General features: G+C 40.7%; 6 protein-coding genes and 1 long non-coding RNA gene across 8 annotated transcripts; 6 read left to right on the top strand and 1 right to left on the bottom strand.

The window, feature by feature from the left end:
* Positions 1-4,705: 4,705 nt before the first annotated feature.
* Positions 4,706-13,785, top strand: LOC143118821 (meprin A subunit beta-like). The gene is made up of 8 exons (XM_076279938.1): positions 4,706-4,998; positions 5,092-5,152; positions 5,268-5,286; positions 7,635-7,668; positions 7,760-7,793; positions 8,067-8,145; positions 13,436-13,528; positions 13,610-13,785. The coding sequence occupies exons 2-8, from the start codon at positions 5,096-5,098 to the stop codon at positions 13,636-13,638; spliced, it is 345 nt and encodes a 114-aa protein (XP_076136053.1). The 5' UTR covers positions 4,706-4,998; positions 5,092-5,095; the 3' UTR covers positions 13,639-13,785.
* Positions 10,148-11,582, bottom strand: LOC143118832 (uncharacterized). The gene is made up of 3 exons (XR_012986220.1): positions 11,429-11,582; positions 10,532-10,592; positions 10,148-10,426 (listed from the first exon to the last, which is right to left on the bottom strand). It is a non-coding gene; the product is annotated as an uncharacterized LOC143118832 (long non-coding RNA).
* A 22,699-nt stretch (positions 13,786-36,484) lies between the features above and the next one.
* Positions 36,485-40,868, top strand: LOC143118818 (meprin A subunit beta-like). Of its 2 annotated transcripts, XM_076279935.1 has the most exons (7): positions 36,485-36,623; positions 36,929-37,373; positions 37,659-37,835; positions 37,920-37,971; positions 38,781-38,816; positions 39,140-39,187; positions 39,303-40,868. In XM_076279935.1, the coding sequence occupies exons 2-7, from the start codon at positions 37,184-37,186 to the stop codon at positions 39,391-39,393; spliced, it is 594 nt and encodes a 197-aa protein (XP_076136050.1). In that variant the 5' UTR covers positions 36,485-36,623; positions 36,929-37,183; the 3' UTR covers positions 39,394-40,868. The 2 variants fall into 2 exon arrangements, with proteins under 2 accessions (XP_076136050.1, XP_076136051.1); XM_076279936.1 differs by lacking the exon at positions 38,781-38,816.
* Positions 40,869-45,908: 5,040 nt separating this feature from the next.
* Positions 45,909-48,716, top strand: apoeb (apolipoprotein Eb). Its single transcript, XM_076279932.1, has 5 exons — positions 45,909-45,952; positions 46,416-46,479; positions 46,635-46,785; positions 47,180-47,467; positions 47,655-48,716. The coding sequence occupies exons 2-5, from the start codon at positions 46,437-46,439 to the stop codon at positions 47,998-48,000; spliced, it is 828 nt and encodes a 275-aa protein (XP_076136047.1). The 5' UTR covers positions 45,909-45,952; positions 46,416-46,436; the 3' UTR covers positions 48,001-48,716.
* A 7,412-nt stretch (positions 48,717-56,128) lies between these two features.
* apoc1 (apolipoprotein C-I) lies at positions 56,129-57,941 on the top strand. Its single transcript, XM_076279941.1, has 4 exons — positions 56,129-56,236; positions 56,907-56,973; positions 57,177-57,318; positions 57,602-57,941. Exons 2-4 carry the CDS (start codon positions 56,919-56,921, stop codon positions 57,669-57,671), a joined length of 267 nt encoding a protein of 88 aa, XP_076136056.1. The 5' UTR covers positions 56,129-56,236; positions 56,907-56,918; the 3' UTR covers positions 57,672-57,941.
* Positions 57,942-59,425: 1,484 nt separating this feature from the next.
* Positions 59,426-60,403, top strand: apoc4 (apolipoprotein C-IV). The gene is made up of 3 exons (XM_076279940.1): positions 59,426-59,585; positions 59,771-59,846; positions 60,085-60,403. The coding sequence occupies exons 1-3, from the start codon at positions 59,540-59,542 to the stop codon at positions 60,251-60,253; spliced, it is 291 nt and encodes a 96-aa protein (XP_076136055.1). The 5' UTR covers positions 59,426-59,539; the 3' UTR covers positions 60,254-60,403.
* Positions 60,404-67,349: 6,946 nt separating this feature from the next.
* Positions 67,350-69,550, top strand: apoa2 (apolipoprotein A-II). The gene is made up of 3 exons (XM_076279937.1): positions 67,350-67,548; positions 68,235-68,454; positions 69,075-69,550. Exons 1-3 carry the CDS (start codon positions 67,428-67,430, stop codon positions 69,232-69,234), a joined length of 501 nt encoding a protein of 166 aa, XP_076136052.1. The 5' UTR covers positions 67,350-67,427; the 3' UTR covers positions 69,235-69,550.
* Positions 69,551-70,502: the final 952 nt, after the last annotated feature.

Genomic DNA, 70,502 nt, shown 5'->3' on the forward strand with positions numbered 1-70,502 from the left:
GAGGTCATCGGTTAGTTCAGATTTGCCATTTTCCATTTTTGTGCCATTTTCTCTCACCAGCTCTAAGTTTGGTGCTGTGGTAAATTTTCATGAAGTCATGTCATGTGTGGCCAGGCAGCAGCCGAGAGATATGTACAGTAGTAAAGTTCATGAAGAGTTCATGTGCGGCTGAGTGGAGTTACGTTTTTAAACACCACTTTAAGGCAGGAACCAACTCGGAGCCCAGCCATTGTCCTAAATATTTTGGTAAATGGTATTATTTATCATTTGCTGCTATCCTGGTGTAACCAGTATATTTTTTAATGATGCATTGTGTTGTTTGTCTTGTGTGCCTTATGCAACTTATGTCAAGTTATAGCATCATTTATTTCTGCATTTGCCTTAGCAATCAGTAGGTTAGGAAACACTGCCTACTGTATACTATGCAATGCTTTATATTCTTATTATACTTTATATGTTGAAATGTGATTCCCTTCAGCAAGACTTTTACAAGCCTCGAAGGGGGAATATGTGGTACATTTTCATGAAGATGTCATATGTACAGTAGTAAAATTCATGAAGAGTTCATGTGCGGCCAGGCAGAGGTTGGGGCAGGATGTCATGAACGTGTGCACCTTCTCCCCAAGGCCTGAGTCTCCGCTGCAGAGAACATCCATCATTCGCAACTCCTGCCTCGCGACACTTAGTCTCTGTGCATTTAGAGCTGTGCCCGAGAGGACTTCTGAATAAAAGGCCACAAGTGGCTACTTCTCATCTCAGACCGTTCTCTGCTGGTTTTTGTTCAGAGTGCTAAATTAGAGTTAAGAGTCTGTGATTTTTTCCCACGACAGTGCGCAGCGCTCGGAGGGTAGCCATGGATGAGATTGTTTGGATTGCGCTGGCCTTGTAGTTAGAGGGCACAGTTCATCCAGACATGAGTTCAGTGTGGAGTAGAGCGAGTCTGGGGCATCATTAACCTCCTGAGAGGAGAATGTGCTGAGTGGTGGGAGACTGGGGCGACAACAGAGGCGAAGTGAGTCGCGGAAGTTGCAGCGGAACTTTAACATTGGCAGAGGAGCCGGTGGTTGCTCTGTCAGGCTGACATTAAACCAGATGAAGAAGTGATCTGAAAGATGGAGAGGCGTCACCATGAGGGTGTCTGTGGAGCAGTTCCGAGTGAGGATCAAATCAAGCTCTTTGCCAGCTTTGTGGGTAGGAAGGCTGCTGACCAGTTCAAGGTCAAAGGAGTGGGACATCTAAGCCTGGGGCATCCAAGTGGATGTTCATATCGCCGAGGACGAGCAGTGGACAGAAATGCTCAGGGACAGAGGACAGCAGAATGTCCAGCTCATCCACAAAGCCTCCTAGTTGACCTGGTGTGCGGAAAATTAACACACAGAGTTTAACCGGGAGAGTCACTGTGATAGCTTGGTATTCAAACAAGTCATATTTGAATACCAAGCAACAAGTCATTGTCACGGCTGCACGGGCAAAGTATGGCAAGGCAAGGGAATCTTTGAAATACAAGAATCTTTATTCTAGAACACAACCCACATAGACTAATAACCGACGAGGACGGAGAGGAGACAGAGGGTTTACATACACAATGGGTAACAGGGCACAGCTGGACAATGATCAAGGTAAAACAAGAGACAGGTGGAAACCATAATTAAACTAACAGACTAAAGACAGAGGACTGGACGAGACCAACAAGACTATAACGGGGAACAGGTGTGGAAACAGAAAAGGAGGGAAAACTAACAAGACAGGAAGCACAGACCAAATAAGGAGATGGGGCGGATACAAAAACAGGTGACAGGCAGGTAAACACAAAGCACATGGGGAACAAACAAAGGAGCACGGACAGGACCCTTACATTACCCCCCCTCCAAGGGCCGGATTCCAGACGGCCCAAACAAAAAAAAAAAGGTCCAAACAGGGTGGGCGGAGGGGCCAAAAGGCTGGAGGGTCAGGTGGACGGCCGGGTGGACGGCCAGTCAGAGACGGAGGGTCAGGTGGACGGCCGGGTGGACGGCCGGTCAGAGACGGAGGGTCAGACGGATGGCCGGTCGGAGACGGGTCAGGCGGACGGCCCGATGGACGACCGGTCAGAGCCGAAGCCGGACCTGGAGCCGGAGTCAAGCTCACGACTGGAGCCCGAGTCGGAGCCGGAGTCGAACTCGCGACTGGAGCCGGAGTCGAACTCGCGACTGAAGCCAGAGTCGGTACTGGAGCTTGAGCCAGCGCAGGAGTCTGACTCGGCTGGAGAGGGAACCGGAGCCAGAATCGGGGCTGGAGCGGGAGCCAGAATCGGGACTGGAGCCGGAATCGGGACTGGAGCCAGAATCGGGACTGGAGCTACTGGAAGAACTGCAGGCCCAGAGCGCTAGGAAGCTGGGACTGGAGAGGGACCTGGTCCATCCTCCTCAGAGGACCAGTCATCCTCAGTGGTTTCTCCCTCTTCATCCTCCCAGAACAGCTCCCAGGGCATTAGGTGCAGTGGCAAGTTTGACTCAAAATCAAAAAACTTGCCTTCATCCATGTTTGTCAGTCGGTTATTCAGTCACGGCTGCACGGGCAAAGTATGGCAAGGCAAGGGAATCTTTGAAATACAAGAATCTTTATTCTAGAACACAACCCACATAGACTAATAACCGACGAGGACGGAGAGGAGACAGAGGGTTTACATACACAATGGGTAACAGGGCACAGGTGGACAATGATCAAGGTAAAACAAGAGACAGGTGGAAACCATAATTAAACTAACAGACTAAAGACAGAGGACTGGACGAGACCAACAAGACTATAACGGGGAACAGAAACGGAGGGAAAACTAACAAGACAGGAAGCACAGACCAAATAAGGAGATGGGGCGGAGACAAAGACAGGTGACAGGCAGGTAAACACAAAGCACATGGGGAACAAACAAAGGAGCACGGACAGGACCCTTACAGTCATAGTCAGCGGAGTGAATTTCCATTTGTTGGAAATTAGCAGGTCCGTCCCATTTTTGCCTTTGTCCGGTGCCTGTGCTTGCTGAACTTGCACAGGTAAACTTGATCGTCTTGAGCGTGTACATCATTCATAGATGAATACACTTACTTGGTTACATCGTATACCTATGCATTTTCATTCTTGTCCCTGAGGTAAAACAATGATTTTGACGAATAATAATCTTTATTGTCCACAGATGTGGCTTCACAGGTTAGTTAAAATACACAAATGGACACAATAAATACTCAGTAAATACAATAATAAATAACACACATACACAATACAGGCGGCAGGAATATATGGTTCCCATATGAGTGGCTTATGAGTTAGGCAATGTTACTTGGTATGAATGACTTTTTCTATATATTCTTGGTTGCTGTATAGCAGCTCTATAGCATCTCCCTGAAGGCAGTTTTATAAATGCATTAAAAAATGGGATGTACCGAGTCAGACACAAATGGTCTTTCTGTATTATCTGCTTTTTGTAGGTCTCCTAGGTGTGCATATTAAAAGTTAAAACACTCTCAACCAGACTTCTATAGACAGGTCTCATATACAGGCAGGGAAGGGCAGTATTTATGATACATGTACAGTATCTAAAATATGTGGAAACTGGCACGTTCCCTTTGATATTGGCCAACTTCATCAATAGGCAAATTAACATGATCATCAAATCGGAACACATGGAACTGATTATGTTTGCCCTGCAACACTGCTCAAAAAGTTGCCACTTGTATCACCTTGAAGCAATATCAAGCATTCTGGGCATGCACTGACAATGTCAAAGACTTCACTCTCCGTATTATATGTCAATGTACCATGAGCTTAGTCGTTCATGAAGTCGTTATTTTAAGGTAATAGAACTGCATTGGGTTAAGGTTCGGTGGTTAGTTTTTAATTTTTGAGTACATTTGAGTGTTTAGGCTATGAGATAGGCTAACAGACAGGTCAGCATAGTGGATCTGCTGACTGTTTGCAGATTTATGGTCTCATAGGCAGAGAAAAGCTGTTGCTCTCAAAAACATGTATTTCCTGGTTTTGGAACTGATAGCGTTAACACCAAAGCAAACTGCACCGGAGTTCTATCAATCCGTACCCCAGACCACTGTTTTCTGGTGGACTCTGGTCCGGTCTGGAGTCGGGTCCGCACACAAGTTCGGTAGACTGTGTTCACATGATCAAAAATAACCGAAAGAATGGTCCAAAGTCAGCGTACTGATGAAGGAATGGATTAAATAGACAGATATGGAAGATTTGCAAAGTGATTTCATGCTCCCTTTAAAGAGTTTTTAGTATTTTGACAATACAAAAATACAGTATTTTATTTTGATACATGGCAAGGCTACTGTATTTTGTAGTTTATTATTACTAAAATGTAGGGTATTCAATATTTTATTTTAAAATAAAATAAAATGTGTGTGCATGCGTGTGTGTGTGTGTGTTTCCAACATGATCTGATAATGTTTTTGTACATCTGGAAGTAGTAGTGCACTGTTTCAGCAGATAGTGCCACCCAAGTACATCACGTCATCACTAATAAGAGGCCTCAGATTATGCATCAAAAGAATGTTAAAGAGCAACATTCTTGATCATGCTCTTTTAACTTCAACTCAATCTTGGCTACTCAGGTTGTTATTGTCCAACTGGCTACACTTTAAAGATGTATTACAAGGATTTTGGGTTTCTCCTGTTCATAACCTCTGAGGTCAACCTCCCTTGCAGTCTGGAATAATAAACGCTTTTCTTTATAATGACAGCTTTTATTTCCATTTTATGTAATCCATCAAGAATTTCCTGTTTGTCCTGTTTCAGTCCTATAAATAATGGTAAGACTTTGTCTATGACAGACCTGTTGCTCTCATGCTCGCTAGGATGCTTGTGTGTTTGTAACCTGTCTCCGGCATCGTGAATAATAATAGCTTTATGTACTCTGGCACACGGTCATCTTGCCTGTGCATTACTTTTTGCCTCTGTGATTAACACTTAAATTTTAACTGAGTCAAAATTGAAAACTCTACTAAAAAAGTAAGTAGAAAAAAAAAGATCAGTTCAACATCAATTAATTCCATGCAGAGTGTAATAAAATGTAATTGATTTATTTTGTAATCTGTTCTCTAGGAATATGTATGTTTATATTTGGCTTGTGATGACTATAGCTGGTATAGCAGCTTTGTCACTGGTAAGTATAAAATCCTAAGACAATTTTCATCTAGCATGGTAAATCGTTGACAATTGTTATTTTTATCTAGCATGGTAAAATTAATTAACCACATTTTTTTTTTACTTTCATGCAGCCACAACCAGAAGAAATAGGTAGGTTTAAGATCTAAAGAAAAAAATGAAGATTTTTTTTTCGATTTAAGATGGTCATTGTCTTTATCATCAGATGATCCTTTTTCACAAGAAAAGCATATGCAATACCTGCAGCTCTTACCATTTCCTCTGGAAGCATCAGGCCATCCTTAAAAATATTTTTGTTTGCAGTAACAGCCAAAAAAAAATAAAAATGGGTCGGTAGGTAGGTCAATATTTTTTTTTCCAAGATTCAAAGTAAAAAAAAAAAGTACAATTTTGGTCATGGTGATTATGTAAGAATGAATTTACACAAATGTGCATATCGTGACGTAACTGACTGGGTCTTCAACCCGTGCCTTCAGGCGCACCATTGCAAACTAGAGGGTGACAATTTTTCGGGACTCCCGCGGGTCACGGTATTCCCGCGGGTTTCCCGCAGTACGGGAGTAAATTTCACTGTTGGTAACGTGATTGGGACGGGACAGGAAATAATAAACGGGAGCTGGCGGGAAGCCAGAGATTATTAACTTAAAAAATGACGCTGCAATGCAGTGAGTGCGCCCAAAGACGTGAGGCATTTCGTTTTAGAAAAGAGAACCAATTACAACCCACAATACGTTTGTTGTTGATTGGTAGCCTATCAGAGCAAGACAAGCAGCTGCCCTGTTCACAATCAATCAGCTTCAGCGATAGGCCCTAAGGCAAAATGGATGCAAAGAAACAGTTACAGGCGAAAGTATCAGCAAAGGACAACTCTATTCAATTGCACGAGCTGTCCGGGAAAGCGATTCTCGTTGAGTTTAATGTGTCATGCAATGTTGGGGCATGACACCTTGACGATCGCATTCCTCAATATATTTATCGCATAACCCTGGCGGAACACAAAAAATTGTTTTGTTTACTCATAGCAACGTTGCTATGCTTCGCTGGTTTAACGTGATGAGAACGGTGCAAACTTAACTGATGGGATGAGATCTAACTATGAAATGATTTAAGCATAGCCTACAGCAAAGTACTGTAAAATATGTAATTTTAATATAGCCCAAAATGATCGGCTATTAAAGAAAAGTTAGACAAGGCTTTCTGCCCTACCAAAATGTATGGTCACCGCACGCTACTGTAGCCTAACAGTCGGATAACTTTAGACATCAACATAGGGAGCGGGACGGGATTCGGGAGTCTTTCTCTCGGGATTTTGCGGGACAGAATTTTTTTGGGGGGGCTGTCACGTGATCGGGATATGACGGGAGTATTTGTGCGGGCTCGGGATGGGACGGGAGTGAAAATTGCTTCCCGTGTCACCCTCTATTGCAAACCTCATTCTGATGCAGGTTATATAGACCAGCCTTTCTCAAACTTCTTTGACCTGAGGCCCGGTCATGGCAGACTTTGGGGTCATAGGGCTCATCTACATGTACCCAGAAAGAAGGCTACAATAGCTCTTGGCCACGTTATATTGAAATTTGACTATACAATACTCAATGCTATACAGTGTATTATACAGTCTCTGCTCTGTTTCTAAGGAAGTTCCAAAAAACAACGTCGTTCTATTAAGTTTCGTTAAATAAATAGCCTTCCAACAGGTTGAAGCGGAGCTTTGATACCAACGTTATCGATTAGTTTCAGTTTCTCTCGCGCAGACGCGCATTGAATGAATGCTCATACCACCACTTAATTGTAGGGCTCCATGTTTAATGACATCGATAGCAAAAACGTTTGTTTTCTTTTTTCGTCGATCCGCGGTTTCTTGATCAACTGCGCAGCAAATTATCAGATGAAGCACCGGGCCTACTTTCACTCCACGACTCCGCGGACCAGCAGTCTCCATGTTGCGGACCCATATTTTGAGAAATGCTGAATAGACCACAACCAATTTCAATACTCCGACACGGTCACCGTTAGACTAGGGGGAGAAGGGATGAGAAAAGATCTGGCCACAGTTCTTCCAGAACTTCGTGCCAAGTAAAAGCGTTATCAGTTTGTGTGAATGAAACGAAGCGTAGGCCATAGTGTGACATGCGTAAAACCAATGGTGTAGAGATGACGCCACAGGGTTTTATTTAAGTGAGCTACGTTTGCATGTAGGCAATTTATATTCACAATACTTGGGCCTACTAAAATAAATATTATTTTATTGCATTTGTATTGGTTGTTTAGAGTAAAAAAAAACAATCGGTCGGTATTAACGCAAGTTTACAACCGGCAAGTCGGTCGGACTAAAAGGGGAAAAAAATAAATATTTGGGTCGGTTCTAAATTGACAGGGTCGGTCGGGTTACTGCAAACAAAAATATTTTTAAGGATGGCCTCATCCATATGAAGATCATACTTCTAACTAATGTTTTTCTTTAACTCCTCTCTTTGAAGGCATTGAGAAGCTGGACATCACACAGATTAACAAAGGAAGGGCTTATTCACTTTATACTTTACTTATTTTTAATCTAATTTGCCAATTATGAAAAATGTAAATATTTTTTAAATGATCTATTTACAGATTTGAATATGCGTGAAGGTGACATCAAGGAGGTAAATAATGTTCTATTGAATGTTCTAATGAAATGATCCAGTATGCAATGTGCATATACCTGAGATGACGTGTTACCTACTAAAACACAGTTAGTTTTTTAAGGACTTAAGGTCCAGATATCCTGAATATCCCAAATATAAAGACATTGCAGAAGTGTGTGGAAACATGAATTATGTGGAATTATGTGTACATTGTGAACATTCACCTCAATGTTCAGCTATAATAAGAGTCTTTATTGGACATCAGAATCACCTGTCTCATGCTGTCTCCAGGTCAGAGGGAGGAGCTCTCTCTTGGGACAGCAATATCGTTGGGATTTGCCAGTGCCCTATGTGTTAGATGCTGGTCTTGGTGAGACATTTTTGTAGGATGGTACATGGATACATGTTCCACTTTACAAAACATTGTTCACATTCAATATTATTAATGTTGATCATTACATTTAGCGGTTAAGCTCAAATGTTCATAACAATTGATAATTTTATGATAAAAGCATCAATATTGGTAAAGAAGCTCACAAAGGGTATCTGATCATATTTAGAATAGTAGTTGCCTTGGATTTGGCAAATATATATTTCACAAATATGGATTTTATTAGGCGGAAAAGGGCAGGAAAAGGATAATGTAAATGTGAGTGGAGTGTGGGGACACTGAATAAAATAGCTACACACAAGTGTAGTATAATGAATAATTGGTAAATAGGCAAAAACGGTTTACGTTTTTTAACGGTTTACTAATCACAATCAACCAAATTGAGAACAGCTGTGTTCAAATGAAGCGCACAGTATTTCATTGACGGCTACTGCTGAAGCATCAGCCCTGGGGTGAAGCCCTCCTTGTCTGAAGACGTACACAACTAAAGACGAGTAAGTGAAGAGTTCAGATGCAAAAGCCTAAACGCTACCTCCATCAAAAATGAGATAACGATGAGTGAATGCTCTCCATACATAGTATACCATATTATATTATACTAACCCATTAAATACCACTCTCTTCCTGGTCTGAATGTGTAGGCAAAAAATAGGAAGCTGATATGTGTGTAGGCAAAAAAAAGCAAGCTGGTAAAAGAAATGCTAATTTAAAAGAAAAGTGGTCAGATGGATTTAGAGGATTTTGCACTCTTCAAGTTTACCTGTGCAAATCCACATAGCAAAGGGCAATGTCCTATTGCCTCTATGCCAATCCTTAAAGAAAAAAATATATAACAATCTCAAATGAACCATAATGATATGATAATGATCAATAGATGGTAAGGTGTTGGGTGTGTTTGAATTCCCTTCCTTGTAGCATACCTTCTACATTCCACAATGGGGAGAAGTTCACCTTGTCTAACACCTTGTATAACAACTAGATGTACCGCAGAGCGGTACAAAATATGACCGCCGCCCAGTCCAGCACATTTTTTCCACAAAAAGAAATCACGCTGAAAGGCCTATATGATTCTAACTGTCTCACTAAATTGCATTGTCCACACTCAATTCTCACTGGTATCTGCTAGACAACAAGTACCAAAACATGATTAGTTCATAGATTTCACATGTAAAATTCATTTTATACAACCCCACCTCCATCTTGCCTGTTCATAATTCTGAGAAATTCTTGATTGTTTGTGTTATGTTTATGTTATGTGTGTGGGTGTGGGTGTGGGTGTGTGTGAGTGTGTGTGTGTGTGTGTGTGTGTGTGTGTGTGTGCGTGCCTGCGTATGTGCCTGTGCATGGAAGCGTACATATGTCTACTGTGTGAGTATGTGTCATACGCAGTGCCGGCCCAAGCCTTTAGGGGCCCTAAGCAGAATTTGATTTGGGGGCCCCCTCCCACAACGCAGTCACCTGTGCTTGGCGATAATTGACAACTTCACACTATAATGTCATATTATAAATTAATACAGTGAGGTTATTTATTAATACAGCGACTGATTATGAACTACTGTCCCCCTGGACACAGATGCATAAGGACCCTCTCCCCCTACCCTGTTTGTGCAAATGTGGGTACAAACGTGTGTGTGTGGGGGGGGGGTTAGATGTGATTTCCTGTATTCTGGTGCATTTTTGGGATGGTCAGCTGGAGAAGGGCAGTACCTATATTTGTTCAGATTCATAGCCTTTTGCTTTTTGACTTATTGGTAGTGAATTCACACAACTACTTGGGGTTCAGGGTCCCTTGACCTCTTGGGCTCGGTAGGCTCATTCAGTAATCCATCCTTGCTCACATGCCAAAAATGTTTTGGGGCTCCAATCTAGACTTCTGGCCCCATGTGCTTGGTAAACCAATGTATTAATATAGTTGTTATTTACACCAACCCTGTCACCTTTTAATCTTAGAGGGTACTAAAATCACAGATTTATTTGAAACATTCATATTCAAAGTGAAGCACTAAGGGTGGTTTACTGAAGTTGAATTGACAAATAACAAAATACAACAGCAATTGTTGTAAACAAGTACATCAGTTTAATGACTTGTTTTTCAACAGATTTGCTGAACAAATGTGCATTAAATGAGCAATTTTCAACTACAAAATAAAAACAAAATAGACAAACATTAATAATCAAAAATAAAATGTCCCAAAAAATAGATAATTATTCCTACTTCGTTGCTGGTTTTAAGGCATCTGCAACTCTGCAGTGGACGAACCTGCAATGATTAAATAAATACATAAATAAATAAAAAAAAACGATGTTAAATGTGTCATGTCATATTAACAGGCTATGTAACCATTTGCCATCAAGAAAACCTCACCTTCTGGTAGGTAGAGTTAGGTAGAGGTAGAGATGTGCTCCAAAGGACTTCAACAGTGTCTCTGAAAAAAAAAAAATATTGCATAAACATAGTTGATCGAGCAGAATGAGTTTATTTTGCTATCATTACTTACACTCAAATAACAAGCAATTTCACATGTAACAATTCATATTCTATTGGCAAATGAGGCATAATCAAAAGAGTATACTTAATTGCAGTATGGTGAACGCTTAACATGGTGATCTACTGCAGCCTAAATATTAGGGTAGCACCGCTACATCACTTGCCACTATCTTAATCAAATGTAAGTTTATTTTCATCACAGAAGTCTCCCCACCCAACATGGTATATTTTCTCAAACACTACCATCTCTCTCCAAAGATCTTAAAGCAGAGCGCACGTACTGTTCCATCTTTGCATATGAAGCTGGAACGTTACCGATGCCCAGAGTCGCGCTAGTCAGTGGGTTGGGTTGGGACTGGGAGCCTGGGCTTAGTCTGTTGTTGCTATCAGACTTACCACTATGTCACATATTATAGAACAGTAATAAGCAACACTTTCAGGTGCGAAATCAGAAACAATCCCTCTGTGGTAAATTTGCCTTCAGCTACGTTTTCATGTAGCTACTGTAGTGCTAATGTCCACTTCAGTCAGCTAGCTAACTTTAATTTACGACATAATAAGCCCACCTAGAGCTAGGGTACATGCTTGATTGAACATCCAAAACAATCCCAATATCCTTGACATCTGAAATACATCTAGATAAATATATATTAATGGGAGACATTTCTCTGTTGATGGCGGAGATTTAGCTCTGGTGATGGCTTATATTAGATCATGACAGCTAGCTAGCTACCTCAAGCACAAAACATACTGTAAATAATCATGCAAACATACCTGTATCTTGCTCGTTTTTCTCCTCCTCTGTCATTTTCTTCGTTCTGTTTTCGGCACCAGAGGGATATGTCCTTTTTTGTGACTTGTCTTAACATTACCGTCTCTTCCGATTGTTGAACTTGATGCAGTGTCTGCACGAATTGTCTATGCACCCGAGGTGTCTAGTTTATGCGCGTGACTCAAAGGCTGGCGGACACAGTAGAGGTAGGCAGGTATATTGATCATGAAATCAGAATTTTCTTGTTTTGAATGATTAATTGTTTCATTTATTCATTCATTGATGTCACTCGTTTACGTTATTTATTATGTAAAAAAAAAAAAAAGAAACTCGATTGGGGGCCCCCTGATAATCACAGAGAACTGTGTCTGGCCTATCCTCCTTTCGGGGGTCCAGTCCAGCGGGGGGGCTACAGATCAAAACGAAAAATGACGGTTCCATGCTATCCATGTGGGGGTACATGCCCACCAAGTTTTGTGTACCCCGGTCTTTCAGTGTCCCGGGAATCCTTGTTGGTGTACGTCACTAAATGTACACATAAATTGTTTTATTGTAAGGCCCCCCATGAACGAAAGTACACAAAACTTGGCATGCATTCGGAGGGTGTCATAATGATCCTACACTTTCAATTTCGTGCAGTTTTGACTATGTTAGGTCACAGATACCTGCGATTACAACACCTCATTTTTACTTTTTTTGTGTTTAACTAGGTGGCGCTATACATGAAATGAGTGGTTATGAAATGGGTTGACATGGCCCCTTGAGATCAACATACAAAAAAAATGGTCCTCCTAAACCTTACGGTTCTCGAGATATTCACAGAAAACTGTGTCTGCCCTACCCTCCTTTCGGGGGGTGCAGTCCAGCGGGGGGGCTACAGATCAAAACGAAAAACGATGGTTCCATGCTATCCATATGGGGTTACATGCCCACCAAGTTTTATCTACCCCGGTCTTTCAGTGTCCCGGGAATCATTGACAGAAATTTGGACATGCGAAAAAGAAAAAAAAAAAAATCTGACTAAACCTATATGACCGCCGCTTCGCTGCGCGGCGGTCATAATTATATTTCCTTATTAGCTGCATAGCTAATAGCTTACATATACTTTATTGCCAAATGTATTGGGTCACCTGCCTTGACTTGCATATGAACTTAAGTGACATCCTATTCTTAATCCATAGGGTTTAATATGATGTCGGTCCACCCTTTGCAGCTAGAGCAGCTTCAACTCTTCTAGGAAGGCTTTCCACAAGGTTTAGGAGTGTGTTTGTGGAATCTTTCACCATTCTTCCAGAAGCGCATTTGTGAGGTCACACATTGATGTTGGACGAGAAGGCCTGGCTCTTAGTCTCAGCTGTAATTCATCCCAAAGGTGTTCCGTAGGGTTGAGGTCAGGATTCTGTGCAGGCCAGTCAAGTTCATCAGTGTGTGACCTCACAAATGCGCTTTTGGAAGAATGGCGAAAAATTCCCATAAAAAAAAAATTCCCACTAAACCTTGTGGAAAGTCTTCCCAGAAGATGTCCCAGAAGATGTCACTTAAGTTCATATGTAAGTCAAGGCAGGTGACCCAATATTTTTGGCAGTATAGTAGCTGCAAGATATTTAGACACATGAAGTTTTCCACATAGCTTACTGGAACTTCAAGATACATCCCCTGATGATTCTCTTGTTCAGTTCTGCACTGGACTTGAATTAGGAACCACGGGCACAGATATTGTAAATAACACGTATACGATTTTGTGTGAAGTATGACAAAGATGTATGGTAAAATATGTAACTGTATAAGTTAGTTTCTACTTTCAATCAATTTTCACCTAACAAAACCCATTTTGGTCATTTTTAAAAATTGCTGCTGTGGCCCCCTGGGACTAAATTCGAGACCCCCTTTGTGAATTTTTATACATAATGTGATGCTTTTATCACAATGTGATACATTTTTGGTGCTTAACTGTCCCACTAATTGTGAATGAAATGTAATTGCTGGTTGTACCTGTTTATTGTACACAGACATAAATGCCAAAGGAGTCATTCTCAAAGCTTTTGAACAATTCAGACTAAAAACCTGCATTGATTTCACATCTCAATTGAAAAACAAAGCGGGTAATAACCTTCAGGTGTTTTCAATGATACAAGTCTTTTCCTTTCGAGTCATCTGAATCAAACAACCCATCTTTCTTTCAGATGTTGGTCATATGTTGGAAGAGAGTTAAAACAGCAAACACTTTCCATTGGCATTGGCTGTGATTCGATCAGTACAGTTGAGCATGAGCTTCTTCATGCTCTGGGATTCTGGCATGAGCAATCCAGATATGATAGAGATGATCATGTCACAATCAAGTGGGAGAACATTGAATCAGGTTTGGCTCAGTAGTTTACACCACACAGTAAACTGGCTATCATTTCTAGATACAGTAGACAGTACATGCATACATAGTATACTGCAGTGTTTCCCAAAGTGTGGGCCATGGCCCACTGGTGTGCCATCAAGGTATTACAGGTGGGCCACGAGAGGTGGCCTACATTATTTTATTTATTGCCATTATTCATTTATTTGTATTTGAGTTTGACATACTTTAAAAGTTAATGATTACATAGTTCAAATTCAAACCATAGCCAGAGATATTAAGCCTATTCATCAAAGTGACATTAATTTGATGTTGGTCCAGAATATATTTGATGGGGTTGTCTCAAGCAAATCAAAAAATCACAGTGAACATGGAAGAACAAGACCCTGAGCAAGTACTCCGACTACAGAATTGTAAATAAATGTTTGAAATTGGGCCTCAGCAGTGTTGTGTCTCTGTGTATGTGAATTCTTTGACAACATTAAATTCATCCTTCACTTGAAATAAAAACACTAACTTTCCATTTTTGTGACTCAACAGAGAAAGAACACAATTTTAAAAAATATTCCCGCAACACCACCAGCACCCAAGGCACAACATATGACTACTGGTCTGTGATGCACTATGGACAATATGCCTTTAGTAATGGATTAGAACCAACTATCATCACAAGGGATGCAGATTTTCAAGATGTGATTGGTCAGCGACAGGACATGAGCTCCCTTGATGTTCTGGAGCTCAACAGACTCTATGGATGTAGTAAGTACCCATTTGATCACAAGAGAAGTAAATATATAAAAGAAGTACCAGTAAATATAGTCGCAAGCAGCAATGACAGGCCCAAGCACCGATGGTTCCGCGACCGCGACCCATGACATTTTGTAATGTAATGTGGTGTGTGTGTTATACAACAGTTAGGTCTGGTTGAGCTATTTATTCATATTTGATTGGACGAGAGGTCATTCTATGAGTCATCATAAGTGGCGATATCTCAGCACAACGCCAGTCAAGACTTTTTTACTGCTAGTAAGCCTAATCATCCGCATACTGTATTGAATTACCAACACAAACGTTCTATTAATTCATAGCGAGAGAGCAACGATTTCATAACGTCACCTTGAAGCCTCACGGGATCAAATAGAGTATATATACTATACTATACTATACTATACTATACTAAACTAAGTGAGGAAAAGGCAAAGTAGGTGGCTGGCAGATAGGTCGTAAATGAGCTCAGACATATTTTTTGGTCACAAAACCTGGGTTTTTAGATTTAGTAGTGATTGTTACAAACCCTGAACTTATTTGTTCATACAGACTGCTGTTAGCTACTGAGTTAGCTCCGCCATGTTTAATAATTTTTTTCGAGTTCACTTTCAAGTCTTTCGAGTGGTGTCACGTTGCTTGGCAACGGTAAACAAAAAGGCTAAAGATTAGAACTATTTGTGTGGGCGGAGGATGAACGAACAACAATGTAAATAAACGATAGAAAACATAATTTTGTATCTTAAAACTAATAATTAAGCAATATGACACTCATGGTCGTGGGGTTGGTAAAGGATATCGCTACGGCTGTAATTGCCTTCGGCCTCGTACTTACGACCGAATTATAGCCGTGGCGATATCCTTTAACAACCCTGTTAAACTGCATCAAACTAGATGTACCGCAGAGCGGTACAAAACATGACCGCCGCCCAGTCCAGCACATTTTTTCCACAAAAATAAGTCACGTTTGTCAAATTGTGTTCATTTCCTACTTTGTTCCTTTTTTGTGTTTGTAATTGAGTGTGTGGTTGTTTTGTGTATATGTGTGCTTCTGTGTGTGTTTATTGAGTTTGTGTGCCTGCATGTCAGTTAGTTTTTTTGTGTAAATAAGGAATAGGAATAGGATTTGCGTCGTAATGATTATATGCTTTGCGCTGTGCTTTAGACTATAATGATAGTATGGGTCTTCGGAGTATGTATAGTATTGTAACGATTTGATAGCGACTCACACAGTTGTCCAATCAAAAGGTTTATTCACTGAGAACGAGAGCAGGGAAACAGACACGGAACACAATGCACACAGGGCAGGTGAAGTAGACACACACACTACACACACAGGGGAGGACGCAGCCCCCCACACAAAAAGGATCACACACGAGGGAGAACTAAAAGGGAAACATGTCACAATAAAGACGCTAACATTACACTCAAAACTAAGGAGAATTAACGACATAAACCCCCCAAATGTTCGCTCTCGTATCCCAGGATGCCCTGTGCGGGAGAACGCTAACACTGTCTTTTGCGCCGACGTTACATAGCTCCCCCAACAAGCCATTGCCGTCCTCGGCAATGACCACGAGGTAGCCACATGCTAACGTCGGTGCGCGTCGCCCGCCACTCAGTTCAGTGCGACAGTACCGCCAACTCACGTGGGGTGCACGCCGCAGGAGCTCACTCAACGGGGCGCCACGCTGCTAGCAATCCAGTACGGGCGTGCTAGCAGCCACGTGGCCGACCCGCTCGTCACCAGCTCCCTCTCAGCAGCCGCCCTCAGGCTGCACTTTCCGCGGCGTGTCACCGCGGCACTCCTCCTCTCCTGGCGGGGCCCTAGGTGGCCTTTCCAACCGTCGACACTGTACCAAGCACCGGGGTTCGAGGGGGGTCAGATGAAGCTGCACCAACGCCACTCCGCTCCGTCGAGTCACCGACCAGGACAGACAGGCACCGACTCCGCAGCAACCGGACCGCGCTGAGCTCTCCCGCTGCAGCTACCGTCTTCGGTGTCCCTCCTCGTGTTGCCTCCTCGCAGAGCCGTCCTGCTCTACTCCCGGCCCGTTCCACTCCCTCGCGGCCTCAGCGAAGGCACGACCCCCGAGATGGCCATGCTAACGAACTCCACACCACAAACTTTTTTTCAAAAGGCTCCGGCCAACAGGCCAACTAGAACGGGCGCCCACACAGCACGGTGCCTCTCACACGCACCCAAAAGTTTTTCTAGTTCAGAGGGCCTTTCCGTCGAAGCTGCCCCACCGTCGTGAGTTCGCTGCCCTCAGCGGCTCCGCCAACCGTCCATCGTCTAGGAACCTCTTCCTCGCCGCACTCCCTCGGCTCTGCTCACGCGTCGCGGCTCGCCGTGGAGTCAGCGCCCAGGCCAGCGTCGTCTTCTCCGCGACCGCTTCTTCCGGCCAGATCTCCTCCCATGGCAGCAGGCAGGTCCAGGCGACAGCTCCTCTCCTCCGGTGGCAGTAACGATAGAAGGCCTCAAGCTCTTTAGCAGCCCTTACAAGGGCTCTCTCTGGATCCTCTTGCGTGGGCCTCCACCCAGTGGTGAGGTCTCCCGCTCCCAGCTTCTCTTGCTGAGTGGAGGCCATGTTCGAAAGTCGCTTCTGACACCAATGTAACGATTTGATAGCGACTCACACAGTTGTCCAATCAAAAGGTTTATTCACTGAGAACGAGAGCAGGGAAACAGACACGGAACACAATGCACACAGAGCAGGTGAAGTAGACACACACACTACACACACAGGGGAGGACGCAGCCCCCCACACAAAAAGGATCACACACGAGGGAGAACTAAAAGGGAAACATGTCACAATAAAGACTCTAACATTACACTCAAAACTAAGGAGAATTAACGACATAAACCCCCCAAATGTTCGCTCTCGTATCCCAGGATGCCCTGCGCGGGAGAACGCTAACACTGTCTTTTGCGCCGACGTTACAGTATATATAATGATAAATATATAGTATGGGTCTCATGTAACTTAGGATGTTACATGTTGCAATATATTTACACAGCAAAAAGAGCAGAAGGACAGGGATGAAGAGTCTGAAGAAGATGACGACAGGACAACGGATGAGGACAGTGAGGAGTAGTAGAGGCTAGTTCTTCCCTTTGTTACTCAATCGTGAGTCACAGCAGAGGGCCAGTGAATAGCTATTTCCAAAATTATTGTGGAATTCAGAAATAATTTGAGGATCCAAATTATTCCTGAACACTGAACATTTTTATCCTCCAAAAATCCATCTAAATCGCCCCCAAAAACTCCACTAACCCCTAAAAACATACTAACATTGTACATTTTGGCCAAGCAGCTCTTATAATATGATCAATATAGGTGATTATGCTAATTTATGCTATGCTATTTATTAGCTCAATTACACAAATTGTCCAACATATGCAAATTAGCATCCGGCAGTTTCTGCATGCTAGGAACCCATACTATATATTTCCATCATAACACTTTGGTGTACTCAACATTTCCGGGTCCACAATGGGGCTCTATGGGCTGTCAACCGGACTATTATTCTGATTCTAATCGGATTAAAAGTGTCCATGTAAACAGAGCTGCGGTATTTAAATGCAGTTACTCATATTGTATAATGTATTCTAAATACATATTCCCATTACATGTATTCCATTACTCTCTAACACTGATGAAATCCTTTCCCAGATGACTCCATCTCCTTCCTGGACCACTGCAGCTTTGATGAGGGCGTGTGTGAGATGAGTTCAGCTGGATGGGAGAGAGTGAGCCGAGCTGATGGAGGGCCCCAATCTGACCACACCTACCTGGGCATGGACTCAAAGTAATGCTCAAACCAGGCTCGGACTGGTAATCTGTACAACCGGTGGGCCGGTCCACTTTTTTTTTTTTTTTAAGGTATTTAGCCTATTTGCGGCCCGTCATGTAGGCCTAGGCCTAGCCTATAAATGCAGTGGCATCCATTTGGCTTGGGGGGTGACAGGTCAATCATTTTTGGCCTCTTCATGACAGGTTCAGTGTGTGTTACGATCGCGCCCCCCTGCCCCACCCCTCAAGTGGATTTGTCCAAGCAACCGCTAGTTCAAGTGCACGAATTGCTTTACAGTGGTAGGCTATAAAAGTGGGTGTATCTCATGAATAAGGTAAACTATTTCAAAACCTTGTTTTGACTTTGGACAGTGCTTAAATCAATGCTGTATCAGTTTGATTAGATCCTTTGCCAAATTTTGGGATCAAAGAACATTATCTCAGTCAATGCTTTTAAACAGTTGTTACCCTGTGAGACTACCATTAAAGCACACAACATATAAAATACTGAATGAGCCAACAGAAAAGAAAACACAAGGTTAAAGGCTTTTCAGGCTTCTGTTTACCATTTCATACATATAACTAAAAGCAGAGGTTGTATTAGTTAATATTTTAAAGCTTTTGAGAACACAATTAAAGGTTTGACAAGTGCTAGAAACAAAATTCTAGAAAGCAAAATAGGCTATATAAGAATGTGAATGCAATGTGAATGTGATAGCACAAAATAACATAGGATATATATATATATATATATATATATATATATATATATATATATATGTATAAGTGCCCTCTTCTGGCTGGTGTTCACATTATTGCAGTTTAACCGTAAACAGCAATCAGAGGTCTAGTTTTAATCCATAAATATATTGTTTTTATAGACGTTAGTTGCACGCGCTACCAAGAGCTCATTTACTGCACCATGTAGGCTACTGTAGTGCGGTTCTGTCAACATAAAAAAAAAACTACGGGTAGCCTACAATTTTCGCACAACTTGGTGGAAAAGTGTAGCACAGGTTAAAGAAAAACCATTCATTTTTGGAGCTGATCCTACTCAAAAGGAACTTCAAAGTATTTCCCATATAGTAGGCCTATCCTTAGCTCACAACGACAGTGAAAGTGAAACTTGGAAAGTGGTCTCTCCACCGAGTGTTACATTAGATGCACAATCAATCGCGAGTCGATGCAGGTAAAAAGTAGGCTATCAACTGGTAGGTTCGTAACGAAGGTAGGCTATTGCAAAATGTGATGACACACAAACTAGGGCAAAAACGTTTAGTAGGCTATACACTTGTGGTGATAGCCTACAGTTAATGTGAATCGCGGACTATAACCAAAGTAAAGGAGAAGATTTGCACCAAATAAAGGCTGTGTTTGTGCTTCTAGCCTACATGTTGGCATAAAACGTAATTTCTGTCAACTATGACGATGTCCATGTTCAGTAGCCTATATTTTTCATCAGTTCAGTAGCCTATTATTTTCAAATGTTTGGGTTCAGTTTATGAAGTGTTGCTACAGCATAATACTGTGTGTTTGTAAGTTATGGGGGGATTTTTTACTTTATTTTTATTTTTTATTTTTTTGGGGGGGGGGTCGTCGGTCCAGTGGTGGGCCGGTCCAGGAGAAATTGCCAGGGCCGAATTTTGCTCCCAGTCCGACCCTGGCTCAAACACATCTACAAATTGGATCCCCTGTAGTATCAATGTATTCCATCAATGGGAATGTTTTGGCTGATTTACCGATGCAGTCTAGTACTGAAAACAAGATTCACCTTCACTTTTATCATGTAGTCTAATGATATTACTGGCTCATGAACATTACAAACCATATTGACCCCTTGTTCCGTAGTGAAAACATTATTTTCAATTTCAGATAACCGGTTAATATCGTTCCGATTAACCTTCGTTTGAATATTATTCAAAAGGCTTGCAAAGTCACCTGCCCACACAGTGTTCCCCAGACCCCTTATAGCAGTGGTCCCCAAACTTTTTCTTCCGAGGTCCAGCTCACTATGCCTGGCTCTAAGAGAGGGCCAGAGACTCGGAGTATATCAACCATAAATAGCTTAGTGCAGTGAACAACAGCAGTCTACCTTAGTTGAATATTCCATTACATTTAATCATAGGCTACTGCAATTTAATACCATTGCTAGCTGTGTTTATGTTGCCACCATGCCATATCAGTGTAAAATGTAGCTCAAATGAAATAATACTAATAAAAAGTAAAAGTAAAAAGTTGTAAACAAGCAATATCCTACAAATAATTTAAAGTTATCAAACTATGAGAGTTTTATGAAGTGCTGGCAAACACATCTGAAATGACCACCATTCTAACTTTCACTCACCTGATGAGAATAATTATCCCAGAAAGTCCCAGAAATATGAGTTGAATAGAAGTTAGTTAGTTATTAACAATTAATTGATAAACTTGTAGAATACTTTGAGCACTGATTCAGTCAGCATAGGCCTCTTACATTGTTTGCAGGTAGGCCTACATTTCATTCCGTTTTCGATGGCAAAAGCGAAACAGCGCCAAAACAACCACCAGTGGACAAAAAGAGTATTACACGTGTACTGTTAAGACTCGCCATAGAGAATGAATGGGGAAATTACAGAGGTTATAGTTTGACGATGTCGTACTCCCGTGCGGGCCAGATGCTATATACCACGGACATGTTTTGGGGGGCCACCTAAAATGAGTTGGCGGGCCATATTCGGCCCGCGGGCCGTAGTTTGGCGACCACTGCCTTATAGGATGAATTTAGTCAGACATTAGTCAGATGTATGAATCAGTGTCTCCCCTGTATAATAGGCTAGAAATACTAGTTGATAAAAGGGATTTTCATACCCAACACTATCTAACTGCCTTTTCCAAGTATATAGTCTAAAAATGACTGAAACATTGTGTGAAACAGGGCCGTAGTCACCATAGACATTGAGGGGGACGTGTCCCCCCCCAATATTCAAATATGACCAAAATGTCCCCCCCAATATGCAGACATAGAAAAATAAAGACAGAAAAAAACGTTATACTAGGCCTACAGGAAACCAACACGCACCACCATCTGAAATGTAATCAAACGTAAATAATGCAAAAATTAGTGACCTAGTGATGGTTCCAGAGTAGCCTACACCCTGAGTGGTTTGTCCTGGTGGTTTTCCGTTTTTTGTTAGTGACGTGTACTATCAAAAGCTATTTATACCATTTACTGCACCCTACTGCGGTGAGGTAGGGCTGTCAACAATATCGCAGCTACCGGTACAATTTTCACAAAACTTGTTGGAAAGGTGTAGCACAGGCTAAAGAAAATCCCATACATTTTTGGGGCCGGTCAGACTCAAAGGGAACTTTGAAACATTTTCCATATTGTAGCCTATTCTCGCTATGATAGCGAAAGTGAAACATTTTATTTTAAATGATGAATTTGTGCAAGCCTGAGTCATTCATTTCTTTCACATGTCTTTCAACATAAATAATGCGTTCACATGCTAGTAATGCCAGAAATTGCCGTTTATAGGCCTCTTAAAAATGGTTGTTGCATCTTGCATATTATTTAGATGCGCACTCAGTCGCGCATCCATGCATGCAAAACGTAGGAATTAAATGTGGCGACGGCACACAAGTTGGAAAAAACTTTTACAATGCACTGGCGGTTATAGCCTACAGTTAATGTGAATCGCCAAAGAAAGGAATTTGCACCTCCATTCATCAATTAAAGGCTGTAGCAGGCCTAGTGTTTCTACATGTTGGCACAAAACATAATTTCTGTCAGAAGCCAGTCTATAATGCGGGGGGGGTAACATGAGGTGAGTCAGACAGAAGAGGGGCCTGTCTTAGTAGCCTATTCAAGAAATCCTGTCCCTTTCAAACTACATTAAAATTGTGTGATTAGCCACCAGCATAATAAAATCTAAATTAAAAGACAAAATCTTATTAGGCTATAGGTCCAAACCTATGAGTCTAAGCCTTAGTTAAAAAAAGTGTAAGTAAGTCAAAGAACCACATTCTGTGTAATATAGCGTTTAACAAAGATACTCTAGTTTGTAATTCCTTTTAAAGTATACATTTTGTAAGACAAATGGAGTCATAATACAGGTCCAGGGATGGATTACTGAATGGGCTTACTGGGCCTTCTCCAACCTTCTCTTTTCACAAAACTCACCAGAAGTCATCATTTAAAGGGTCATTTTTTTTAAAATAAAAAATCTTCCGTGGGAGAATGCCTCAGGATCCGTCTATCTGGAGGAGGGGGGGGGGTGACATCTGTGCCCAGGGGTTCATAATCTATCCATCCATGCCATGCCTATGTCTGTCAAAAGTTTAGAATACCCTAATTGACTGTTGTGATTTTTAATAATATTTTTTGCATGGTAGGAAATGTATTGAAATTCTGTTTGGGGGTCTCTCAGACCCCACCACAGATTTGGTCCCCCCCAATGTTGACATCATGACTACGGCCTTGGTGTGAAATAATATAGGCTACCAGAGACAATATATATATATATATATAAATGCAGTTACTACTACCTATACGCCTTAAAGGAACACGCCACCCAAAATCAGTAGTAATATATGTTCTTACCTTAACTTTCACGAGTTGAGTCATACCTCTCCCGCGCCGGTAGGTGCACTCAAACGCTCTGTCGCGTGGTGCGAATGTGTTAGCATGTTGCTATGCTAGCGGGCTCTGCCGTGGCCGTAGAGAGAGGAACATAGCAGTTATCAAACACCTCCATTTTTTCCCTACTTAAATACAGTTGCACGAGTAGTTGATCAAAATGTGTACGTCACACAACATGAAACGTGGCGATTTTCCAAGGGAATAAACAGGAGAACTACAATGTGTGGCGCAATAGCACTTGGGAGTACTTCGACCTAGCGTGGTAATATTATTAACACCTAATTGTAGATCCTATCCACCACAGAGTTTAGAATCCATGCTGGATCGACCCTCAGCCTCTCCCTCCCCTCTGAGCGAGAGAGAGGCACACACACTAGAGATGCGCTGATGGGCTATTATTTCAACCATAACTGCATAGCAAAACTTATCATCCATCAGCCATCCATCAGCACCAAAGTTTGTTGACCAATTTTCAAAACTGCACCCGCCCACCATCCGTTGGTTGTTTTAATGTAGGCTATATGGGTGATGCAGCGCTGCTGACGTGAGGCTAGAAAGCCCTTGCCTGTTCTAGAAAGACTGATCTAATGCAGCAAATATATTAAAAGGCTGAAGTCGTACATTGGCTAGGCCTATCCCCAGAATATCAGCAGCAAACTCAGTCTCTGTCGCGCAAAACAGTCTCCTAATAAAACGCACATCGGCCTGTTGCCTATTCTGCCATGCAGCTTGTGACAATATATCGTCCACAATGCTTGATTGCATTGCATTCTCCACATTGTTAGCAAAATTTTCATGTACCACATCAGCATTTTTGTTCAGTGAATCTTTTGTAAATTGCTTTACAATTACCGTCGGGCCTATAGGCCTATTGCCTGGCTTGCCTCAGCTTCGGTCACGTCCTTTTACAATTTTATCATTGTAATAAAAAACGCAATTTGCCACATAATTTCAGCATTCTCCTGGCCTACTAATTAATGCCTATTGTACTTTATTTTTTGCAAAAAGAAAGAAATCCTTGATAAAATAACAAGTCATTCACATTATAGGCTACTTTACACATATGTCAGGTTGACTGACAAGCCTGTTCTGAAGACTCCCATTCATTTTGACTGCACGAGCGCGTCTTTTTCAGACAGACATCGCAATTCATTTTATAGCAGGCCATCGGACAAATATGACGCCTCGATATTAAAGAAACTCCGACTCCATTCATTCTGAAAGTCCACCGCACAACAGTGCAACGTGCATGTTCACATTTTTAGTAACAACCGCCAAACTTGCTTGCTTGCCTTACACATCTAAGTTTTCCGACTATTTTTCTTGCCTTCTTTTTCTGCTGTGGATGTTATGGAGTTTGTAGAAGTTTTAGCTCTTACGTTCTAAACATCTCGCACTGCCATCGCCCGATGTCATTTCTGAGTCATATCACTCTCTGTCTCTCTTTTAAATGCCTATTCCCTGAATGGTAGGCTACAATTATGTGTTTTATATATAGGCTAATATCTAAACAAAATAACCCAGGCAGTCTCATCTAGGATATAACACAGGTTGAAGTCAACGTCAAGTTGGTTCTATTTAGGGAGGTGAATGTGTGTAAACATCTGTAGATGACTCAGAAATGACATCGGAAGACAAGGAGTATAGTGGCAAGAGGCAAGCCGAAGTCTGCTGACAAGGGCCCGACGGTAATTGTAAAGTAATTTACAAAAGATTCACTGAACAAAAATGCTGATGTGGTACATGAAAATTTAGCTAAAAATGTGGAGAATGCAATGCAATTAAGCAATTTGGACGATATATTGTCACAAGCTGGCAGAATAGGCAACAGGCCGATGTGCGTTTTATTTGGAGACTGTTTTGCGCGACAGAGACTGAGTTTGCTGCTGATATTCTGGGGATAGGCCTAGCCAATGTACGACTTCAGCCTTTTAATATATTTGCTGCATTAGATCAGTCTTTCTAGAACAGGCAAGGGCTTTCTAGCCTCACGTCAGCAGCGCTGCATCACCCATATAGCCTACATTAAAACAACCAACGGATGGTGGGCGGGTGCAGTTTTGGAAATTGGTCAACAAACTTTGGTGCTGATGGATGGCTGATGGATGATAAGTTTTGCTATGCAGTTATGGTTGAAATAATAGCCCATCAGCGCATCTCTAGTGTGTGTGCCTCTCTCTCGCTCAGAGGGGAGGGAGAGGCTGAGGGTCGATCCAGCATGGATTCTAAACTCTGTGGTGGATAGGATCTACAATTAGGTGTTAATAATATTACCACGCTAGGTCGAAGTACTCCCAAGTGCTATTGCGCCACACATTGTAGTTCTCCTGTTTATTCGCTTGGAAAATCGCCACGTTTCATGTTGTGTGACGTACACATTTTGATCAACTACTCGTGCAACTGTATTTAAGTATGGAAAAAATGGAGGTGTTTGATTACTGCTATGTTCCTCTCTCTACGGCCACGGCAGAGCCCGCTAGCATAGCAACATGCTAACACATTCGCGCCGCGTATACTACTGATTTTGGGTGGCGTGTTCCTTTAAAGCAAGGACATTTTCTTTCAATGAAGTTAGGCTATTTTTTTATATTATATAGGCCTACTTGCCTACTTTCAAATATCGCCCCATACCATTCAAACTTTTATTTGGAAACAGTTGTGGGCAGAGGAAACAATTGGTGGGAGTCATAGTTGATGACAACTGACAGTTGAAATGGCTGAACAGTTAAATAGTTCAGAAGTTTAAATGGCTAAATTATTTAATAGGGAATTATTGTAGTGAGGACTTTTATTTTGAAAAAGTTGTGGGAAGAGGAAACAGTTGGCGGGAGTCATAGTTGATGACAACTGTCAGTTGCTGAACAGTTCAATAGTTGAGTAGTTTAATTAGCTAAATCATTTAATAGTGAATTAATAGATGTTCATAGGTAGATAGTTTAATGGATGTTGATAGACAGATAGTTTAATGGATGAAGTGAATAAAAAGAAGTGAAAGAAAGTGGGGAAGAGAAAAGTGAGCAATCCAGTTCAATGGAGAGAGACAGAGCCGAGGTTGCAATGAAGTTGCTGCAGTCAGTGAAAGAGCACAGGTGCAGCTGATTGCATTCTAAGTCATTAATTGGCTTTGTGAGAGGGCCTAGTTGAGCATCTGTCAGGTGCAAATCAGTTTGATTAGCCCATTGTGATGTCATAGTGCCAATGCAAAGTCTATGGGGAAAAATAAGCTTGATTACAGTGCATGAAAATGCACTGTACTGTTCTTCCGAGGCTTTTTCTTCTTCTTCTTCTAACGCATTTAATGCAGCTTCAACCGTTTAACGTAGAAACTTCATTCAAACTGCGTTGCGTAGGTCTTACTTATGACATGGGTGCTATGTAGTTTTCAGCTTTGTAACTTTTATACTTTTTAAACTATTAATTAAAAACTACTCAAAATTTCCCCATAGACTTAACATAGGCTGATGACATCACAATAGAGCCGTTAAGCAATTAGAATCCTATGGCAGGTGTTCGGGCCACCTGCATCAACTGCCAGTCTCAGGCTTTAAGCATACAAACTGGCCCTATTAAGACTACACATCCTATTCAACTGCTTCCTCTGCCAAAAACTGTTTCAAAATAAAAGTCCTCACTACAATATTTCACTGTTAAACAATTTAACCCTTTAAACTACTGAACTTTTTAACTGTTCAGCCATTGTAACTGTTACTTGTCATCAACTATGACTCCTACCCACTGTAGCTAGTTAGCATGTTAGCATTGCTAACATTGTTAGCATTTTTAGCAAAACTGCTAAAAATGGTTAGCTAAGTCACATGGTTAGCATAGTTAGCATGCTAACATGTTAACATGCTAGTTAGCATAGTTAGCATAACTGTTAAAAATGATTAGCGAAGTTAGCTAAGTCATATGGTTAGCATAATTAGCATGTTACCATGCTAGTTAGCATAACTAATAAAAATGATTAGCTAGGTTAACTAAGTCATATGGTTAGCATAGTTAGCATTTTAACATTGTTAGCATGCTAGTTAGCAAAGTAACTTGGTTAACATTATTATCTTTGTTAACATAGTTAGCATAACTGCTAGCAAACATTGAGCCATTCCAACTGTTAGTTATTGTCAACTATCTGCCTAAATAATTTAACCATTTCAATTATCAACCTATTTAACTGTTCAGTCATTCCAACTATATTAAACCTTATCTACCAAGCAAATAATTTAACCATATGAACTCATCATATTTTTGCATTTTCATGCACTGTATTTCCTTCAGGAAATGCTTTTCTAGTTCTTCTTCTTCTTCTAACGCACTTAATGCAGCTTCAACCGTTTAACGTAGAAACTTCATTCAAACTTTGTCACATAGATCTTACTTAGGACACCCGGGCAATGTATTTTTCAACTTTGTAACTTTTATACTTTTTAAACTATTAATTAAAAACTATCAAAATTTCCCCATTGACTTAACATTGCCCTTTATGACATCACAGCCATTAGAATCTTATGGCAGGTGTTCAGGCCACCTGGCCCAACTACCATTCTCAGGCTTTAAGCATACAAATTGGCTGCTATTAAGACTACACACCCTGTTCAACTGCTTCCTCTGCCAAAAACTGTTTCAAAATAAAAGTCATCACTACAATATTTCACTGTAAAACAATTTAACCCTTCAAACTACTGAACTTTTTAACTGTTCAGCCATTGTAACTGTTACTTGTCATCAACTATCACTCCTACCCACTGTAGCTAGTTAGCATGGTTAACATAGTTAACATATTAGCATTGCCAGAGACGGTTGATAAAGCGAGACGATTCACAGAAGGGTTCTTCCTGTTCCCCTATGACGTAGGGTTCACTAGCGCCACGCCTTTTTAGGAGACTAGCGAGAGATTCTTTACACTGTGGCCCTATGGAAGAAATCATTTTTTCTCGGATTATGCCCCAGCCCTTAATTATACAGCTCGAGATTGGGCATTTTAATGCATTTTCTGTAATTCACATGTGTTCCTTACATTCTGACATCGACATGGCGTTTTTCAGATGAACAGTTAATGAGAAAAACGACTTTGTTTGCCACTTGTCTGTTTCTGTAACCCACTGGCACGCGATCTACTAAGTAGCCGAAGGTTCTCTGGAATAAGTTACCGTTGCTTACCACTTCGATGTTGATCACTCAATCGCGAAAATTGATTTCGTTCAAATAGGCTGTATAGCAGACGGCCATACACATAAACTAGGGCAGTGGTTTCTCAACCTTTTTTCAGTGATGTACCTCCCTGTGAAATATTTTTTCAGCCAAGTAGCCTTCCCCCTAACCAGCGCAAAGCATTTTTGGTTGAGAAAAAAAAGATTTAAAACAGAGCACTGTGCCATCAGTGTCTAATTTATTAAACTTTGGAACTAATAAACACATACAAAATTCAAACATTTGGATAGTAATCCATGACTACATTTATTGCAAATTATTTGTATATTTTAAAATCTCACGTACCCCCATTTGAGAACCACTGTACTATAGTATTGCATATTATTGTTTAACAAGTAGGTCATATCACATAATAATCTGGACAGCCAGGGGTGCGTTTCCCAAAACCATAGTTTGCATTGTAACCAACAAAGTAGCTAACTTAGTTAGCAACTATGGTTATGGGAAACGTGCCCCTGGTTAACAAGTTGCTAACTAGCACACCTAACCAGACGTCTGCTTTCTCAATTAGCCTTACCTCTGATGTTTGATAAAGTAGCGCCGCCACACGGCCATATCTTTAGGCCTACTACCCACGCAAATTACAATGGAAATACACCACTTATTTTTTCATTGACATAAGGCTAAAAATATGATGAACACTGGCATTTCTCTTTCAGATACCATATTATTGAACTAGTAGAAGAAAGAGGTAGCTTGTTAATATAAGGAGTGCCGACTTGTCCATCCGATCCAAACAAGTAAACCTGAGGAAAGGAGGGTATAAAGTGTGTGAGGCTAACTTTGAATGGTATGGTTTTATTTGAAATTCACATTTTCAACAAATCCCACAATTTAACACCTGCATACATAGCCACATTCTGCAGTCTACCCACAAGGAAAAGAATAGCACAACTGCCCTAAACCCCCTCCATCAACTGCCAGTAGATGTGTCCTGCATTGAGTGGTAGTTAAGCATTTACAAAACTAAATACTGTTATTGTCTTTGAATTAACTAACATCCTGAATGGAGTGTAGGAAAGCAGGATCTCTTCGTTTGGTTGGATGAAGGTTGAAGTCATATGGCATTTACAGCACCTAAAACAGAGACAACACCACGCAAAGTAAAAAAAAAAAAACATCATGAATTACAATTATGTTCTTATGTTCTTGAAATTAAGTTACTACACCTGCACATTGCTTTGCTTAATATGATCCTTCCTACTATAAATGCTGTGATAACACAATAGGACTGAAGACTATGATACAGCTGGAGAGGCTGCCAAGTTAGGCAAATACTACGACTGACTTCTTTGAGGCCATGAACAGGCTTTTTGATGACTTAAATTCACGGTATAAATGTCCATTCAAATCCCCTACTCCAGTTTTAGCATCAGTCAAATTGTGATTACAGCACTTGATTACAAACACAAACACTTACTTCTCAGGCGCATCTCTGACCCCAATCCATGGCGTCGTCCTATAGGACCACAAAGCAGACATCAGATCCACCATCTTACAGAGAGCCTTCAGTGGATTGAGTCTTGGACCTTCAGGTTGCTAGAGAACAATACATATAGTGCAGCAATCATTCTCAGTGTGTTAACTAATGTTGAATAATAGATCTTTTTTTCCATACAGAGGGGAGTTTAAATCTAGTTACAGAGTTTCATAGTGACAGGCTGTTGGTCGAAACATGTTGGCCAATGCAGCCAAAAAGGCTTTTCCTTTGGAGTGCCTTTTGTAGAATTAGTTTCAACTTTATTTTGGTAGTGTTTCATGAAGTCTTCAGGTCTGATTGTTAGTAGCCTATATGAAATTATATTTGATATGTTTAACTTTGAAAGTCTGTAACTTGTATAGGGCAATTCCACGCAAAACTGTCACATCCATAATGGCAACTAAATACCATGGCATTGTGTTGGTGTTATGGATGTTACAGTTTTGCGTGGAATTGCCCTATACATTTGAATGGCCACAAGAGCGGACAGTTACAGAACACAGTACATAGCATTGACTTATCCTCTGAATAACACAGGTTCAAGTTCATTCCTCCCTGTCATCGCGGGTTCATCCTCACCATCCATAGCGTCCTTCTGCTCGTCCAACAACTGGGGAGAGAATTAGCAAACATGACGTTCATTTTAGTGCTGCTTGATAAGGGTCTGTGCAAGACCATCCGAGAAAAACTACTCACAACTGATGTAACGTTATTCAACACAATCGTTGAGCGCCACCCTGACTACACATTTGCCATCAGAGACAAACTTAATACAAAATATGTAATGTGCAGGATCGGGGCAGAGATCAGTAGAGAAAATCGTCGCGTCATCAAGGACAGACAGAGAATATGGCGTAAAACTAAATGTTTCACTAGCTGCTACGCTAGGCTGATAATAAAATTCAGTGCACCAACAACTGTGTACATACGGTAGCTACTCATTTTTTAATAGCAACTAAACACATTTCAAAACTGCTAAATCAATGTCGCTTGCAGTAGATCTGATCGATCCACAAGCTATAGTGATGCCGATTTAGGTAGAGCAAATATCAGGTTCGTAAATTATCTTTGTAGCCTAACTACCAAATTAATCTGGTAGCTAGTGCCTCAGCTAGCTCTGCTATCGGTATCAGATGGTTAGCTAGCTAACGTCAACTAACGTTACTCCTCAATGAGCTAACATTCATGACGGCGACACGAGATAATAATAATGTTATTACCTAAACTCCGCAGACATTTTACTACATAGATAACTCGTTACACTGACACAGACTAATCACAAATACCTTGCCACATTTCAAACTGCCACTTACCTGGAAATCAGACCACATCTTGCCACGACGATGTACCAAATTCAGTCACCCAGGCCAGCTCCAGTTGGTCACAGCAAGAGAGAGGCGCGAAAATGAAAAATATTTGACGTTTTCATCAACGAGGTAGCGTCAGCGCATTCTGACCACGCCTTTTTAGGAGGCAGGAACTGTGTACAATTCCATTCCATTGTAGAAGCCTGTGCTGCTTTATCTTTGTATATTAAGGATCTTTGGCATTGCTAACATTGTTAGCATTTTTAGCAAAACTGCTAAAAATGATTAGCTAAGTAACATGGTTAGCATAGTTAGCATGTTAGCATGCTAGTTATGATAGTTAGCATAACTGCTAAAAATGATTAGCTAAGTTAGCTAAGTAACATAGTTAGCATGCTAGCATGTTAGCATACTAGTTAGCATTTTAGCAAAACTGTTAAAAATGATTAGCTAAGTTAGCTAAGTAACATGGTTAGCATAGTTAGCATGCTAGTATGTTAGCATGCTAGTTAGCATAGTTAGCATAACTGCTGAAAATGATTAGCTAGGTTAGCTAAGTAACATGGTTAACATAGTTAGCATGCTAGTTAAAATAGTTAGCATAACTACTAAAATGATTAGCTAGGTTAGCTAAGTCACATGGTTAGCATTTTAACATTGTTAGCATGCTAGTTAGCATAGTAACTTGGTTAACATTATTATCTTTGTTAACATAGTTAGCATAACTGCTAGCAAACATTAGAGCCATTCCAAGTGTCAGTTATCGTCAACTATCTACCTAAATAATTTAACCATTTAAACTATCCACCTATTTAACTGTTTAGTCATTCCAACTATATTAAACCTCATCTACCTAGCAACCAATATAGTTTGTTTTTACTCTGTATGATATTTTACATCATATTTTTTGCATTTTCATGCACTGTATTTCCTTCAGGAAATGCTTTTCTAGTTTATATTAATATCTCAAAAAGCATAAAGTTTACAAAAATGAAAAATACATTCCTCAAGTATCCTTTTCAAGACCTACGTTACAAGTTTGAATGGAGTTTCTATGTTAAACGGTTGAAGCTGAATTAGACGCAAAAATTTGGTGGAAAGAATAAGAAGAAGACTTCGGATAACAGAACAGTGCATTTTCATGCACTGTAATTAGTTGCCAATGGAACTGTTGTATAAAAGAAATATGACAGGAGTGGGAGTGGGGTTGGTAAGGATATCCCCATGGCTGTTATTGCCTTCGGCCTTGTACCTACAGCCGAATTACAGCTGTGACTCCCACTCGTGTCATATTGCTTAAATGAACAAAACTTGCCAATAATACAACTCTTGCAACTCTTGTGGGGCAGCTGATTGGCCTTATATCAAGAGAGCTTGCCCATAGACCTGAAAAGCTTGCACATATACTACAGGGTTCCCGCGGATCCTTAAAAAGTCTTAAATACAACTTTCAGGTTTTAAGGCCTAAAAAAGTCTTAAATTGTCTGGGATGTCTTGAATATTCGAAAGGGAGCTATTAAATTTGCGTATGGGACCGCCAGCGAGTGCAAGAGAGCGAGTAAAATGTCTCCATCCCGTTTCGTGTAATTAAAATGCACGGTTTTCACGGGTGTGGTTTAAGATGTGAAAACGGTAATAATATAGTATGTACAAATATGCCTGACATTTTCATGGTGTAGCCGAGGCCTGAGATACGCAGGTAGCCTACGTGAGCGGGAGAAAGAATTCGAATTTAGGCCAGACATATGGATTTGAAAAGCCCTGTCCGGCGTCCGGCGCAGCTTCAAGCCGGACGCGCATTTGTCCTCCTGTTTGTAGTTGCGCTGGGCATCTAGAATCTTTGCTCGGACGCAGAATCGTTTCACAAACTATGGACGCAAAGACTGCTGGTCAAATTATGTGCAGTGCTTCTGTCACTCGTCTGATAATTTGCTGCGCAATTTATGAAGGAACCCCGGACTGACCGAAAAAGAAAACAAACATTTTCGCAGTCAGGAGGAAATACTGTACATGTTAAGTTGATCTGGTTGCATCTTTCCAGCGTGTGTTGCTGGCCTAGCCTAGGGAAGAAAATATCTGTCTAAGTTATAATACCTGTAATATCTGTCAGCAGCTTGCTTGCCAGCGTTTGCCAGTAGGCCTACTTCGCAAAAGTTGTGAAATATAACTGCATATTTTTTGAATGTCGGCGACTGGCTACATAAAAAAAAACATGCGTTCATAATACGTGCGTGCTTGAGATAAAACCAGCAGTTTTCAGCAGGATCATGCGAGGAGGACCTGTCTCTTAATTAATTTAAATTAAAGTCAATGGTTTTACGATGTTTCGGTCAAGCTTTGGTTGGTTTAGATACAACTGGTATACAACTGTAACTTTAATTTGCTGCATATGGGTTAATAGATGCACATAGTAAATTATATAAAGTAGGCCTATTTAAATAGCTTAGTCTAACTTTTCTAAAATATTGAAGGGAATCCAGTCCAGTGCACATGTCTTTGGCAAGTAGCCTAGGCTACTACAGACGCAGGTGAAGAACAGTCAGCCTCAGCCAGTAAACACAACCGAATATGTACTGCCAGCTTCAAAAGCAAGCAGCCCAGACCCTAAAATTGGGCATTTATAGCTGTGAAGGTAATTCACACACAATTATTTTTCTTTCGTCAAAATATATTTGGTAACTTCTGTAGACATCCAAAATTGGGTGGGGGTTAAAATTAGTAGGGAAAAAAATTGCATAAAACAGTTTTAAGTTGTCGTATGTATCTTTTTGCCGTAGTATACTTATTTTTTTTTCATTTAGATGTCTTGAAAAGGTCTTAAAAGTCTTTCAATTTGCACTTGGAAAATGTGCAGATACCCTGATATTATACTTTTTCCTGCAGAAGCTTGCATACGCTATTTTTTCACACACAAACACACACGCACACGCGCACACACACACACACATACATATGAAGAGCTCACACATGCACATAAAACATGCATACACACATACTATTTTACATTGAACATTATTTTACTTAAAGAAAAAAAATCATTCACATGCCACTTTTATCTTCACACTTCAGTACATAATTTTCTTTCTCACCATAAAAAAGTCTCACAATTACTTTTACCTTGCAAATGTCCTAAATACACTTACACATGGGCCCAATCCCAAAGTCCAGACTCACAGACTTTGATGCGTGTTCTTGCGAAATTCGTAAGGGCTTAGCGCTGTCCCAATGTTGCATTTTCAAAGGGCGTGAGTACACACTTACCGAGCCCTTTCGGTGAGTTTGCATCGGTCTGCATCAGTGCAGACTCACCAAAGGGAATTACCCACAGTTCAAAGCATTGTGATGTTTACCACGGAGACCATAGGGAAATCCAGAAATTACAAAGGTAAACAACTGCACGACACACAACCACGGAACGTGTATCTTTGTTATTAAACTTTGCCAAGGTAACGTGATCTCGTGAAGTGCTGTCTCAATCCCATTTATACCTATCTGAGCCCATGTGGCATCACACAATCACTCACTTAGCATCTGAGATCAATTAAGTCTGTGAGTGTTCAGTCCTTAGTCCTCAGGGCTCACTTTGGGATTCAGCCATAGAGAAGTCTACATGACTGAATTAGATTGTGCTTTAATTCAGAAATAAGAAAACAAATGCATTCCCATGTATAGCCCACCCCTGTGTATAACCTAATGGCTGAAGTAATTTTGCAAAATCAATATGTTGCCACTGCATGTCATCATCTGCAGTGGTCTAGCTATAGAAGCAGGTAGGCCAGCTAACAATGCACTGCAATAGTCCAGTTTGGAAAGAACCTTGGCCTGCACAAGAGGTTGAGTGGCATAATGTGTAAGATAAGGTCTCGTCTTCTGAATATTGTACATTATACAACAGTGAGGTCCGGTCGAAGGCTAATCGTGTCTTCCTGTTGTACGTTGTGATAACCCATAACTTGTGAAATGACGTAACTTCTTTGTCGTCAGAATTCGCCATGAACTGGGGGTCATCTGATTTGTATGAGACCATGCCGTCACATAATTTTGTGCAAGTCCTTGTACATGTACCAAGTTTGGTTTTGATACACGAAAGCATTCCTGAGATATTACATACTTCCTGTTTGGTGGCTATGCCGCCGATTTTATTTGGTTGTGACAGGCAAACACTTCACTTCCTTCCTCTAACTTTTGTGTTGCCTGGTTTTTGTAGTGCCTCCTAGAGGCTAAATGGCACTAAATGTCTTGTGTGTGATTGCTTTGCAATGTTGTGTGCTTAATCATGCACACTAATAAGATAGGGAACTGAAGAAGAACAATAGTGTGCCTTGCTTAAAGGTTGTATCAGCGATAGCGGGGATACGTCACTTCTATTGATGTTCAAACAAAACAGAGAGCTAGCTCGCTACTCCCTCCCCCTCCCTCCCGTGCAATTAAAACTCTCCTAAACGCGCATCTCGTCGGTTATTGGTTGAAACACTTTATTTTGCCTTTGAGTGGGTTGCCAACCCTTGGTAGCAATTGTTTTTGTGTACAGATCTCAGAGCCTAGGCTGCCTACAGAGACGCATTTTTTTTAACGGGCTGCTTATGGGGCAGGCAGCTAGTGGATCGTTAGGAAATATTAGATGAATGTGATCATTTACATTTGGGCCTTTTTTGGGCCTGAAATCGCTGATACAACCTTTAAGCAAGTACATTAGTAATAAGAAGAAGAACAAGAAGAAGAACAAGAACATAGAGAACTCAAGAACAACACTAGTGTGCTAGCTTAAGCTAGCACACTAATGATAAAACTCTCCAGGGTGTGTTGCTCTCCAGTGTGTGTTGCTAGCCTAGCCTACATAACAGGGAAGTGAATCCTCTGATCTCATTTCTAAAACAAGTAAATGGTTTTACGATAGCATATTTCAGTCAAGCTTTATCTATTCAGTCACATCTATTTTGTTAAATTTGACACGTGTGTTGTCCCTGTACACACACGCCACATGTGTTAAAAATTTTGCAGTATAGGGCATGTTAGTGCAGCAAGTACTACTCGCATAGAATCAGGGACTGAAAACAGAATGAATTTAATTTTGGTTCGTTCTTAGCAAAAACATTATTTTTTCATTCCTGTTCCAGTGTTCCAAGGCCTCTCCTCTAAATGGTAACCGGTTAGAAAGTTATACAAGAAACAAGATTGTGTATTATATTGTTTATTTTGTTAGTTCATCCTTTGTCCGTTTTGATTTTTGATAGTTCTAATCTTAGCCTTGGTGTTTACCGTTCCCAAGCAACGACACACCACTCGAGAGACGTACGTTGCTTTAAAAAAAGTAAACTAATAATCAGAATCAATAAATAGTTTGACTGGATCTAACTGTTGTATAAACTGCAGCATTTCATATTACCATATCATTCTGTTGTTTGATTTGCATGTTTAAAAACAAGATTTTTTGTTTGTTTAAAAAATAGATTCCAGCTTTTTCATGTATGCCAACACAACAGTAGGACAAGGGGAATTCACCACACTGCAGACCAGGAGGTTGATTCCTAGAAGAACTGCCCATATCCAGTGCCTTGAGTTCTTCTATTACAATAGTGGGAATGAAACGGATCAGCTCAACATCTGGATGACTGAGTTTGATAGTGAAAATGACACCATGGGAACTCGCAGACTCATGGGCCAGGTTACAGGTGAGGCCTCTGTAATTGCTTATTGAATTATAAATGCAAAACAAATGCAAGAATAAGTTAAAAGGGAACAAGCACTTTAAACTACATATGGATTTGAATCCAGTCCACAATTCTTTGGGTTCTTGGGACATGCTGCATTTTTGTACTTTTTTTTTTCAAGTATCTTGAAAATTAGGCCAGTTGTTTTTGCATACAATAATCCTGCTTACAGATTAACATATCCTCCTAGGTGGAGGTAAGAATGCTGGTTACATATATCATTGTAGTTAAGTCTGAACCAAATCAGAGACCTCTTCCTCTCTTAGGTTCTCCAGCTGATTATTGGCAACTCCATTATGTTCCTCTGAATGCCACTAAGACCTTCCGGGTGGAGTTTGAGGCCCGCAAAGGAACAGACAAGTCCAGCGGTGGGTTCTCTGTGGATGACATCAACCTGTCAGAGACTGAATGCCCTCATCAGACATGGCAGATCAGGAACTTCAAACAACTTCTGAACACCAGTGCACCTCACATATATATACAGTCCAACATACTATACCAGTGATGGCTATAGGTACCAGATGTTTCTGAAACTTAACAATCCAGTAATGTCTGCATATATTCGCCTGGTGTCTGGGGATTTTGATGACCAGCTTCAGTGGCCTCTGCAGTGGAGGCAGATGACTTTACTTGCCCTGGACCAGACCCCTGACATTAGGCAACGCATGTCCAACCAATTCAGCTTCACCACGGATTCAGCAAATTTCTATGGTAAAAGAGGCACAACCCTCAATACAAATCATAACATTGAAAATGATGGATAATGTTGCACAGTTAACCATCATAAGTTATTTAAGTTCATTTGCTGTGCAAAGGCTACAAGGCCTTTGAAATGTTATTTATTATAGGCATGTGCAAGTGTTTATACTTTTTCTTTTTTCTACTTCTGATAGAAATGGACGATTTTCACATGTACTTCACTGGAAGGCCTTATTGAATGTTTGGATGTAACACGAAACATATTAAATGACGTAAAGTGTTTTTCCCCATTTGCAGCACCAAAGTGTTGGTACAACCCTCGTTTAAATGGAACATATGTAGGAACAGATGAGAGTGGTGAACCTCTGTATGTTAATTTGGGCTACGGCTGGAGAAGCTGGATGAACCTAGAGAGACTTAGTAGAAGATCCTTCTTAAAGGGAGGGGACTTGTTTCTTCTCTATGACATACAAGGTAACAAGCATTTTACAGAATATCTACACAGTTTTATTATTAGCATCATGAGATAGTGTTTAATATTTACATCTCTTCCTTTAGACATTTCATATCTCCTTCGAAATCAGTCATCTCCATGCAAAATCAACACAAGGTAGAGAAACTATATTTTGATTCAACTGTAAATTACGGGTTTAGGGCAGTAACAAACACCATTTACCTGATGAAACTAATGCTCAGTAAATTCCACATAATATGGGGAAGCACAGTACAGTGGGCACTTTCTGCAGACTAACAAAGTCAATGTTTATGCTGCATATGTACATCTACCCCTATGTCATACCACGTACAGTACATTTTCTTAGAACTGTGTCCAAACTATAGGAGTGCACTTATAATGAGGACAAACTACATGTACCGCATAAAGGTAGATCATGTGACCAACGCTTGGTGATGCCATATTATTCCAAGAAAATAAAGCATACTTATCAACTGCACTCCTGTAAACCCCAAGTTTTAATGTTGAAATGATTCAGTGATTGTTAAAACTCAAATTCTTGCTCAGGTATACATATACATGTACATTTCAGAAAAGGTTAAATTTGTGGACAAAAACACATTGTGTTTTATAGCCACTTTCATCCTCATATTCTCTGCAAGGTCACAAACTTGTGTGCACTACCTACAAAGACAAGTCTGCAACAACATACAAGTATTCTTTGGTGACACCCAAATGCACATCTGTATCAGCATAACTCTAGTATACATTTTCCATTATGCGGCAGTCCTTTTACATACAGCTTTGTGGTATGTCTATATTTACCATAGTGTGCCAGAGTGATTAGTTTGCATAGTACGTGGCCACACCATGCCACAGTCATATTATGTACCGCTGCAGTACATCTCGTTATTTAATGTACGTTTCTGTATCTCATATTTTCCAATAATCATTTTGCCTCATAGTTCCACAACTTCAACTGCCACCACAGGAGGTGACAGGTAATTAAAATGTGTTGTAATACATAATATGCCCACAATGAAATCTGCACTGAATGAAAAATAAGATTGCAGAATAGACATCATTTATCATCAAAAAACTCTTTAAGTCCTTGATTAGTTTATTTGTGGTGGTAAAGTTTCAATGGTTTCAAATAGACATCTTCGGGGAAGTGTACGCTTTGAGCATATGCATACCATCACAGCACAACAAGAGCTAGCAGCACTATTTCATGAACACAAATGCACTTTACTGTAGCTAAACTTTAGTAACCAAACTGTATGTTTGTATTTTAATTTCTCATTGTGTCTAAATCCAATCACAGCACAACAGTGACTACAGAGGAGGGCAGCTCCACTACAGAGGATGAGAGGTGAAATAATAAGCCACTTCTGTGTTTTGTTCTGCATTATCAGAATGATAATATCGTAATATTATAACAATGGCTATGTAACATATTTTCCAATATATTTCTTTGTTTTCAAAAGATGCGAGGACATTTTTTGTAGTGCCTGCTCCAAGATGTCCTTCTCTCCAGTAGTGCTGGTGATGATCTTGATCTTGTCTTTAAGTGTGTGATCATCGGATCACTGTCATCAAATCTCAACTGTTAATTGATAATGTAATGGCCTGAGTATACTTCGGTGGATATGGTCTGCGGACAGTGTATGCACCGTGAGAATGACTCGCATTTTGTCACCGCCCAGCCAGTCATGCTGCACCAAAGTTTTGAAACAGATTTTTGCATTGACTATACCTGACCTGACCTACCATGTTTTCAAGCACTGGTGCAGGTAAAGACATAAACAAACATACAGGTAATCTATTTACGGTAATTATACTTTTAGCAGACACTTTCATGCAAAGGGACTTGAAGTAAAGATTTTCATTTTGAGTGTTTGCTCCCCTGGAATTAAATTTATGGGAGACTGGATGATAAAGTTATTTCAATTCCTGCTTCTGTGAATTATTTAATAAGACATAATCATTTTTTGACATAGATTTACTCAGTGATGAGTAAATAATGATAATGCAGTGATACTATTTGAAACACTGTTTTGGTAACATGACCCGTGCTGCCGAGAGACATCTGAAGTAACAAACAACAATGGTCATACATGTAGTGTACTGTAGGCCTACAGCACGGCTGTATCCACAGAAGTAAACTCAAAGCCTTTTATACTGTATACTGGTTGAATGATTAACTCTTTCTGGGTATATATTCTTGGTAATGAAGTGATGTGTAGGTTTACTTTCATATTACTTAGGCTAAACTGTTAGAATACTTGTGGGGTTGTTTAGAATGTGTGAACAGTTGTTGATGTACATTTGACAATAAGCTAACAATGCTTTTCACAACAAACGATGCTTTTGGCAATTGATTTACAAATGCTTAATGCTTATATACTGTAAATTAATAAGGTAGCAAGAAAATAGGTAAGGAATAAAGTAGAGCTTTTTATCATTTTTGTGTGTGTCAAATCTAGGGATGTAATAGCTTTTAAATGTACTTTTTGTGATTACTTCCATAATGTGTTACTTAATCATTGTAATATGTACAAGTCCATATTGTGAAGATTCTTGTTGAAATACAGTAAGATCTTAATTATATTGTTTTCTGCATGCTGACTGGATGTGGTAACTTTACAATTCTGTACAAAAATGTGCTGATGTTTGTTGCAGGGCCATAGCAAGCCTTTTGAAATTTGGGTGGGGAGGTGTCAATCTAGCGGGATCAGCAGGATGACATGATCAATTGATAAACGCTTATTGTAGGTTGTCAAATCAGTTGAAGCAAATCAGTGACTAGATCAATTTGTATGCTTGATTTTGATCCATCAATTCAAAGTCTACACTATGGTAGGACACATGTTGTTGTTTAAGTGTTTGCATTTTATTGTGTAACAGGATGGATATTCTGCTCATTTTGAATGTGTCTTCCACCACCCATTTAGCTTTAAATCCATGTCAATTGATTAAAAACTTAGAGGGCATCTTTAAATCGTGCCCCCAGATTGTAGCACTAATGTTTGAAAATAAAGTGCCTTCATCAATGCTGTTGTCAGAGAGTCAACATTGACCAAATGTAAACCATGCCACCTTCTTACTTGTACTCTCTCTCTCTCCGTCTCTCTGTATCAGCATTTGATGATCTTAAAGACTCCACATTTATTTTAACAATATATGTTTATCCATTAGATGTAATCAATCACATTTACATTTTTACATTTTACATTCCCTGGCAGAGGCAGTAGCAATTTGTTCCTTTAGAAAGTGGCATCATGCCTGGTTGCCATGTTGGAAGTCTTAGAGAATGCCAGCGAATGTTGACCAAGTCCTTTTATTCCGTCTACTTTGCCTTGTTGTGAGTTGAACAACCACAACAAGATTCCCAGTCACTGCCAAATAAGGATGGTACAAAATATTGAAAATTGAAATACCATATCAGCAGATGGTTGATACAGTATCAATTTGATAGCACCAAATATCAATATTTTTTACTAAAACATGCATACGCTATATCAGGGGTGACCAACCAGTCTAGCCTAAACAGCCACTCTTCACTCCACATAACTCTAAAGACACTACAACTGCAACAGTGACTTAATGAAACATTGGCTCACAGTTTGAAAAGCTCTTTTCTTTTTCCTCATTTACAGCAGGGCACCAGATGCTTCAAATGACCATTTTCCGACATGTGTGGTATGTCACATAGTCCCTCACCGACTGACTGCTTTTTGAAATTGAACGCTGCTCACACAAACTAAATCAGTGTTTATTATATTCAGTGCTCACACAATCTGAAGAAATATTTGTATCCACTTTCAGTTAACTGAGACCATTCATGCAGCAGCATTTTACCAATTGTCAGTCCAGGTTGTTTTTAAATGAGTGGACCAAGTATTATTAAGTATTATATGTTGAGAAAACCTATTAGAAGTAAAGTGCATGAACTTAGTTTAAAGAATCTTCCTGGAAAGAAAGAAACAGTCTAACAATGAGTTGAATATCCCCTGGTTTGGAAGATGGTGAGGGGAACGACTTTTCAGGATGGAGGTTCTGCCATCTACTGGTGATTTTCCATACTATCGTTACAATGTCAAAGGACATCCAGTAATTGGCAAAATAAGTGAAAAGTTTAACCTTCACTTTAACTTTTGAGTCAACTTTAACCTCAACTTTTAACCTTTAAAAATAAACAAATGCATTACAATGTATGTGGTGTATTTGTCTGAGAGGAAAAAGTTTACATAGTAAAATGTAAACATTACATACTAACTACACAGCTATATGTGTGCACACATCACTGTGTTTTTCCTCCATATCTGTGTTTGTGCTTGCATATGTGTGTGTACTTGCAAACTGAGTGTGTTTCTGTGAGTATGTGTGATTGTGTGTATATATGCGTATCTGGGCATGTTTGTTTGTTTGTATGCATTGTGCCTATCCCTCCCCCCCTCTGTGTGTGTGTGTGTGTGTGTGTGTGTGTGTTTGTGTGTGTACGTGTGTGTGTGTGTGTGTGTGTGTGTGTGTGTGTGTGTGTGTACGTGTGTGTGTGTGTGTGTGTACGTGTGTGTGTGTGTGTGTTGCTCCTCCGCCCACCCCTCATCCATACACAATGGGTGACCTGTCATCTTCCATTTGTCTTCTCTTTCCAAATGCGATCTCACACCTCAGCTCACACACTAATCACGCCATACAGTCTCCGGCAGGAACATGTCTGGAGTTGCTCCCGTGGTGTACCAAACTTAAAAAGCATTCGAATCCCTTCATCCTTCCACCACCACCATCCAGACCCCCCCACCCCCCATCTGTGTTCTCCCACGCATTCTCATTCAAGGACAAACTCCACCGCTCTCACGTGCCACTAACACCATCCCTTGGGGTGGAGGGCCAGAGGATCCTGTGTGCCAGCTCTCACAGGCTCACACATATCCAAGTTTCCTGTGAGGACCTGTTTCTTTGCGTCTGTCACTGTAAAGAGTTATAAATTGGCACATCTGCGAGCTAAAGCACTGACACAAAAAATGACACACCAACCTAATAACAACAACAACAAATGATGTTAAGACCTCTTCAAACATGACACAATAGCAGACACCATGCAGTCATTTCTGACTGTTGCTCTGGGGGTAATTGGCTGGTTGAGCACCTCGTACCCTGAACATTTATCCAGTCAGATGTAATACATTTCTGAATGGAAATTTTCTTCTGAATGTATTTCTGAAGTTTTTTTTATAAATATTTGACACAGGTTAAATTACTACACAGATACAACCACATATCAAATAAAATAATCCAAGCCTTGACTTCAGGATTCATAAGTGAAGAGCATAAAATACAATCTGCTGAGCCAGCAACAAAGCTAACCGCAGTTCTCATTTTTTTCCCAGCACAAACAAACGAAAGTTGTCTCAACTGCCCTTTCAGAGAAGTTAGCCAACTTGAAAACAGTTGAGTCAGACACAGATGACTACTTCACAGATGACTTATTCATCAGCCAGTTGAACAGCTGAGTGACCTCTGACCTACCATCTTTGGTGGAGATGAAGTCAGTGAGTAAAGTAGGGTAAAAGCAAGTCCCCTGATATCTGACGCTATCAGAGGCCAAACCACAAACCTCAGAGTGTATGCTAATGCATACAGGCTTGATGAAAGGCCTGGGATTACTTCTGGTCAAGAGATACCACAGACCTTTCACCTATTGCCCGGAGCGTTGAAGAGTTTTCTGCAGTAAGGCACAGTCAAGGAGCACATTTGAGTAAAACATATAGAGAGGCCATCCTTTATCTATCATTACTTTTTAAAACATCTTTGTCCTGTAGTCCTGAATAAATGCTTTGTGATTGTGCAATGCATTAGAATGCTTAATGATAATTCAACACAATGTTTCAATAACAAAATCAACAAAACACACACATAAACAAAATATTTCCAATATAAGTGTGTGTGTGTGTGTGGGGGGGGGGGGTTATATCTATGGAGACAAGGCTTAATTATCTTATTCATATGCTTAAAAAGGTGCATTATTATTATCAAAGATAAGACAAAGGGTAGGAAGCGTAAGATGGTGTTGTAATGGTAAAGTGGGTGTGAAGTGCAGTGCTGGACACTGTGCCTCAGCATGTTGGCTTGCCTGAAATCAGAGTGCACTGGCATTTTGATCACATGAGACCTGACTCTAATGCGCTTAACATTTAATTATGGAGGTAAAGCAGAGTTCACCTCAACATGCATTAACTTGTCATGTCTCTGTAACTAATTGCTGCTGTTTAAGCTTACTACAGTGTATACAATGTCTAAATCCATGTAACTTAATGAGTAATTATATAGTGTTTTTGTAGGTCTTTTGTGCTTTTATGCTTCAAAATGGCATACGCTTACAGTGTTACAGGCACATTCCTCTACCAGTAAATGGACATGATAGTATATCAGTCACATAAATCTTGACACTAATACACAAGATTACATGAGCCATGAAGCATTCCCAGTTTTCACCTGAAGGGACCACTCAGAAGGTAAAGAGTGGAGAATGCAGTGGGAAGAAGAGAGGAGACAGAGAGAGCAGAGGTCCATGTTGGACAACAGGTTAAAGATCATCAGTGGAAGGATAGAGTTGGCTGGTGATAACATTGATGGCTTGTCATCACTGACATTCCTTTAAGAAGAAGGTATCTAGTGGACTGAGTGGCTTCAAGGTGTTTGACCTTTCAGATATGTTCTATGACCTAAATAATATCCTTTACATCAAAATGTACATTTACATCAATATATCATGCAGGATACGCTTATTTAATGTGAATACGCATTGTGTTAAAGAAACATGGAGAGTTGGGTCTTTAAGATCATCAAATGCTGATAAAGTCATAAAACACATGTCCTTATGTACACTTGTTCCCAGAAGCCACCCTTTTCTGCCTAGTTGGCAATCAAAACAAGACTTTGAGTATTATGTGGCAGTGATATTTTTTTCTTATCAGGTTCCTTACCACGGAGACAGAGCAATAACTGTCATGTTACTTACTATCCATTACTGTACCTACTATTACATATATATATATATATGTACCTACTATTACATATTTCCTATTGCAGTTATGCTCTGCTAATTTTAGGAGAATAACTGCAATAGGAAAACTACAACCATTGCCTAAAGAAATAAATAAAGAAAAATGATAACTATCAGTATTTGCCCTGACACTCCTTCATGCCTTCAACCTTCATGTTTGTGTAGATAGATAGATAGATAGATAGATAGATAGATAGATACTTTATTGATCCTCAAGGGGAAATTCAAGTGTGAATGACTCTTTCTTCTATAACTGTGACTGTCAAGCTGACATTTGGAGTGCATGGGCATTTAGGATTGCAATGTTATAATGCAACGTACATAATACAACGTAGGCTATAAACATTATAAGTGTCAAACGGGGGAGGGCGCCTAGTCTGATGGCGCTGTGATGTGTTGGCTGGCTACCTCCGGGCCACTGCTAATACTATTCTTTTGATGGCCAGTCTTGGCGCCAGGCATGTAATGTCTGCATAACAGCTGTCGTCCTCTCACCTCTTTTGTTGTGAGCATCGCACTCCTTTCTCCCACTTTATTGTACAGTATGTTTTATTGGAGCATGGAGTGGCTAACATCCGTAGACAGAGTTAAAAAGAGACTGAGGTGTTTAATTTGCATAGCCTGAGAATACTGTAGCCTACATTCACAAGCCATATAATCCATGTCTCATTTGTATTTCTGGCGTCCTTTTTTTTCCATCCAGGGCGTTGCCCACAAATTCAACTAAAAACTGGAACTAAGGTCAAAACTGGTTTGAAAGGGTAACTACAGCCAAACACCCTACCACCAAAACTAAAGAGTTTTTTTTTTTTTTTCATCAAGCAAAACAACATGGTACCTGATTCAACATGAATCATACCCAAGAGAGTAATCACAGGATTGTTGTTCCTTTTGTGAAGTATTTCACAACAGTTTGCACGTTGGGTCCTCTATCATAGGGTCTCGCAAGAGATATGATGGGCAAAGTCACGTGCTCACCGGCTGTGACACACGCGGGGGCCGTCCCAGTATGGTATAAAATACCTTGGGGATTCGCTCTCAGATCACGGAGGAACCCGGACTTCTCAGGTGAGCTTAAGAAGTTTGTGTAGTTAGCAGACGTCTCACTTTAGTTTATGGAGTAGGCTATCCATTCCGCTTTAGTAGTCTACTTGTGTTTTGTTGGGAATAGTGTTGTTGTCAAAAAGACAGATCTTAGATGTTTTAATTTAAGGGGTTCACCCACGTTGACGTTATTGACTGCAAAAGTAAAATGTGGCATGGAAATAGCTTTAAAAGGAAAGAACTGAAACTATGTTTGCGATGTGTAGCTTATACGTTTCTAAGAATTAAAAAAAAAGAAACACATTATTTTAGTAGGCTAGCCTACATTCCAAATGTCCTTCTTTAACGTATTGCAAAATCTTTGGATTGTTATCGTACTTTAGTGTAAGATTAATGTTTGTTTATTATCATATGGTTGGTTTATGTTATGTTTGTTTAGACTCTTTTATATGTATTCACAGAGTTCCTTTGCTTCTCTGCTTTGTAGGTGTACTGTCTGTCAATCAACATGAGGGCTATTGCAGTGATCCTTGCTCTTGCGGTCATTACTGGTAAATTCCCTTTCTTTTTTCAACCATGTATTTCACATTTCAAAAAGAAACTTTTGTTACACAACTCGTCCAGGCACTCAGTAGAGACCGTTTGATCCATGATCATGCTGAGTCTGAAAACTCACATCGTCCCCCCTGGCGTGTTCTCCTTGCAGGCTGCCATGCTCGTGTCTTGCCCCAGGAGGAAATCCAGGCCAAATGGGAAGAAACTGTGGACCGTTTCTGGCAGCAGGTGTCCGAGCTGAACACCAAGGCTGACTTCATGGTGGAGAACATCAAGACCTCCCAGCTGGGAAGAGAGCTTGAGTGAGTGTCCTTAGCTAACCCACTTCCCCTGCTGTGTCCCTCTCTGGTCAGGGAAAATAATTCTAGCCATTTTCATTGGTTGTCATAAGCATATAAAGCATACAAAGTGCCCATTTTTAAAATATAAATAACAATTAATTATTCATTATGGTAATTCATTATAATATCCCTGTCTTAACTGCCTCTTTTCTACTGAACACTCATTGAAATAAGCACACCAAAGAATATATAATGTACATATGTTGAGTATAAAAGCTTGAAGACGAGCTTGAAGCTAAGAGAACGATAGTCATTGTTTTTTTTTTTTCATTGTTCTGGCCTATCCTTCTACACAGTCCGATTCTTTCATCTCACCCTGACTGATTGGCTCTCTCTCTCCTTCTCTCTCGTCCAGCACGCTGATCTCTGACACCATGGCTGAGCTGACCGTCTACAGGGAAGACCTGAAGAACAAGCTGGGCCCCTATGCCACAGACGCCACCAGCCAGCTGACCCAGGACCTGCAGCTGCTCTCCAGCCGTCTCCAGGGCGACATGAACGAGGCCAAGGAGCGCTCCCTCAACTACCTGGAGGAGCTCAAGACCATGATGGAGCAGAATGCCAGTGACGTCCAGAGCCGCGTCAACATCTATACCCGCAAGCTGAAGAAGCGCCTGGACAAGGACACCGAGATGATCCGCAAGTAAGTGGCCTCTGAGACACACGGACACACTCAAACACAAACTCAACACACGCACTCTCACACACACACACTCAAAGACACAATCAATGACACTGATACTCAACCACAAGCACAAACTCAGTCACACACACACAAACAAAAAAAAATTAGTTCTGCAAGATTGTTTACCCCAGGTTTGTCCCCGCAGCACCGTCGCCACCTACCTGGAGGAACTTCAGTCCCGCGCCACCCAGAACGCTGACAGCGTGCGTGAGCGCCTGGAGCCCTACCTCACCCAGGTGCGTGACGGGGCCTCCCAGAGGCTCGGTTCCCTGTCCGAGATGCTGCAGTCCCAGACCCAGCAGCTGAGCTCCCAGCTCGAGTCCCAGGCCGGCAGCATCAAGGAGGAGCTGGAGAAGACCGCCGCTGACCTCCGCACCACCCTGGAGGGCAAGATCGACGAGCTGTCCACTCTGGTGGAGCCCCTCACCGCCAAGCTCCGCGAGCAGGTCCAGGCCGTCATGGACAAGATCAAGGAGGTCTCCCCCCAATGAACTTAACCAAACATCTCAGCAACAACCATGACAGGGGGAGCGCTTTTAGTATTGCCTCAGCTCTCCTGATGTGGGGAAGGTGGGGAGAGGCTGAGGAACTCTTCTGTGCTTGGTACCATTTTTTTTTTTACTGGGCATAAGCCTTCACTTTCGTCTATCTGTTTAACGACTGTTGCCCCAGCTATCTCAGTATTAACCTTGTCTGTCAGCATACAAACTCTGTAAGTGCACAAGAGTGTCTCTGTTTGACCCCCCCAAGGAAAAGGCCATTGGTGTAAACCGGTGTGCTTGTTCACCATGTTCACCCTGGATTGGGGTATTTCACCAGTTTTTTTTCCACCAGGTTTGCCCTTATAGGGCAATAAGAGGACATGTCAATTAGATGAAAATCCCGCATTTCAACGTCAACCTATACCTCCAGGAGAGACACCAATTTGTGGTCTCGTTTAGTTTTGAGTGGGCTCAGATGCATTATGTATTTCATCCATGTATTTGCACAAATTTGTTTAACCAAAATGGTTAGAGTAGGCTGGAACTGCTTTTGTCTTCTGCAAATGCACCACCCAGTGTATGTCTGTGCTGTGTGTATTTTTTGTAAGATGTAACGTTAACACCCTTTGTGGCCCCACATGCTGCCTTTTTAGTGCATTTCCTGTGATGATGCAGGGTTACACCATGCAAGCCCGAGCTTAACTAATAAAAGCTTTTTAAACATGTCACATTAAATCTGTCTGTTCTTATTTCAAAGTATGAAACACCTTCATATCTGTCCTGCAGAACTGGACTGCATTTCCAAGCACAACAAATTATACTATATAATCACAACATTGAGTTAGTTATATACTTTTTTGGAGGTCTCCTTAGAAGTTTTCTGTCTATTGTCTGTAGGTCTCTTGTGCAATTTAACCCAATTCACTGCCCCCATCATGTGATTCTGGGACTAGGTTTTTGTAAACATACGATAAGCTTCCTTTTGATGAGTCGCTCTGTCAGACTTAGTGCAGAGGTGTACCTGCATGTTTCTATAGTGATTTTACCTCTCTGGCTGCTGGCTATGATCACATGATCATCACGCCACTTCTCCCAGTCCCTGTGCTTGCATAAGGTGGGTGATGTTTTCCCATGGCAGTGTTTTTCCAAGTGTCCCAACCCACTGATTTAATCGTTGCATCTGTGATTTAGAAAAAGATGGGCTTTCAGTCTACTCCATACCTTTCTCTACTATGCTCTTCCACAACTGAAAACACTCTATTCAACCACCCATTGGTGGTCCCACTGTACACACACACACACACACACACACACACACACACGCACACACACATGCATGTGCACACACACACGCACGCACACATAAATGGACATACACAAACACACAACATCCACACACACACACACACACATACATACACACACACACACACACATACACTATCCCTGAAACTTTCCTGTCAGCCCTGTGTTTGATGGCCCAAACCATCCCAATCTCTGCACCCCACCCCCTCCTCTCCACCCTCCATCTTCCGGAAACATGTCCAGAGCTGCATCCACATTCCATTCCCTTTATCCCCTGCGGGATGTAGGAACACGCTGCACCCCTGGTTTTTGTGTTCTGATCCTGTCCCTACAGATTATTTCCCCCTCTGGTCCCTGACAGCACACACTGTCAGGTAATCACACAGAAGCCCTGCAAATAAGTATAAGTATATATACTCTTTTGATCCTGTGAGGGAAATTTGGTCTCTGCATTTATCCCAATCCGTGAATTAGTGAAACACACACAGCACACACACAGTGGGGTGAAGCACACACTAATCCTGATGCAGTGAGCTGCCTGCTACAGCGGCGCTCGGGGAGCAGTGAGGGGTTAGGTGCCTTGCTCAAGGGCACTTCAGCCGTTCCTGCTGGTCAGGGATCGAACCGGCAACCCTCCGGTTACAAGTCCAAGGCGCTAACCAGCAGGCCACGGCTGCCCCACCAAATGCAGAGGGACGCGCCGCAAAGACATGAAACACGAGCGCATCATTTGGTCTCAGGGTGTCCAGATTAATTGACAGAACTCCACATTCATTCAACAGTGTGGGATGTATTTCCATATTTACACATTTCTTTTCATGCAAGATGCAATAAAGTTAACATTCTTCTTTGTATCAGTCACATATAAGTCTCATCTCCCCACAGATGCGGTACATACTGCCATCCAGCAGATGACAACATTACTCTCTACAGCTAAGCCTTTTTAATATGTTTTTCATATTTATTTTTGTCAGCGTTGATCCAAAGGGAAACAAAAAAAGGATGTTCGTATGCCTGCCTAAGGATTCAAACATTTGTCTCTGGCTTTATATTTGGTAAAGACTGCTTGTACTTTGTACTGTTTATTGTACGTAGCTTCAAGGCAAAATTGTTTCAAGAAACAATACAGAAGGAAACGACAGTATGCTTCCTAGTCTCCCAAAGAGCATATTTTTCAGTATTTTCTGGAAATTTCTGGTTATTTACTTGTAATAAAAGTGATAAATAAGACATCTGGTTGCCATTGTTTTCTGCTTAATAAGAAACTTTCACAAACACTATAAAAAGTGTGCGTATATACAGTATATAGACAATTCAAGCAGCAGGTTTATAGTTATGGTAAGAGGAGTTGTTTACACACTGATAATACACACCATGTCAAAGTGCTGTTTACCTCAAATAGCGTGTTTTGCTCTCAGTGGTTGCATGATTACAGACATTGCCATTGCAGCAGAGTGTTGATAAAGTTCATTGGAGTTTGCCTGTGACTCAGTTGACAACTGGATGATGAACAGAAACAGAAATGAACACGCACACACACACACACACACACACACACACACACACACACATACCCACCCACTCACACACACACACTCACACACACACACACACACACACACATAAACACACACACAGTTCCCTTACTGGAAGCCAATCTTGCAATCAGTGAAATTCCCTTTTTTGTCCCTGTACAGAGACTCCTTTTGGACCAGGAGCTCTGTCCAGGGCACAAACAGGAAAACCACAAACATTCTACCAGTCAGCACATCAATGTCCCCAGAGCCTGATCTTTCTGTCTGAGCACAAGGGGCTCTCTCATGCAGGTGCTGGAAGCAAAATGACCTACAATAACCCTGCATTCAACCCCCCCCCCCTTCTTCTTCTTTCTTCCTCCTCTCCTTCTCATCGTCCATACTTGTTTTGCCCTGGAGAGTATCGTTTTTTTTCCCCTCGCAACTTGTTTTCGTCTATCAGGTGTGTTGTTGCTGCTCACCACACAGCCTGACATGCATCTTCATGCCCACGGTATCAAGCAAAGGCCCTTAGGCTCCTTTGGAGTTTCGTTTCAGCGCACAACATCTTCATTACCAGCACCAAAAACACAACAGAGACATGAGACAACATACACAAAAACGCCCAGAGCACAATATGTGGACTCTAAAAGTTACACATATAAAGACTTGGTATGAGTAACTAAGCGCAACTTCAGTGTGTTTGTGTTTGTGTGTGTGTGTGTGTGGTGTGTGTATGTGTGTGTGTGTGTGTGTGTGTGTGTGTGTGTTTGTGTGTGTGTGTGTGTGTGTGTGTGTGGGGGGGGGGGGGGGGGTTGCCAACAAAATGCACATACAGAAAATATAAGACACACAAGGGTGTGAAAGCCTGAATTGATATGTTGATATCTAAATGCTTTGCCTCTACTTTATTGTATATTTGGATACACAAAAATATCATTCTAACCTTTTGAAAAGTGCAGATAGTTGGTTAAAACAAAGCAAAATGTGCTATGAGCCATATGAACCCATGTATGGGCAGAGCTCATTCACAGGTTTGTGAGAACTGACAATTGGTCTTGAGCTGTCTCTGTTAGGAACTATTGCCCCCCTCTGGCACAAAGACACAGGCATCATCGTTTGAAATGTCTGCTGATTGCGGCTCCAGTTGATTAGGTGCAGAGTGGGATGCTGTTTTCAAATTGGTCACCCATCCCCCTACGACCCCAAAGCATTAATCTGCTGCCCACTCGAGAGCCCTTTGAAGACACAAAAGAGGTAACTAGAGTTCAAAGCCTCCTATCGTGCAGGGCACACAGCCTCAGCAGGGCCTGGTTTTCCTTCAGTCCTGTCTAGACAAAGTAGCCACACTCAGCATTCTCAAGAAAGGGGAAGTAAATGTAGACAAATGCAGAGACCGGATTAATCAGGCAAATGACACAAAGTCCACGCAAAGCCTCTGCACACCATTAGTCTGTGCTGAAGTTGACTGACTTGCAAAGGCCAATAATAAACACACGAAAGAGGAAGGAGGCCATGCCACCCTTCCCGACACTGCTGGACCTTGAGTGGCCTGGTCATCTGTCTGTATGTGCTGTCAGCACACTGCTGTACAGTGAGATGGCTGGTCGTTTACCCCCCCCCCCCCCCACCCCCCCCCGCATCTCCTCGGTGCCATTCAGAGACAGCGCAGCTCGTCTTCACCTGTGTCAGACTTGCATAACAATAGATAGATAGACAGGCCCTCAGGACCTGCTGTACTGCGTCTCGTTGATATGATAGTGGAGGACAGGAGCAGGGTGCTTTGCCTGTGCAGATAGCAGCAATCATGCATGCCTGAACCCGCACAGTGCTGGGCCCGATTCCCAGAACACAATGGGGGGTTACTCAGGTTCAAACTGTGGTCGGAGGAGATCCATGCTGGCCCATCTATAAGAGGTAGGGTTGCCACATGCACTGCATTTCCCAGAATTGTTCTCTTTTTTGAGTGACTGTCCCGGATAATTAATGATATTTCGTTTTCGTTGTCATCTAAACACCACCTTAATATATTAAACTTATAACTGCATGTAACAACTTAATATTATTCATAGTTTTGTTAATATTGTGTTATCAATGTGGCACAAACAAACAAGGCTAGAGTTTATGGATTAGCCTTATGTTACAAGAGCTGGTGAAAGGGCTTTATGAGAAAGCTAGACTGAGCGACCTTAAAGTGACAATGCACCATACAGCCTAAGTTCAACAGCATACAATTAGCGGCATTTCTTAATATTTCTACCTATATCATTTATAATATATATTGTGTCCCGGATTTTCACAAATCAAATGTGGCAACCCTAATAAGAGGAGGGTGGTGTTCAGAGTCAAGGTCAAATACAAAAGGCACAGTTTAAAGTAATAAGCCAAACAAAATATATTTATTTGATATGTCTTTATTTTAATATAGAAAAGCCCCCCTAAAAATATATAGAAATAATATGTGTCCAAATTCACATCCATTATTCTGATTTGAATAGCTCACGGAGTTCTTATCTCACATAAATCACACAGATGTCACACAAGAGAGCGGCGCTTTCCAATGTAGGCGCTGTGATGAATGGTTCACGTGAAAATTAACGTTTGACATACATGAAATTTCATCATATTTCCATTTACACCACAGCGCTTCATCCATCTCCCCCCATTACTCTCGGTGGTATATCTCACAAACTCAACACATGTTAAACCATATAGGCTATCAGAATAAACAGCAGACCTTACCGGACACAATGATATGAAGCATTCTTCTGTACAGTAGCCTAAGCCGTTCCCGTTTTGAAATTGCAGCAAATTTCTACATGAAATCCAACTTTGGGCTGAAATTCTAATGAAATAGCAGCCCAAAATAATAAACTTGGTTTCCATATCAAAGGATCAAAAGGTGATCATGGCATGCACAGATCAACTGTGCTTTTGAATATATATTTCAACCATCATGTTTCAGGTGACATGAATGCAACAATCATGAGACATAAAATATTTTTCCTTGACTTAAAGGCTGACATAAGTTATGCAAGTACGAGCACATCATACTTTTCCAGATATGGGTAGCCATACTGTTTTGAAAACTATAGCCTAGCATAATAGATGGCCCTTACAAAAAACCAAAGATCTTAATAGTAAAACTAGAAAATGTAATTTCAAGGAAATTACCAGTGCATAAAAATATAAACATACTGTATATTAACATAAAATGCAAAACAAACTTTTATTTGATAACAGTTGGCAGAAGTCATAGTTGATAACAACTGACAGTTGAAATGGCTGAACAGTTAAATAGTTGAGTAGTTTAAATAGTTAAATTATTTAATAGTGAATTATTGTAGTGAGGACATTTATTTTGAAACAGTTGTGGGCAGAGGAAATAGTTGAACAGGATCTGTAGAGCCAGATTGTATGTTTTAAAGCCTGAGAAAGAGTATATAGTTTAAAAGTTAAATGTAGATAGTGTAATGGATGTTGATAGACAGAAAGTTGAATGGATGTTGATAGGCAGATTGTTTAATGGATGTTGATGGGATAGTTTAATGGGTAGATGAGTGCATGGTTTGAAGAGGATGAATGGATAGAAAGTTGGATGGAATATGCCTTATATCCCTGTAGAATGGAGATACACAGAGAGAGTTGGCCTAATAGGCCTTTATCACGGCAGCTGAAGCAGGGCTGTTCAGTTTCCTGTTGGCAGGCAAACCACAGGTGTTCCTAAAAACATTAACGAGGCCTCTGGTTGAAGTAACTGTGGCTGAATCTGACACTTAATTAGAAACACCTGTACTCACACAGGAGCAGGGCTGTTCACTTCCTACTTCGGCTGCCGTGATAAAGGCCTATTGAGCAGAAAGCAGTTGATACAGGTGCAATCAGTTTAACTAGCTTTTTGATGGGACCTAGTTGAGCAGCTGGAAGTTGATACAGGTGCAAATCAAGTTAATTAGCCCATTATCATAGTCATAGTCCCCATACAAAGTCTATGGGTAAAAATAAGCTTGTTTTTTATTAATATCTCAAAAAGTATAAAGTTTACAAACGTGAAAAATACATTCCTCAAGTCTCCTTTTCAAGACCTACGTTACAAAGTTTGAACGAAGTTTCTACGTTAAACGGTTGAAGCTGAATTAGACGCAGAAATTTGGTGGGAAGAAGAAGAAGAAGAAGAAGAAGAAGAAGAAGAAGAAGAAGAAGAAGAAGAAGAAGAAGAAGAAGAAGAAGACTTCGGATAACAGAACAGTGCATTTTCATGCACTGTAATTACACTGAAAATAGCCTAGGCCTTAAAGGACTACAATATCAGTCCCCGCAGACTGATGCTATAATTAGCAATATAATCAGCAATATTGTGAGAGTGAAAACTGTTAATAACTGAAAACTGTCCCTGTTAATATCAATTTATTGAAGCCCTTTTAAGGTGTGATGAAAATCTTTCGGCGGGCTCTATGCACGCAAATGACCTACAACCCAGGGGCTAAGCCCCAATTCTATTCTATTCTAATTCAGACTGCAGAAAAAAGGGTGTCAATGCCCCTTTAACATAGGTGGGGCAGATCTTGTTTGTACCCATTTGTTTAAAATAATAAAAAAAGTAGAAGAATGGTAGAAGAATGCAGCAACATTTGCACACTGTCTTTTGTAAACACATCACATCAGAACATTTCTTGAGGTCAAATAAATCTAGCCTAAGTTAGTCTAATATTTTTTCATATGGGCCGATAAAGAAAACATCAGTTACTGACAGCATCTTAGTGACCTAACCTACAACTTTTTGCTTGGCTCTATAAGCCTTGTAAAGAAAGCATTATGTATGACACTTATAATTATGATGTAAAGATAGCAATCTCATAATGAAAAAAGTAGCACTGTCACGTTGTCTACATTAAGTGTAGGCTATTGGCAGAAGTAGTCTGCTGAAGTTTGTCTGACAAGCAAGTTTAGAGTCTTATCTGAGCAGTGACCAAAGTTGGACTTTAGAATATAAACTGCATCAATGCTCAAGTAGGCTACAAAATCGAAAAACTGACACATGGGGTTATCTGTGATTGCTGTCTGAAGGAACCGTGTTATCATGCCCTACTTAGCTTAGCTTGTGTGTATTTAAAATGAAATCGGGTTTCTTAAAAAAGAAATACTGAAATGGAAACTCTTGAGCCGCTTGCCGTTGAAAATGAAAACAGAGAGTAATTTCCCTGAGGTTAAAACAAGACCTGACAGACTCTGGTCGAGTCACGCATTTTTCAAAGTGAAATAAACATGTACATGAATCGTTTTGATAGGAAGTCGATGTCTCTATAGGTCAGAGGTGTTGTCAATGGTTGCGTCAGCGTGTCAGAGAAGTATTTAGGGACAGGCCAAACAGGCAGTCTTCACTCCCAGAATTCAGTCTCTCCGGTCAGCGCTCTGAGGAACAACAGGTGAGACAAGGATTTACCCGTTATTTAGCTGCGATTTTCGATAGGTTACAGCCTATTATGACAAATATGATTTGATGCAGATCTACAAAATAGGGCTATATTTTTATTTATAGTGACTATCCTGACGAAATAAGGCATAGTTTAAATATTACATATTTAAACAATTGTCAACAATTATGTGTGGCAAGTTAAGGCGTCATCAGAATAATGGGTAGGCTATTGCTTGTTTAGAATATATTTTTCTCCAGAAAAATAAATTGCGATTAGTGTTGCATCAGCCTGCCGTGTTTTTCATGGAAGTCTGTTATTATAAAACACTTTTGAATGTTTCTAGTCTGTTGTTGCTGACATATTGTGACATAATTATGAATATTTTAGGCTTATTCTTGTCTCTAGTCGTTGGCCTGTCATTACTTTTTTTTTTAATTCATCTTCTCTGTCTTAACTAATTAGCATATTGTGAATGCCGTGTCTCAATTGGGGGAGCTGTCCAACTGAGCAGGTGCTGATGGAGGCAGTGTAGCTATGTGTTTAATTGCAGTGAAGACTTGACAAAATACATTATTAAGCAACAAGTCAAAATTTGGTTTGACATTCCTCTAAAGACATCAGGCATGGAGTCAACTGAATCGTAAATAAAATACATGTTTCATTTGTTCTCTGTTTGCAGCCAAATCTAAAAATGAGACTGCTTGTCGCCATTTCCGTGCTGGTCCTTGTGCTGGCTGCACACTCTGGTAAGCTAACTGTTTCTGCCCATAACTGTGTTCGTTTTCACCTTGTTAGCCTATTCTAAAAATAAATGAATGAAATAAAAATAAATCTTATGCATCATTATTTGAGTAAATATTTGCGCATACGTCTACAATTCTATAGACACAGCTCATGATTTCACATCAAGTCTTTCTCTCTGGTCAACATTATGTTATCGCACACACAGATGCCCAGGAGGCTGAAGCAACGATCGAGCAGCGCTTTACCCAGTTCCAGCAGCAGATACAGACTCTGACGGACGACATTGCTGAGAAGACCAAAACCGCCCTGGAGCAGTTCCAGACCAGCGAATTTGCCACCAAGACCAAGTAAGCCAACCACCTGGTCTCAACCCGTATGCGTAGCCTGACAGTCTTGTATACAGTAGTGCAGGCTTCTGTAGCCTAGGTACTATAGCATGTTGGACGTTTTTATCTGTAGCTTTCGTTGTCTTAGTAAATAGCCTGGGACCTCCCTACAGGACTTTAATATCTTTCCTGCTTATATAAGAAACATACTGCATAATGTTTACATTTCATAGTCAAAATAGAACGTGTAAATCACAAAAAAAAGAACATGTCTCAACACTGCTTTTTGTGTGTTTGCCAAAAGGAGCTTCTTCACTGAGCAGTTTGAGAAGATCAAGGCGAAAATGGAAGAGACCTTCCCCAATCAGAACTAAGGGCCTACCCCATACAAAAAAACGTTTCTCAGCTGCTCTGCTTTGGACCGCAAGATTATCTGACCCCCTGTGCAAGATGGACATCTTTAACCATTTGCCACCATGCCAAACATAAAACAATCTTGTTACAAAATGTAGCGTTTCTGTGCTAATCCATAGTGTTTTTTACTCAATGGATTGAATGCACACAGTCACTTTTAAAGTACAATGCCTAATTATGCAAATGTTTTTTAAAGCTGTTGAAAACAATAAAATGTGAATATAATTTGACATTGATGTCTGTCCCTCTCTTGTCCATTTGAAATATTGAAAATATGATTTTTTGAATCAATATATTGTCACACTGAATTAATACATTGTCATACTGTGATATCCAAAATAACAATCCTTAAATATGTGGTGAGGCATATAGGGCCATGTAAAACACAAGGACAAAAACAAATATACTGTTGTGATAAAGTAGTAATTTAGTTAGCAGTAAATGCTGTAAGGTTGTATAATACCTGCAGATAAGTGCAAATACAGTAACCTTTTATTAAATGTTCTCTGATTAAGATATTGAGATAAAAAAGACTGATGCCAAGCACATATTTTATGGGATTAAATCCCTTATACATTTGTGTTGGTAAATGGATTTGATAGGATTTGATGTGATTTATTCATGGTTGCATCATTTAATTGAATGGTGAACGTCAATAACAAACTGCCAACGTGACACAGTTTTTGTCTTTCACAACAGCTGGCTGCAGTGATTGTTTATCTTCTGTTAATGATCACTGCACTGTTCTACTTGGAACTATAGATTGAAATGCAGAATAGTTTCATTCAGGGGTGTGATTGGGTAGATTTTCTCCCACCCCTCTCCTGGATGTGTGGTGTGACAAAGGCACACAAAACTTTATTTGTTCTTGCAAGTCCAATAGTGGGAACATTAGAGAACATTAGAGAACATTAGAGAACATTAGAGAACATTAGAGAACATTACCACTGTATGGAAACTCATAAAATATGTGTTTTGCTATCCTACCATATTTGAGGTCCCCACTGAGGAAAAACAATTGACATAAAAATATGCTTTTTTGGCTGACCTTGAAGAGTATAGAAGTTGTAATCTGTTAACATGCACAAATAGGTAATTTATGACAGAAAGAGAAAAATAAATGAATAATGAGATTTTATTCTCTTTGAATGTTCTGTGCAAATCTGTTTGGTTGGAATCAGCTGAGTCTGCCCTGTGGTAAAGACTTCTCCCCCTTTCCAGACAATATGGAGGATGATAGCAGGATGTGTGCCAAAAATAACAAAGAGAAGCAAGGACATTACTCCACACATGTGGTGACAGCTGCGCTGTCTTGGCATTTTAACATAGCTCTATATTTTGCTGTCAAAGATTCTTATCAGAGATGCGCAGACTGGTTGTCTTGTATTAAAGAAAAACGATGCGCTAAAATTTTAAGCATAACCTGTTCAATTCTTGTCAGGAACAAAAATTGACATTTTGTGTTTCGGATATTTGTACACAACATATTTTGAATAAGAAATGACCCAACACACTCATGAACACATATCTCTCTCTGAATGAAATTCTTTCTTGAAATTCGACTGATATTTTCCTTCTCTGAGTTTCTGATTGACCATCAACAGAATCAAAACCTTTCACCCACTTGGTTCACGACCCAATCGTTGAGCCAAATCAAACTTTATCCTGTCCTACCAGTCATCGCAAAATCATCCTGGCAGACTGGCGTGAAAAAGTGCACATGGAGATATGAAGCTCTGAATTCCTCTCAGCTGATAAATGAAATTGTCTACATCGGCGATTAGGATCAAATATATCTAAAGAAAAAAGTAGATTTTTTTTAGGAATCATGTTAAATAAGTTGGCATTGCTTGCCCTCATCTGCATGTTGCCAGGTAAGTGCTTGTTCTGTGGAATTCTGTTGGTCACATTTTCATAAATTCACCATATATCTCTAACAGAAATGTATTGAAGGCAGCCTGGAGTTTGTGACACAAAGTTGTCAAATTCGGTACACTTTTCTTTGTTTTTTTTTTGTTATATATACTTTTGCATGTGTCCTTCCTCCTGCGGGTCACAGCATGTACACTGATGGAATCGACCCCTCCTGGTCTCCCAACTCCAGGAGTTATACAACGCACTAAAGAGGCATACCGGTACGCTGTCTCTCTGTGTGTGTTTGTGTGTGTGTGTGTTTGTATGTGTGTGTGAGTGAGTGATTGTGTGTGTGCATGTGAACTGAAAAAATCCCTATTGCTTGTATGTATATATATATATATATATATTTATCGGATGAAGACAGTATGTAGTTTGTGTCTATCATACATGTTGATTATGTATGTTCATTCACATACATGGTGTTAGATATTTCTGTGCATTCTTCATTTCCTGCAGGTCAGCCGTAGAGAATGTGAAGAACGTTGGCGAGCTGATGTGGGGCATAGCTACAATGTACTATGATGACCATGTGAAGGAGCGAGTGGACCCTTACCTCACCTGGCCCTCGTTCAACTACACCTCAGTCTGGAGCAGAGTCAAGGCCAGAGTGCCATGGACAGGCTAGCTAGATCTCATGCCCACTGGCCCAAAGTCATCAGCTCTTCTGCTACACGGTTTTGTTGTATCCGTTGTTATCCATCATCTTGCATAGAATTAATCTGTGGCCTTCACATAATATTAAGCTTGTGATTTGATGTGGCGAAGTGGGACTGCAATGGGAATAATAAATATGTTGATTAAAAACAAGACTGTGTGTGTGTGTGTGTGTGTGTGAATGATTTGCCAGTGCTGTTTAGATCACAACATGGCACAAACATACACACACACACCCACACATAAATCTGTATTTGTTTATGTGTGTGTGTCTGTGTTTGTGTGTGTGTGTGTGTGTGTGTGTGTGTATGTATGTGTGTGTGTGTGTGTGTGCATGCAATCACACTGATATAACAAGCAGAGTGTTTACTCAAGACGAGGGGCATAACTGGAACACCTTATACTGAACGACAAGGCCTCTGGACAAGTCAAATCCTATACACTGCAAAAAATGAAATCTAACCAAGTGTTGATAATCTTATATTAAGATCAAAAAATCTATTTGGTATTGTTTTTAGTATGAAAAGACTTACCTAGTGCTCTCTCGAAAGATCATTTTGACTTAATTTAAGAAGACTTTGACTTATTTTAAGGAGTCTTATCAAGACAAATTTGCTCAATGCACTGGCAGACAAATTTGCTTGTTTTTAGGACAAATTTGCTTAACGCACTGGCAGACAAATTTGCTTGTTTTCAGGATGAGATGTCTTAATTTAAGAAAAGTTTGACTTATTTTAAGTCAAATGAGTTCATTAGAAAGTGCTAGGTAAGTGTCTTTATACTAAAAACAATACCAACTAGTTTTTTTTTATCTTGATATAAGATTAATAACACTTGGTTAGATTTTATTAGATAAGCAGTTTTTGCAGTGTAGAGAGATTAACCATGACCATGACGTGGAAGTTGTGGAGGTTTGACCATTCCACATGTTCTTCTTACTGAGAAACTCTACAAAATACAAGCACCTGGACACTGGCTGTAAAGACAAAGAGTGACAGAAGTGTTTATATTTTCCCCCTGAGAGGACAGCTTCCAGGGACATCCCGCACAGTCTGTGTGGAATCTGCTATCTAGGGTGGGTGCAAGGGGCCAAAGGGGCACGATGAGTTGGAAGGCAGGATGAGAGGGGCAGCGAGATGGCCATCACTCTTGATTCACCTACCAGAGAGAGTCATGGTTAAGGACTACCTCCTGTGAAAATCAAGTTTTTAACTTTGTTGACATGTTTGTAAGATGTCTGCTATTTGCTACCTGCTATTTGTTAGCATACAGTGCCTATAAAAAGTGTTCACCCACCTTACATTTCCCCTTTTACTGTTTTAATAAATGGACTCTTTGTCAATTTAATTTGGCCATAACAATAATGAACACAAATCCCCTCTTTAATGAAAGTGAAAGCACATTTCTACAAAGTAATGTTAATTAATTAAAAATATATAATGCAATATAAGTGACTGCATTAATAAGCGACTGACCTAAATTAACAGCGGTCCAGCCAATTGGTGCTAATAGTCTCACAGTTAGTGAAATGGAGATCGCCTGAGTTCAGGGAATGTGTATAGTATAGGCCTAGAAAAAAAAAGACACCACCGTCTAGTAGGTCCAGTCACTGGTCAATCAGTATTCCTGGCTATAATTCCACCATGAAGACAAAAGAACACTCCAAACAACTCAAAGAAAAGGTTATTGACAAGCATAAGTGAGGGAATGGATACAAAAAATGTTCATGTCACTGAACATCCCCTGAGTACAGTGAAATACATCATTAAGGAATGTAAGGAATATGGCTAATGTGCAAATCTGCCTAGAACAGGCTGTCACAAACTGATTGGCTATTCAAGAAGAATAATGGTGGGGGAGGCCACCGAGGCACCTGCATGTGACAACCTTAAAGAAGTTAAAAGCTTCAGCAGCTGAGATGGGAGAAACTATGCATACAGCAGTTTTTGCCCGAATACTTCACCAGTCAAAGCTCTAGTATATAAGTATAAATACTCTTTTGATCCCGAGAGGGAAATTTGGTCTCTGCATTTATCCCAATCCTTGAATTAGTGAAACACACTCAGCACACAGTAAACACACAGTGAGGTGAAGCACACAAATCCCGGCGCAGTGAGCTGCCTGCAACAACAGCGGCGCTCGGGGAGCAGTGAGGGGTTAGGTGCCTTGCTCAAGGGCACTTCAGCCGTGCCTACTGGTCGGGGTTCGAACCGGCAACCTTCTGGTCACAAGTCCGAAGCACTAACCAGTAGGCCATGGCTATGGGTGAGTGGGAAAGCTAAAATCTAAAGGTCACCCATAGACATGTGGGAGACTCCAAAGTCAAATGGAAGAAGGTTCGTTTGTCTGATGAGACCAAAATTGAGCTTTTTGGCCATCAGACTAGAGGCTATTTTTGGCAGACACCAAACACTGCACATCACTAAAAACGCACCATCCCTAATTTAAAGCGTGGTGGTGGTAGAATCATATTGTGAAGATATTTCTCGACAGCAGGCCCTGGAAGGCTTGTAAAGGTAAAAGTAAAAATGAATTCAGCAAAATATATGGAAATCCTGGAGGACAATCTGATTCAGTCTGCAAGAGAAGCTACAGCAAAAACACAGAAATGGTTTAAAGACAACAAGGTCAATGTTTTGGAATGACCAAGTCAAAGCCCAGACCCTATCTGGACACAGAGATGTGTTCGAAACAACGCAGCTTGTGTTGTTTTCAATATATTCGTTTTAAGAGTGTATAGAAAATCTGTGGCTGTACTTAAAGGTACACTATGCAAGTTTTTTAGCTTAATATGCAAGTTGTTTCATGACTTTTTTCGGGTTGAATGGTGGCCGTCTCGCTTCCCCCTAGCGCCTGTGAGCGGAAAAACCACCCTTGCAACTGTGGGCCGGCAGGCCGACGGCCTCAGTGTCAGGAAGTATAACGAGTGTAACAAATTGCTTGAAAAAGGTAGCGATGGAGTTTCTCAGACATTCGTCATGACAGAGCCAGCGAAAAAGAAGCAAAAACCGAGAAAACAGTAAGGAAATTGCCAACACTGCATAGTTTACCTTTAAAAAGGGGTGTTCACACCCGATCCTCTTCCAACCTGGCAGAGCTTGAGCAGTTTTGCAAAATAATTGGAGTAACATTGCAGTATCCAGATGTGCAAGCCTAATTGAGACCTATCCACGCAGACTCCACACTTTAATTGCGACCAAAGGTGCATCTACTCAATGCTAACTTGAAGGGGGTGAATATTTATGCAATCATTTATTTTGCATTATATATTTTTTAATTAGTTTTACTTTGTAGAAATCTGCTTTCACTTTCACATTAAAGAGGGGATTTTTGAAAATTATTGTAAAAAAGGCCTAATTATAAAATTCATTCATAAAAGCAAAAAATATGAACAAATTGGAAATGGGGGGGGGGGGGGGTGAATACTTTTTATAGGCACTATATCATGAGCGAAATAAACAGTCAATATCATGGTTGAGGATTTCCACTTTGGATCTACGTTTTGACTGATAACAGCCTTAGTGGGCAAATTCAGGCATCAGTCCATTAGTGTGTCACAAGTGTACAGAACTACTCTTGTGTACTGGGGTTGGACAATTCTTCATAAAGATGCAGGCAAGCAAGCTAACGTGTCCACAGCCAGTAGCAGATGAACAGTGTGTAGAGAAGGGGTGGGACTAGAGAGATCCCATTTCCAGACATGAGGAAGAATATGAGGAATTATGTTTAAGCTATTTTAAGGCCATGAGGGGATTTTTCTTCTGAATGTATACTTTAAGGATTAATGAAGAGATTTAATTAACTGCTTGAGTCCGTCAAAACATTAGATGAAGGTTGGGCACCATCTAAAGACCTCCTTTCCTGGCTAAAGCTACAACTAGACTAGCCATGACTAGACTAATTTGGTGGAATCCTAGAGACTCACTGTATGCGTGACTAGGTCGCCAAATGACAGATTATCAATTCAACTTATCGTTTTGCCCTTAGTCCAACAGCATAATAACATTAAATAAATGGTATTCAGTGTGTGACAATGCATTGTATTCATTTTACCTCATCAATACAACACACTTTTTCAGTTACTCCCCACAACTGCAATGCAGGACACATAACAATATTTTTGGGATTGGGATATCAGTGGAACACAACTCATTTCAGAGCTTGTAGTTTGTGAGAAGCTACAACACTAAGTTGAACCAGAAGGAGACACACAAGAGACACCCGATAGGTCGGACGCAACTGAAGCCTTCCATTCACGAGGCATAAAAAATAGTTTAAGAAGATTAGTCTAATGTTTTGAATGTGTGCGGCGCTCTCACGTCTAGTGTAGCCAGTTCCATTAATTGTTGTGGAAGCTTATTGGTGCAGCATTTACTGCGTGAATGGAATGCTTCAGATGTGCACCCAGTGCAGCCTGCCCTTACTCTGTCGTACTATATGTATGTGTTTGCCTTTGATGTGGATTCAAACATTTAGTAGAGTTGAGTAGAAATTAATCATAAGTATTACAGTAAATGAACAATGTTTGACCACATGCAAGTAAAAATTGGACATTTTTATGGTTCTTCCCTGAATGAATGCAAACTATGGTGTATGATACACAATAGAGGGTGATAGGGAACCAATGAGGGAATGATAAGTCAGCAAGTAAAGAACATGACATAGAAAAGGAAGAGAGTGAAAGAGAGAGACAAAACAGAGAGGGGGGTGAAAAGAGAGAGGAGAGAGAGAGGGTGAACTCAAATAAAAATGGCCTGACTCCAAAGATTGCTGAACAGGCATGTTCCATGCTCCAGAGGCAAAGGTTCAGTGAGTCTATCAGTCTGTTCATCGGCCTAGATCCATGAACCTTTGTACAAACATCATACCATTCAATAGCCTGTCTCTGTGCATGAATGAAACAGCCATTGTCTGGCTAAAATTCAGAGCAAGCTGACAACTGGGTGCTTAAATGCAATATGCAGCAAATGCAATTCTCCTATACAATATTATAAATACACGTTTACTGTATGCTTCCCATACACAGGTGTTTTTTATTGCTTTAACACTAAATTCAAAAGTATTCCACAGTTAGCAAACCACTAAACACATTTTTCTACTTTAGAGACAAAAATGTCACAACTTTGCAATTTCAATTTTCCAAAAAACCACACCCATGAACTAGCCTGGCTAACGTCAGACCTCATCTCATTGAGATGGGGTCTGGGAACTAGACATTAATTTTCTCGTATTTGAAACGTGGTTTACGAATGACCAGAGCCGTTTATTGGGCGCTACGAATGTCTATCAAATGCGTCTGTACATAGCTCATAACGGCTTCGGTGTGTCGTCATCGTCTTGCTGTCCTCCTCCGTTCTGTGATTGGTTCCTTCGTTGAGGTGAAAACGAAGTCCATAGAATCCAGGCTGCCTAGCAGCGTGAATAAAATTGCGCGCGTAAGGCAGCATGGGAAAACCCAGGCTACCCATGAACCAACTGATTAAACACACTGTCAGGTGTGAAGACACTTAACGTGTATGTCTATTGCTCACACACTTTTTGCAGAATTTGGCTCAATATGTCAAAACTCCAAAAAACAGCCAAATAAGACGAAGCACTTGGAGGAGGATAAGAGGAGGATAAGAGGGGAATCCTGTAGAGGGGAAGGGAGAGAGAAAGAGGAGGATGAGGGATAGGGAGAGGAAGAGGGGGATGAGAGATAATGAGAGGAAGAGGAGGATAAGAGGGGAATCCTGTAGAGGGGAAGGGAGAGAGAAAGAGGAGGATGAAGAGGAGGATGAGAGAGGAAGATTGATATAGAGAGGAAGAGGAGGATGAAGAGGGAATGAGAGAGGAAGAGGGATTGGGAGAGGAAGAGGAGGGTGAAGAGGAGGATGAGAGAGGAAGATGGATATAGAGAGGAAGAGGCAGAACTGGAGAAGTATGTGGATGAAAACAAGGATCAAATGTATGTAAAAGATGAGATTTGAGCAACACTGGTTATAAAGAAATGGATTGAGTCATGCGACATGTGACCAAATATATGCAGGTTCTATGACTGGATGCTTTTAATTTACTCTGTGCCCCTAAGACTAGCGTTATAAGCTAATTAGCGGGTTGCTATAAAACTGGTCACATTCGATTAGCATGAAAACATATCCCAGAGAACGGTCAAACTCGGTACACATGTGTTATTAACCCCTATGTTCATTTTGCAGTGGCATTGTCCTTTAAGCAATTCAAATAAAACACACAACAGAAATTAGTCATCATGAATCTGAATTGAGTGATTGGATATATAGTACAGCTGTGCAATACTAGCAGTACTAGCTTTTGGCTACAGAGCTAATGAGTGATTGATAAAATTCTGTCACCCTGTGATTACCATGTTCATGATAGCTGTAACAGCTGTATATTTGCACAGGGCTGTTAGCTTGACTGGTGTAAGTTCATGCCGTGGGCGAAATGGACTTTGTGAAAGTAAACCGGCCTGTTAGTGTTTGTCCCATAGGAACAGTGGGTTCATCAGCTGCTTGTGCATCTGGTGTGTGTGTGTGTGTGTGCACGCACACGTGCGCCTGTGTGTGAATGTGTGTGTGTGTGTGTGTGTAAGAGACAAAAAATGGAAAGGGGAGAGAGAAAGGGGTGGTGGGGGGTGAGACTGCCAGAGAGTTTCACTTATAGGAATACAGAGGTCATCAATTCTCAGAGTGTGTGTGTGTGTGTGTGTTTGTGTGTATGAGTGTGTGTGTGTGTGTGAGAGGTCCTCAGATGACATTGGATTGGACAAGCAGACAGGGCCGTTAGCCGACAGTATAACTGTGGCTTCAGCAGGACTCAGAAGCTGTCAGTTCACTCCCTGCCCTCAAACGTTCACTTCCAGGACCTTCAGAGCCAAAGAGAAGGAGGTACTGTACACTTACTGCACAGCTGTACCGCTCGGTTATACATTTAGACTCTGCATAGATCTTTAGCTTTACGTGCATCACTTTCTGTTAGTTCGAAATGGTCTTCAGTGCCTGTCGACTTTCTAAGGCTTCATGGGGTCTTTAAAACATGACTTACCCATATTATTTTAAAATGGGAAATGCTGTTTGCACATTTACTTAGATTCCTTGCAGTATATATGTAGTCTGCAGTAGACGCATTCTGTTCATGATTTTGTTATGCCAAATCCTGTGTTATATTTTATGCATGAACCAGAAATTTGTTTTGTTTGGTGTCTGTTTTTTCCTCTTTTAGACATGTCTGCGAAACTGGTGTTGGCCCTTATTGTGGCACTCCAAGGTAAGCCTGCATGACATGCATAGTTATCCCTCATTACTAAATGAGTACAAAGATGGCAGATGGCAAATTAATGCTTAAATCATGCCCACTATTTGACCTGCAATTTTTTAATGCATCTCATGCATTGACTAGTTTTTGCAGGGAAGTTTCAAAATGGTAATACTTAGGCATTCTGTAATTATAGTTCTATGATCCTTTTGCTGTGTCCTGTGAACCAAGTCTGATCAGTGTGGTTGCACTATATTTGATACTCCTGGGCAAAGCTTTCTTTGCATCACTAACAAAACTTTGTCCTGGTAGACTCAAATACAGAAGCACACAGAGTCTGACCTTTACTTAGCTAAGGTTATCTGGCCTCAAAGTTCAACAAACTCTCAACCACCCATCCATGAGCTTTCATCTACTTTTAGGCAGCATCACAAACTCAGATTAACGCATTCCGACACCATTACGAACACATTTGTGAATCCTCTACCTACTTCCCTGCTAGTTATTATCAATACTAGTGCAGCAAATTACATTTGTGCATATGAGAGTTTATTCTTTGTTGAAAGATTTGTGAATTAACTCTTTATTGGTGAACTAGTTGCTTATTAAAAGTATTTTCTCTCTTCTCTCTCTCTCTTCTCTTTCCCATTTCCCCTCTTCATCCATCTTTCTCTCTCTCACTCCTTCCTACCCCCCAGTGTCCATGTGCCTGTGCGCCCCTGAGCCTGACAAGGAGCTGGTAGACAAGTATGAGGAGATGAAGGCCACCTTCTACAAACGCCTGCTGAACGCCTACAAGAAAGCCCAGGGTGCCGCGGGCCCCATCGCCGAGGGCAACCCCCAGGCCTCCATGATCAAGGAGTACATCGAGTCCCTGCAGGCCGATCCCAAAATGCAGAACGCCGTCAAAGTCATTACGTGAGTCTTGTGACATCAACACAATGTCCCGCTTTTTTACATAACTCTCCTGCACTCATAGAGCCTAGAATTGAGATAAAGGGATTCCCACTCAAAATGTAGATAAGCCTAATGGAATATGTGTCCAGTCATCACTAAATAAGCTACCACCATGGGTGGGGAGTGTAGTGGTTTAGGAGATGGGCTAGTGTGCAGTAGCCTGAAAGTTAAGGGTTACATTTCTGAATTCCACCGTTGTACCTTACAGCAATACACTTAACCCGAAGTTGCTCCGGAGATAATGTAATCCCTTGTAATATAGTTGACATATGTAAGTCACTTTGGACAACAGTGTCTGGTAAATGTACTGTTTGTCACTTGTTTATTTTATTGCAAGCCACTAAGAAATACCTTCACCGACTTGCCTATTGTGACCACACCCTTACTCACAATTGTTCAGCTCAGTTTGAATTTCATTTAGGTTTATTCATCGCTATAATATTTTTTTTGTCTATTTTGTTGTTTTTCACTTCCATAGAAAAAATACACACACAGCAGACCTACACGTTTCCAATAGGACCATGGTGTGTGTGTGTGTGACCTCACCTAATGTTGGCTCGATCTTTCTCTCTCTCCTCCAGTGGCATGGCAGGTGAGCTCGGCCCAGCTGTTGACAGAGCCCGCTCTGGTGCCCTGGGAGTGTACGGAGAGTACCTGCGCCCATACATCGGCACCTACCTGGACCACGCCATCAGCGGCATCAAGCCCGTGCTGGACGCTGTGCTGCCTGCCGACGAGTAAAAGCTGCTCTCCCATTACTTCGAACCCCAACTCTCTGCAATCCTGTAGACATGCTGATTTCACCTGATGTATGAGTTACATAGAGAGAAAAAAAATACACCGCCAGTCTCACTCTGCAGCGCAATAATTACAGATGTAAACAAAATGTGCTAAATGCAAGCGATTTCTTTCTAGCATTGCAAACCAATATAGTATTACAAACTGTGTGCATGTATATAACTGTGGATTTGTTAACCAGGAATGGATGAGAAGGATATCATCAGGAGTCTGTGTGTGTGTGTGTTTGTCCTGAGTAAAATAAAGATGTCATACACTACTTTATTGAGTATTCCTTCTCGTAATGAGGTTATTTTAGAAAAATAATTGTAAATTGCATTTAGTAATTTAGTCTGTGAAACTATAGTTCATATACTTCATGCAAGAGGAATAATGTCGTTATGGATTTATTATTTTGGCTTATATTCAGGGAGCAAATTATCAGTGCTAACGATATTCGACGATATTGTACAAGATGTAGTTTAAGATAACGCTAACGTGGTGGTCTTCTATCACCATACGAAGAGTCAGAGATCATCATTTGCCCTCCCTCTTTGGCTAATGTATTCAAAAGATGGAGGCCGAAACATGGCTGCGGCCATATGGGCGACTTGGTCGTATATATCCTGAATGGCAGATTCTACGCTTACGAGAATACTTTGATTTGTTGGTGGAAGTAATTACACATGAATGAGCACATATTTTTGAAAGAAAAATGGGTTTTTGCTAAGAATCAACTCAAAATAAATAATTACCCAATGTAGCTTTAAAAAAAATGTCTGCTCTTTTGCCCACAAATCAACCTGCATGTTACACCTGGAAATGCCACTCCAAGTGTTCAAAAGTGAAATTAAAGTCCACTGTGGCACATTTGGGTCATTCACATCAGAGTTGAAGTCCAAATGAAGTAAAACATCTTATGTAAAGATAAGAAAATGGCACCCAATGACATGAATGCTAATCCTTAATAATGGTGGAGCCAATGGCCTAGATACCACATCCCATGAAAGGAGTTGGGAAACAGAAGGGACAAGGTCCACAGGTCAGAAAACCAGTTACATTTACCACACACCTGACAGCTGTGTGCAATATCAAGCTTGTTATAAAGCTAGAGTCAGTGCGTGTGTGTGTGTCACAGCTGTTTTTTGACCTGCCCAGATGAACTTGCAGTGTCTCTATCATGGATTAGTAAATTCTGCACACACAATTAGACATAGACATACATGCTTTGT

The sequence above is a fragment of the Alosa pseudoharengus genome, unplaced genomic scaffold (assembly GCF_046254945.1).
Source record: "Alosa pseudoharengus isolate Yale_2024_CS ecotype anadromous, Long Island Sound unplaced genomic scaffold, YU_APseudo_1.1 YU_APseudo_1.1_scf_12, whole genome shotgun sequence".
NCBI lineage: Eukaryota > Metazoa > Chordata > Actinopteri > Clupeiformes > Clupeidae > Alosa > Alosa pseudoharengus.

What these genes read in the sequence shown, in the direction of transcription:
- LOC143118821 (XM_076279938.1), top strand. Translation starts at nt 5,096, where the DNA reads ATGTATGTTTATATTTGGCTTGTGATGACTATAGCTGGTATAGCAGCT. An exon ending in GACATCACACAGATTAACAA is followed by an intron (nt 7,669 to 7,759) that starts AGGAAGGGCTTA and finishes TGATCTATTTAC; the next exon opens with AGATTTGAATATGCGTGAAG. An exon ending in GTGAAGGTGACATCAAGGAG is followed by an intron (nt 7,794 to 8,066) that starts GTAAATAATGTT and finishes TGCTGTCTCCAG; the next exon opens with GTCAGAGGGAGGAGCTCTCT.
- LOC143118818 (XM_076279935.1), top strand. Translation starts at nt 37,184, where the DNA reads ATGTTTCTGAAACTTAACAATCCAGTAATGTCTGCATATATTCGCCTG. An exon ending in TCTTCTCTATGACATACAAG is followed by an intron (nt 37,836 to 37,919) that starts GTAACAAGCATT and finishes CTCTTCCTTTAG; the next exon opens with ACATTTCATATCTCCTTCGA. An exon ending in CCATGCAAAATCAACACAAG is followed by an intron (nt 37,972 to 38,780) that starts GTAGAGAAACTA and finishes TTTGCCTCATAG; the next exon opens with TTCCACAACTTCAACTGCCA.
- apoeb (XM_076279932.1), top strand. Translation starts at nt 46,437, where the DNA reads ATGAGGGCTATTGCAGTGATCCTTGCTCTTGCGGTCATTACTG. An exon ending in TGCTCTTGCGGTCATTACTG is followed by an intron (nt 46,480 to 46,634) that starts GTAAATTCCCTT and finishes TTCTCCTTGCAG; the next exon opens with GCTGCCATGCTCGTGTCTTG. An exon ending in CAGCTGGGAAGAGAGCTTGA is followed by an intron (nt 46,786 to 47,179) that starts GTGAGTGTCCTT and finishes TCTCTCGTCCAG; the next exon opens with CACGCTGATCTCTGACACCA.
- apoc1 (XM_076279941.1), top strand. Translation starts at nt 56,919, where the DNA reads ATGAGACTGCTTGTCGCCATTTCCGTGCTGGTCCTTGTGCTGGCTGCA. An exon ending in TGTGCTGGCTGCACACTCTG is followed by an intron (nt 56,974 to 57,176) that starts GTAAGCTAACTG and finishes TCGCACACACAG; the next exon opens with ATGCCCAGGAGGCTGAAGCA. An exon ending in GAATTTGCCACCAAGACCAA is followed by an intron (nt 57,319 to 57,601) that starts GTAAGCCAACCA and finishes GTTTGCCAAAAG; the next exon opens with GAGCTTCTTCACTGAGCAGT.
- apoc4 (XM_076279940.1), top strand. Translation starts at nt 59,540, where the DNA reads ATGTTAAATAAGTTGGCATTGCTTGCCCTCATCTGCATGTTGCCAG. An exon ending in CCTCATCTGCATGTTGCCAG is followed by an intron (nt 59,586 to 59,770) that starts GTAAGTGCTTGT and finishes TGCGGGTCACAG; the next exon opens with CATGTACACTGATGGAATCG. An exon ending in CGCACTAAAGAGGCATACCG is followed by an intron (nt 59,847 to 60,084) that starts GTACGCTGTCTC and finishes CATTTCCTGCAG; the next exon opens with GTCAGCCGTAGAGAATGTGA.
- apoa2 (XM_076279937.1), top strand. Translation starts at nt 67,428, where the DNA reads ATGCCAAATCCTGTGTTATATTTTATGCATGAACCAGAAATTTGTTTT. An exon ending in CCTTATTGTGGCACTCCAAG is followed by an intron (nt 67,549 to 68,234) that starts GTAAGCCTGCAT and finishes CCTACCCCCCAG; the next exon opens with TGTCCATGTGCCTGTGCGCC. An exon ending in AACGCCGTCAAAGTCATTAC is followed by an intron (nt 68,455 to 69,074) that starts GTGAGTCTTGTG and finishes TCTCTCCTCCAG; the next exon opens with TGGCATGGCAGGTGAGCTCG.